Source organism: Eimeria necatrix, genomic scaffold (assembly GCF_000499385.1).
Source record: "Eimeria necatrix Houghton genomic scaffold, Enh_scaff61, whole genome shotgun sequence".
Taxonomy (NCBI): Eukaryota; Apicomplexa; class Conoidasida; order Eucoccidiorida; family Eimeriidae; genus Eimeria; species Eimeria necatrix.
In genome coordinates, this window is record NW_013654465.1 from 1,044 (window position 1) to 63,736 (window position 62,693).

The window sequence follows — 62,693 nt, forward strand, 5'->3', positions numbered from 1 at the left end:
CTTTGCCTGCTTGCAACTTCCAAGACGTCAAAGCTGTATAGCCCTGGTCTCCCGACCTTCCCAGCTAGAATATTTTATGAATGAATGTGCACCTGCAGGCGTCTTTCAACGGTTTGCGAGGCTGATTTCCGTATTCATTTTGCAGCGCTTACCGCTTTAACTCACAGCACTACCCAGCAAGAACTCTAGAAGCACGCTGCAGCTGCCACACTCGCAGTGCCATGCTGAACTTAAATACCAATAGAGAACACACGACGATCTGCAGCATACGATCGTAAATTGCTCGATTTGTAGCATGCCAATTTGCATTTGATAGTTTGAAGCAAATTTTATGGCACCTATCTTGCGAGCAGCTGTCTTTCTGAGGCGTGCACAAGGCGCCAGCCTGCACTAAAACACTCGAACACCTCTCTACTCAGCTGCCGGTAGCGTCCGCGCCGACCTCTACTGCCGGGTCGCTTGCTGGGAGCCATTTAAACGCCTGAAGTATAGCGCATGAATCCACTGTTTGTTAGCGTGTCACTGTAATGTCCGGCACTGTACGGGTTCACCTGGCCCCACTCCGCATGAGGCACTACCCCGAAAGACCTTAAACGTATGCCCTCCGTCTTACGCAGCCACTTGTCATCAAATGCTCTGGTGCTCTCTGTAGAAGCGTCAACCTTTGCCATGGTTCCACTGTACACGAAGCTTTGCCTTTGCCATGAAAGCATGAGTCGCTTTGGCCAGCGCGCTAGGAGGCTCACGCAGCCGAGTACCCTCCTACACATTTGCAATTTGCCCATCTACAATGCGCCAGGAGAAAAGTAAAATCGATGAAATTCTCACGAACAGGGCGTGATTCTACCAGCAGTGGCAGCCGGCGCGGCCTCAGACTTTCAGCGACCGCCACAAGCTTGGCAAGAACGGGCTGACCCAGCTCAGCATGCAGCTTGTAGATACATCCTTTTGTCTAAGGTAACGATTTCACTTTTGCACTGGTCTTGTAGTGGTTTTGTGGGGTCACGAAGGGTGAGGCAATAAGGCTTGAAGAAGAAATTTAGCGATGTTCCAGTGGGTCGGCGCTGAACCAAGCTGCTGTAATAATGAGCATCAGTGCTTATAGCATGTGATTTATGGTTTAAGGTGAAGCACTGCACTGCTTGCAGAGCATCTACAGATTCCTTGAGGTAAACTGATTTAATTTATTATTCCAAACGCAAAACGCTTACTAGCCGCGTTAATCTTCAGGAGACGCAGAAAGCCACCGCTGTTGCTTCTGCTCCTGCTGCTGGCACCGCACCAACGGCGGTCCACGGGCAACTAGATCCACGCACAATGTCCTGCATTTGTGTGTTTGCCATAGCGAACGCTGTTGTAACGCTCGGGCGACGTTACTCAGCTCGACGGTAGCACTGATACCGCGCGCGAAACGTTTATCATGTGCGCAATGAGTACAGGCAAAATAGAGCACGATTACACTGAACAGACCTAGATGCACGTATTTTCCGGACAATTCACGGATGCTATTCTCTTTCTTAGCCTCTCTCACGCTGCGCCATGCTCTCGGGACACAGCCTTGATTACAGAGCACCTGGTGTTGCCTTGATGCTTTGCCTGAAGGTTCATGTTTGGGACAAGCACTTGTGCTGCTCACGTCGTCTTCAGTTTGGGACTCCATTTTTCCTGCAGAAGCAATAACGCTGCGACCAGCGACAATGATACAGAGAGACAGGATGAGAAGGGCAGGAGCGGCTGCGTTCTTCCAGGTTAGGGTCACAAGGGACCGTGCGCGCTCCAAAATACCCTTGGTCCAGATGTTGGGGTTTGGGTTTGATTCAGTTGGGCCCTTCGTCAGACTGCCTGCTGATGCGGGGGTCGTGAACGGTAACGCTGCTGCTGTTACCGGGGCACCCGTGGAAGCCACAACCAACGAGTTCCGATCATTCTCAAAAGAGCTCCCATAGCCCGAGGCCGCTTTTATCATGGCCAGGGAAAGCAACAGAGGAAAAGCGAGTCGCATTTCAGCAGCCGTCGGGTTTGGCTGTGCGAAAAGGGAGATTAGTGACTTAGAAGGGCGATGATAATGAACAAGTACCAACTACATTGCTTAAATGAACAACATGGAAAATGACGATAACCACTTATTTTTATGCAAGCAGTAGCGGCCGACGGTATAAAACCCAACAGACTGCCCGTCCCTGCAGGACCCCGTAGCCTTGACCGTGTCCTAGCCTCTGCCGATTGGAACAGCTGTTTCTGCATTCATAATTTGTTGTAACTTCACCTTGAATTTAAGTCGATTTTATTTTTTGTAGAAGTACTTTTTGTTTCCTTGTTCGTAAATACTTGGAAAGGGTAAATTTGCAACTTCACCTGATGCTCGCACTTGATCAGGAGACAGTCGGCTCCGGCCAGCGCTAAATGAGCAAGGGCGTATGAGCTTCAGATAAAGCGGTAAACTAGAAAATATCATGGTCTCTAGCAGAGATCCATAAGCAACGTTACAGGACAAGATCCCCATTCCCCTTCAGCATCACCGCAACTGAGCGATGGCTGAAGGTGTGCATCTACGCAACAACCTGGTGGTCCCAAACATTGTAATTTTCCGGCAATTACGCTCTAAACACCTATTTTAATACTTTCATGAATATGTGCCTGCATAATGTGGCAATTCAAGGTGCAAACACGCACAAGAGTAACAAAATAGTAGCGTGTGCACGTCTGCCGGTGGTTGCATTGAAATCGAACCCTTTTAGGCGGTCAATCATTCTTAAAGGGGTCACTGTATGCGCAGCAAGATAAACTGTGTTGTATTCTAGAGCTGTTCACCTTAGTTTTCCAGCATCTGCTCACAAACAACGAATTGAGACCCAGTGAGGCTCTACGTTTTCGAAATTGAAGGAACCGCCCAGAATCAGCGCCAATTGCTTTTGTTCCTCGTCTACGCGCTCCAATGCACAGAAGTGTGCTTAGTTATTTGAAAAGGAGGCGAAGGTGCCCGACGCCCCACCGTGTGCCCATCAAATGCAATATGAACACCAGAGCGATCGCAGCTCAGTGAGCTGTCTTCAAGAACAGCAAAAAGTGCGGCATTTCTATGGTTCAAACGCGCTTGAAAATACATATTACTTAAGGCGTAGTAGAATTTCCTTGTATTTAATGGGAAAGTTCAGCAACCGTGAGTTATTCGAATGACATACACTGTAGCAGAAGCACGTAGTGTCTACAGAGGTAACGTCACTTTCATCCCGAGGCTTTCTCTACCGATTTCTCTACCGGAAAGATGCCACCGTGAGGAAATTTCACATTACTAAGCTATTTTGGGGGGGAAATACCGGGTTACACTCAACTGGGCGCTGCAGGTGCCCACTAACTTTTTCCGTAAGTTTACGCAGTTGCCAGTAATGTTCGCCTGCATATATCTACATGCACGTATCAGTAAATGTCCTTTTATCAGGAAAAAAAACTGTCTGTACTTCGTGACTACCCAGACATACTTTCTTCGACGTTTGGCAGTTGGTGTCGGCAGCGTTGTCGAGAGCACAGAAAAATAGGTTTTTTTTCACTGCTTTTCCATTCTCGATGAGAAATGTTAGGTCAAGAGTTTGGCACCGCTATGACCACAAACATGGAAATACATGCTGGAGAAGTAGCGCAATGCGGATGCGTTTTAGAGATTCCATAAGCAGACCACGATTCCTGCCCACTGAACAGCTACGACATGCACTGCAAGCCCCAGGCAGCTGATGGCTACCGCAGATGGAGTTAAACAGAGCTGCATAGCGTACCTCCCCCCCCTCTCGTTTTCGTCTCTCAAAACCCTTGGACAACGGACATCTCTTGAGTGCGTCTGCCACACCAAAGGAGAACGACTGTAGATTGATCAAAGGGTCTAGTGACTTCGTGACAAGGGCTTGCAGGCTAGGCTTCGGTTCCTGCGTTGTGCAGACGTATCTGCAGCCAATCCAGGGCCTCTGAAGAATCGCTGCGCGCTTGCCCACCTCTGCTCTGCGGGGTCTGTGAGGCACTACTGCAGCGGCACGTTGCCGCAAGCAACTAAAGTTTCGTACTTTGGAGCAACAGCTGAGCGTCACGCCCAGCCTTCGAAGCAGCACAAAACTACTGTCGTGCTTGGCTTGGCTCAACCGAGGCGCAGTCACAGCGAAGCCGCAGAGCTGATACACGCTGCCAACGGTACCTCAGAGACGACTTCTAAGCACGCTGGGACTAAAGCTGTTGGGCAGCTGATTCCGACCCACCGCAGAGAGTTTTCCAAGGCTCCACAGTTTAGGGTTACTCGGCAGACCAACTCGGCCTTTGTTCGGAATAGTACCCGACGCTGTACCCGCAACTACAGCACACTGACCCCATCTAAAGGCACCAAGGGGAAAAGATCCAATCTATCCCCCCAACGTAAGTTGACGCTCAGGAGCTCTAGGCCAGCTACTACACCGCATGCGGCCCGGAAGGGCACAGAGTAAGGAGCGACTGTGTAAATGGCTGACCCTACAAACACTGACGCGTGAACTGTCCTTAATTAATGAGCAGCAACACCTCCTTTTCAGTAGGCGAAGTACAACAACCATATAAGGCGGCAAAGAGAAAGGATGTGCTCCTACAGTCGTTCCCATACTAGCGTGTGTTCCTGGCGCAGCTAAAACTCTAATTCATCACTTTCAGCTTCTGAAGGAGACCGAATTGAAAGCGCGGCAGAATCAGTGTCCGCCTGCAAGTTTTCCGTGTATGCACAGTTCGCTTTAATGCAGGGATAGCGCCTGCGAATGTGTGGGAAACCCTGTTGCTCTTTTTCCTACATGACTTCAAGATTACGCAGCAAGACCACCTGCAACAGAGAACCGACGAAACGTGCTTTTAAATCGTGCTTAAAGGACAGGATAAGTTATAGTTAACGATGGGAGCCTACCATGTCTTTCTATTTGACCTCGTTTTTGTTTCGTACGGTCTAGGAAGCGTAGTAAGAACAGAAGGCGTCTGCACGGCGCCACAGGATAGACGCGCGCGAGCCAGCCGGTGAGCTCCGGAACACAATAATGTAAATTGAAGCTCGTTTTAAAGCCAATGGGGAATTTTACAGTTTATTAAAGCTGCTCCTTCAGACTCTCTAGCAGTGGCTACAGGGCAGGTCTGCATGCACGTCGGCCCAGGTCAGCTGATGCGAACGGCCGCTGCAGCAGCTGCTGTCCTCGGGTCTAAGTACACCTCTTTGTATTGAACGCATCTCGTCCAGCAGGCGCTCCACCAGGCGCCAGACGCGACGAGATCAACAGCTGCCTCACATGAGACTGCAAGGAGCAGCAACACCACTTAAGCAGTGCGCCGAAAGGGTAGAGACGTGAACTGGATGTTTATTCATGGTTGCTAGCTAAAGATCTCATTTCCTACATAAGCAGCGCCTGCGGCAAAATCTACTGCAGGGTCGCTAGCAACGGCAAGCTGTCTGCATAACCGACGAGTTGCATTGTGACTCTGCATAGAACCGCGCAACGGCAGTATGTGTTGCAAGCATTCAAAAGTCGCAATAGCAAGCATAGCAGCGGGAAACACAGCAGCAACGCGCTGACCTCCCAATTCCGCCCACTGGATGTGGCTGCGGATGTTCCTGAAGCTACAAGCAACCCATGAAGCAGCAACAGCTGCTGCAACGTGCTGCCGATCCCTGAAATTGCGCTTTTTGACGCTGATGAGCTACACGTAAGGACGATGGAGGTTCCCGACCCTCACCTCCAAAAGCAGCAAGATCGGGAGCAGCAGGGAGTGGAAGTGCAAGAAAAGCAACGAAGAGAGCAGCAGCGGCCGCTGCTCCAGCAGCAACAACCTCCACCTACACTGAGGCCAGCTGAAAGAGGTGCTGGTGAACCCACGGCGACGAAGCAACACGAGCAACAGAAGTTGCAACATCAAGGGCAACAACGGCACGAGCCCCAGCAACAGAAGCCGCAACTGCACGACGAGCAGAAAGAAGAGAAAGGACACCAGCAAGAACACCTGCAGCAGCCGCAGCAGCAGTCTGTGCAAGGAGAGGGCATTGCATCGCCATGCGCTTCTAAAACGGAGAGCGAAACAGCCCGTCAGCAGAAACAGCAGCGGTGGCAGGAAGCAAAGCAACTGGAACAGCAGCAACAAGAATGGCAGAGTCATCAAGATCTTCAACAGAATGGTCCAGCTGCGCTCCAGCAGCATGCTGCTGCCGGCGCGGAGAAGCAGGAGCAACTTGCCGGCGCCCCAGATTCTGAAGCCGCCGCAGCCTCACCGAGTGCGAGAGTAAGAATTGGTGAGCCCGCGGCGGCAGCAGGCCCAGACGGTGCAGCAAGAGCCAGTGCAGAAGACACAGGTGCAGAGCTGACGCCAAGAGCATCAGCTGGCCTAGGGCATTCCGTAGTACTGCCACGGGATCCGTCTCCAGAAGCACCGGCACCGACAGTGGGGGGAGGCGCAGAATCTTCGTGGCGACATGGTTCGGATAGACGGGCAACATCGGCGCAGCTCACAGCTGGTGCAGACACAGAAACGGCATCTACACTCTCTGCTGCTGCAGCGCCACAAAAGTTTTTGCGTTCCACACAACTTTCGGTAGGGCGTAGTGTGCATGCAGCAGCAGCAGTAGAAGCACTAACATAAAGGAGCTTTCCCCAGGCATTCTCAGCAGCAACTACTACTGCAGCAACTCTACTCAGTGTACTGTACGCAGGATACGCTGTGGAGACCACAGCCTTCGCCTCCCAAAGAGGTTGACGAGCAGCGAGTGCAGCATTCCAAGCAGCAGCACCAGCAGCAGGAGCAAACTTCGCACCCGCAGCAGCTGCACGAACAGCGAGCAGTTCACCGTGGTGTTTATTCCCCCGGTAGCGTCAGGGCAAGCAGCAGCGGCAGTGCCTCAACAGCAATAGCCGCAGCATCCCCAACAGCAGGCAGGACTAGCGAGCACGCTCATCTAAACTCTGCCTTTGTGCGCACCTCTACTGAGAGACGTAACCAGCAGCAGCAACAGCAGCAACAGCAGCACCGACAGGCGGCGCCGCAGAGAGCCAATCTTTCCCTTGTTGCTCCCATGCCCTGCAGCGGCAGCAAAGCAGCGGCAACAAGCACGCTGCTACTACAGGGATGGTTGCAAAAGTGGACGAACCTTCTGTCCTCATGGAGACCCAGGTCTGCTATAAATCCTTGATCGTCAAGGTTGCTGTGTGCCGTCGTCATAGTGCCAGATAAATTGTCGATTTCTCAGGCCCAAGTGTTTGGATGAGGCGCCCGAAATTTTTAGCGAAAGATGGCATTGGCAACAGCGTGGCATGTGGTTCTGGTTTCAGGGCCTACATTGTACGGCTTAGCGTATGTTGTGTTTATGGCAGGTACTTTTTCGTGTACGCGGGTTTCTTCAAGTACAGTACCACTAAGAGCTCCCCCCCCAAAGAGATGTTTCTTTTGAATCAGTGTCGCGTCCGGCTCTGCCCCCGTCAGCCTGACCCCTGAAAGCTAAGCCCTGCTTACAACTGAGGACACGACTAGCTGAAACTTGCGCTTGCAGACCCTGCTGCTGAAATTGGTACCATTGTCACATTAAGGACGTCATTTGAAACTAGCTCACATTGTCTTGGAGTGTGGTAACATATTTTGGTTTGGAATCTGTTGCTGTTGCAGATGACCCCGTACGGTTTGAAGTGGATGTAGTAGATCAGCAGACGCTTTACCTTCGAGCAGAGAGCCAAGAGGAGAAACAGATGTGGTATGCGCACCAGGATTGAAGCGTTTATAGTTCATGGCTGAGGATTTGAGGCCTCAGGCTCAGGAAATATGGGTTGCATTTCGGCGTGTAGCATCAAGGGTTGATTTCTCATGGCCTAAGTTTGTTCTTCACGGTTCAGGAACTTCAAGGCTGTAAATTGAAGGCTGAAGGGTGAAGCGTGCTGCTCACAGCTTCACGCCTACGGTTGAAAGCTCGAGAGCTAATGTTAACATTTTAGGGCATGGAGCTTGTTTCTAGGGCTCCGCCTTGAACATTGAGGGTTCAGGGGTTTTAAACTTCTAGTTTTCGTGCAGGTATGCGGCCTTCAAGCAGGGCCAAAGAGCAGCCCTCAGTGGCGCCAACCGAGCAGGTCGTTCAGCAGCAGGAGGCGGATCCCAGAGGGACAAGCAGCAGCAGCAGCAGCAACAGCAACTGCACAGAAGACTCCCAGGAGATGCTTCTGTAGAATCAAGGCCTCCTTCAATGCCGAGTAGCAGCAGTAACAGCAGCAGCAGCAACAAGAAACCCGCGCGTCTGGAGCAGCAGCAACAGCAGCAACCTCCACGCCAGGACCGCTCCACTGCGGCAACAGCAGCGGCACCTGCATCATCATCAGAGTTGGCAGCTGCTTCCACTACCGGCAGCGCCAGCAGCAGCAGTAGCGGCTCCCTGAGCGGGTTGGCAGGGGTCGTGGCATCGAGTGCTGCTGCTGCTGCTGCCTATGCCACCAGCCGACTCCGCTCTTTTTCTGCTGCTGCAGTACAGCAGCCGTCTGTGCCACCAGCGCTAGCACCCCCGCCTCCACACAAGCCTCCGTGTCAGCAGCAACAGCAAACGCAGCAACAGAGGCAACAAGAGCAGCCAGTACCGCAACAGCAGTCGGGGGATGTCCGCTTGAAAAGTGAGGAAGCAGCAGCAGCGGGAGCAAGGGCCGGCACATGTGCTGCTGCTGTGCTTGGGTCTTCCGTGGACGTGCCGGCAAGCAGCAGCAGCAGTAGCAGCCCACTGCTGCTTGCTCACGCCTCTCAGGAGGGAGAAGGCAACGCTGCCTTGCTCGACGCCACGGGTGCTGAGGGGCCTCTGGTGTTGCTGTTAGAGAGCATCATCGGTGCGAGGCAGACCATACAGGCAAGTATGAGCCTTACGTTCTGACATCCAGAGCAGAGGTTATAATGCCTACACTGTGAACTCTGGTTGCGTCTATTTGATAGTGTTCTTGGTGGGGTGGCCCTTCTAGTCCTTTTTTCCGTGGGAGGTTTTGAATTAGTCGGGTTTGAATTCTTGGAGGAATAACTGTCACAGTTTAGGGAGTCTGCTTTCGTGGTGGCAGGAGGCATGCTCGAAGATCTTGGCCTTGCAGTCAGATGTCTTGAAGTCTGCATCGCAGATATCTCAAACGGGTAGCTCCTGCTGGGCTGCACCTGCTGCTGTCTCCGTTGCTACTTCCGTCGCCACTACTGCATATTCGCTTTTGCTGTTTTTACTCACTTCTGATTGTTAGGGGTATCTGTTGTCGCGTGTGCTAGGGAGATTAAGAGCGAGTGAGTAGGTTTCGCTGGTTTTCGCAGGCCCTGCCGCTAATGGCAACTTGCGCCAGCAGGTGGCGCTGCTGCTACAGCGAGTAGATGAGCTACAGCAGCTGCTGCAACAGCTTCTGCAGCAGTGGGAACGGCTGCTGAGCGAAGAGTACACCCAGAGGCGGCAGCTGGAGAAGTCGGTTCGGTCTTTGGCGAAGAGAAACTACAAGCTCGACAAGGTTCGGAACTCAAAGCCGCTGACCATAGATCATAAACCTAAAATGACACATCTTGAGTCAAAGACAGTGCCGGTGCCTTCGGCCGTTCAAGCCTGGCACAAATTCACAGTGCTTAAGACTCCGAGTTACTGTTTTGGGTCTAGAAGGGACTCAGGGCAACAAAATACGCTTTACGCTTTGGTGTGGTCGTTCAGGCCCAAGAGAGGCTTCTACAGCTCAGCAGACAGCGTGGCAAGCTTACAGCAACGGAAGTTGCCGCAGCAATCGCTGGTGTGCGGCTTCCAGATGTGGAGGGACACGGGACAGCAACTGCAACAGCAGCAGCGACAGCAGGGGCGACGGTAGCGGAAGACGGGGGAGGCTTCAGCACCAGCGACAGTGACGATGATGGCAATGATTCACTTGAATTTTTCGACTGCGATGAGGATGTGCGCTAGGTTATATGGCTAGAGACGCAGGGGATTTGTGGTCCGGTGTTGGAGGTTTCCTACTCGGCGTTGCCGCTTCTGGTGCTGTTGCTGTTGTTTGCAGTTTGCAGAGATAGGTGGAGGGGAACCTGCTGGTGACTGTGCTTCACAACAGCACAAGCAGGATCAGCAGCAGCAACAGGAGCAGAAAACGCCTGAGGAAGGCACCTCAGCGTTAACAGAAGCAGCAGCAGCAGCAGGAAGTAGCCAGGTCACCACCAGCAGCAGCTACATCGGTCCACCCTTCTCTCCAGCAACGAACGCAGCAGCAACGCTGGCAGTTTCCTCGTGCCACATGGGGGGTGCGGCCGCTGGACAGCGGTTGGCACTTGCAAAGCCGCGAACTGAATTCAAAGTAAAGCATGAAGTCTAGGTGGCACAGTCGAGAAACTAGACTATTTCACGAGTAATTACTTATATCTAGGGCTCATCTTGCGGACGGTGAAGGGATTGTTCCTTCGTTCACGTCGTCCTTCTTACGTGACTGGTGGTTATCTTCTGTGCATTGTAGTTTGCATTTACATTGCAGCGGCTAGGTTGTTCAGAGTATGGTTTGGCGTGTGCGTGTGCAGGTTAATCTGTGGTCAGTGCTTAAGGACTGCATAGGGCGTGACCTGAGCCGCATCGCAATGCCTGTCTACTTTAATGAGCCCACCAGCTTTCTACAGAGACAGTGTGAGGACTTACAATACGTTGATCTCCTTAATCTAGTGAGTGGATAATACGGTCTGTGGTTTGAGGCTCAAGCCGCAGTGTATAGCGCTTTGTTGCTCAAATTCCCCATCCTATAGACTTCGATACACGGCATTACAGTCAGGGTTCGAACGTTCATCGTTAGAATCTTGGAGATATGACCTGGTGTATAGTGTATATATCAGAATAACAGAGAACTATGGAAGAACGGGGACTTCAGGAGGTGCACCTGGAAGATTGTGCGAAAATTTGAATGCTTTTATGGGTTTAGGGCACTAAATCATCGGGCCTACGTTTTAGGGGTGCAGGGGTGAGGCTTTATATATGCGTTTGTGTATTTTAGTCCTCCCGCTTTCCGCGAAGTGTCGATCGGCTTCTTGGGCTGACTGTCTTTGCGCTTTCTCCATACGCATCAGCAGTCGGCAGGTCATGCCAAGCCCTAAAGCGTACAGCAATAAATTATCAAGTGGTTTGGTTTTTAGACCTAAGTCTGGAGACACGTATAATGAACGATGTAGATTAGTCGCTAAAAGTATACGGCGAATGGCCACCCACCCCTTGAAGAGCAAGCAGCAACTTTCACATTCAGGTTACAGGATGTAAAAACGGCGGTTCGGAATTTGTGTCCATTACTTTTGCACATAGGACGTACAAACCCTTCAATCCACTTCTTGGTGAAACATTCGAGCACATTCACAGAGGTTTTCGCTTCCTATCGGAGCAGGTGAACGGACCTGGAATGCTCAAATCGCTCCCCGTCACACTGTGATGTAGTCTTATTGAGAGCTGTTCGCGTCATGCTGGCAACTGCTGTAGCGCCAGCTGCAGTAACGCTAACAGCGGCAATATTTGCAGATGCAAGGGCAGCTGTAGCGGCAAATGGAAAGTGGGAAGCCCATCAACTCCAGCATCACCGCAGCTAGCAGCTGCAGCAATGAGAGCAGCTACAGCAGAAGCTCTAACCCCCAAAAGCAACAGCAGTAATATTGTTTGTGTCTGCTGTCTTTGTAGGTTGGCCACCATCCTCCTATTACCGCCTACGTGGCGACCGCCTCCGAGTACTCTTGCGAGGGCTGGGTGACCGTGAGGAATCGCTTCTCCGGGAAATCGCTTGAGGTACTGGAATGCAAAACCTTTTACGATATGCTTTGTAAACTGCTGCTAAAAGTGATCAAAACCCATGTAGCTCAATGAGCAACATGAAGCGGAGTTGCCTTCCGTAGTTGCTAGGTTCTTGCTTTCAAGGTCTAGACCTCGAAAGCCAAGGACCTCAGTTTGGGGTGTTGGGATTATTTGAGCATGGCTGTGCAGGTTACGATGCCCGGCATAGCTCGCGTGACGTTCCGTCGAACGGGCGAGCGGTTTTCTTACAAGCGCATCAAAATGTTAATCCACAACGTCATCTGGGGCAAGCTGTGGATTGAAGTGTACGATGGCGATATGCGACTTAGGGTTTGGTGTTTACAGCCTTAGCGTACTGTTAAGGCCTATGGTGTACAGTTAGATCTTCGGCTCCAGGCATTTTAGTTAAATCTAGGCTCCCAGAGATAATGGCTTTTGGCTGTGTAGTACCTCGTTTAACGGTTTTTTGTTCATTCGCCAAGCGTACGCTGACGGCTTACAGTCTAAAGCTTGCTTGTGGTTGTTGCAGTGATGGGACAAGTCTTGTCCAAAATGAAACCTCCGGGGACTTCTCGGTAGTGCAGTTTTTACGGAAAGGATGGCGAGCAAACCCTTACATTCACGCCCTTAAAGCACCAACATAGACTGCAATCGAGAGCTCTTGTGCAGCAAGAGCCTCCTCTGCCGTCATTTGCTCTTTTGTTAGATTTGGGCTCAAAGGTTTAGGGTTTGAGATATTAGTAATGAGACATTGGGCTCAGGTTGGATAAGACTTGCCATCATCTCCGCGCAATCATCTTTGACGCATCAGGGAGGCCCGCTTACCGTCTCTCAGGTGATCTTAAATTTTACGCCCGAACCCCCTGAATCCTAGCCCTTGAGATCTTACTGAGGCTGGGTTCTGCTCGTTTTTCACTGCACGCTTTATATGCATGCATGCCGTCGTTAGCTTTTCACCCTGTGGGGTTCAGAGGATGGAGCCTGGTTTTGTAATGCAGGGCAGTGGTCCAGTGCAATATATGTCGAGGAGGCACCCGCCTTCCCACCGCATAAAAAATGGAAAGTCCCGCCGCAGGTAGGGTTTGAGGGCAGCGTCTTGAGGTTACTCTGGGAGCCTACGATTATGCGTTTTGTGTTCCAATTTTTGGAGCGCTTGGTTTACGTGCCTTCTTAGGTAGAAGAATTCCGAAGAAGCGAAACAGGGCCTCCGGCGGATAGTCCAGACAACCAACTCGACGCTGTCATTACCCGTAAGTTTCCTAGTCTGTTGCTAAATAGTTCAGGGCCCGAGGTTTAAGATTTTGGATTCAAGCTGGGTTTAGCCGTAGCTATTCAAGGTTTTGGGCTTAGGATGAACAGTTTACGATTTCAATGCAGAATACTGGGAATCGATTGCTTGGGTCGAATCTTCACGACGTCTAATCTGGCGGCCAACAGCGCGACCTCCAAATGCGGACCAGTTCTACGGATTTGGGTATATAGCATTCATCCCTTGTTCCAATACGAAAGCATATGACCTGGGCGTATCCTTAAGCTTTCTAAGGAAACCCTTGCCGCAAAGCACTCTAGGCAGAAGGATTACAATTTACTTTCCCTCCAGCCTGTTCGTTCATCCGCAGGCTGTCTTTTCAAGAGCTTAGGGTGAAGGCCCGAGGGTTTGTGGCTTTAGGTACTTTACAATGGAGCTAAACGACCTGTCGCCAGAGTACGCTGAGCATGCAGCACCAACTGATTCCCGCAGGCGACCTGACCAGAGGCTGTATGAGGAAGGGCGAGTCGATGAGGCTGTGCAACAGAAGAACAGACTCGAAGAAAAACAGAGGTCTGAACCCCTTCTCAGAACGATTATTTAGATGCCGAGCTCTCGTTTCTGAGTGAACTGAGAGTTAGTTCATCATGCTAGCAGTGAAACTTCACTAGCCGTAGTTCCTAGCTCTACTGATACTTCATTTATCACCCAGACTTGTCAAAAGTAGCCCACTCTTGACTACAACAGCATCCTCTGTCGAAAATCCCAATTTATTGTGGTAGCCTTGCTGCTTGTAGAGAGGCTTGGGGAGCAGGTGCAACAAAAAGAGGACTTAAAGCTTCAGTACTCTACCTTGAGACTCACAGTTTAGACCAAAAAAGACCAGAGTTCACGGTTAAAACATTGCGATGTAGGAGTTAGTGCTTGGGACTGTGCAGGGAGGCTGCAAGGGCTCGGCCTCGTGGGGAACAGGATTATTCACCCCGTTGGTTTAGGCGGCAGCCAAACTCAGAAGATTGGGTGTACAAGGTGAACTGTGGAGCGTCAATACGTAAAACAGAATTTCCGTCCTTTCTAGCTGAAATGCCATGGACTGCTCAGTATTTAGAGCGAGGGTTTGAGGTACACGATTTTGGGTTTGTCTTCATTTCAGGGGGGTTACTGGGAGGCTCGAGAGGCAGGCGACTGGAGCTGCTGTCCTGACATATTCTAGTCCCGAATCCTTATTTGGCTTTATGTGCGCTGAAACAGAGGTTTACAGCACAGGATTTAGGGTTTGATTTTATGGATTTCCGGCCATAGTTTGTATCAGCTGTCTTTTTTCACGGTTTATTTGTCTGTACATAACTGTGTCTTGAGGTGTACGTGAAGTGTAGGTACTTACGTACAGATGCACACGTGTGCGCACACGTGCGCCCACAGCGTAGGCAGCATTACATGTGTATAGTTGCGCATACACAGTTGATAATGTAGGCGTGTCTACTAATTATTTTCAATTCGTGGGCGTGTACATGTCTGCAAGCACACAGGCATCTGCATTTATGGGCTATGCGCATATGAAGGAATACGTATATGCGGCAGTAAATATTTACAGCATGCATGTGTAATATGTGTGTTTGTATATATATATATATATATATAATATATATATATATATATGTACAAACATATGTACATGCATGTCCATGCGCTGTAGATAGGTCCATGTGTACAGTTACATATTTACGTGTTCGTAGGCATCTGTACGCTTGTCCATATACACGTATATATCGCTAAGCATATCTTAGCATAGCTCTACGTTTCTGCGTATGTATCAAGTTGTATGCACACATCAAATTTGCGCATTCAAAGAACGTGAAGTTTTCTGACAAAGAAAAAACAGAGGTTGATAGTCTCGATCCGTGGGGGACCTTAACGAGTTGCTGAAGGAGCAGCTGCAGGCACAGCAGCAGCAGCTGGGCATGCTTCTTAGGGCAGCCGTTGGTCAGCTGGATGTAGATCTGATTAACATAAAGTGTGTTTGCATCTGTAGCCACTTCAAACAGTTTCTCGGCAATGCAGACGCCCCAGATAAGCGCAAATGTATGTAGGCGCACATTTTATTCAACTTCAGTCTTGACATAAATCATGCTCTCAAGCACAAAGAACAGCGACTAGAGGCGGCAGTCATGCGCCATAATCCATTTACACAATCGGCTGAAGGAACTGGCAGCTGGCCGGGGGAGCAGAGGGCTCATCGGAGCTCCGTCTGGGGATCCTTATGTGCCTACCTGCGGCGACCTCATATTGCACCTCGCATTTATTGCCTCCGCTTGGCCCATATGTAGACCTTGAAAATACCAAAGATATCGCTGATCACGCTCGTTAGATTGATGCTTTTTGCCGTTTCTGCGGTTATGTATGGAGCACATGCCCTGTCGGTCCCATTGCTGCACGGACGAATAGTTTAATCGGACAGGGCGTCGTACTATTGTTCGCTGTATTTCTTTTTTATCCAAGATGAGAGAGACGGGGTTAAATTGGCGCCTTTTGAAATGCCTTTGTTGCGTTCTTTGCCTAACGCATACTGCCATACTGAAAACTTCGTGAGGCCCATCTCCGTTAGGACGAAGCTACCAGTTGCATTAGGATTAAGCAAATTGAAGATGCAGTTTTCTATAAATTCTGTGGATTCTGTGGTTGTAAGCGAGTAATAAATCGGAGGGTTCTCACTTGGAAGTCTTGCTACTGGGAAGTGCGCATGCAGCTCGACGAGTTGAGCAGCCCTACTTAGTATATGGCCGCATTTCCTTTGCCAATATGTTGAATTCTGCGTTTTATGAATATTTTAAACATTGGAGGATGCATCGGCTTCTCTAATAACTTGGAGACAAGTGTATTTTCTTGTCGAGACGTTGCAGACAACGGCCGAACGCATCCCCTTTCTCTTGTCCATATGAATGACATCGGTGTCGCGTGTACGCATTCCATTCAACGCTTAACTAAGATTCCTGTGATAGCTGTTCCCTAGGCCGCAATTTTTGCTCACGTAGAGTGGTAATTGTGGCAACAGCAGCAGCTGAGGAATAAGGGCTCAGCAGGAACGGCCGAAGAGCAGCTCGGCAGATGATGCGAGGAGAATAAGCACCTGCGCAGCGAGAGATGCAATTTTAATAGCATCAGCAGATCCTTTAGCAACGGCAGAACCAAAAGACAACAACAGCGTTAACAGCAGTAGCGTGAACACATGCAGGGGCGACAGCAGCGGAACGAGCAGCAGCAGTGGTACAAAGACGAGAAAAAGGCGTCTAGCCACAGCAACGGCTAATGAAAAGGCCGCATCAGTTGGCACCGCTCTTCCTGTTGCTCCTGCTGTTGCTACTTCGTGGGGAAGCAGGGATGGCATTCATAATGCGGCATGCGTTGCAGAAGCAGCAGATGCTACTGCAGCGTCATTCAATATCTCTGCGTGGAGCACATAGGCCGTGCCCTCTCGCGGAGAGCCTTTGCAACCCACCAATGGCAGCGTCGCAGCTTCAGCAGGACTGGTTGCTGCAACCGCAGCAAAGTTGCAGGAATGGCATCCCGGCCGCATTCTCTCGTAGGGCACTGAGCGTGACCGCAACCAGCATGTGTGGCAGCAAAAGAAACGCCACCAGGAACACTGACAGCAGAACCAGCAGCAGCACTAGCGACTTCAGCCCCAATTGCCACTTGCGTTTGCTGGACGAAGAGGCACTGCAGCTTTTCCCCTCCGCGGTGCCTTTGGCCTGTACCGAGCTACCTGCTAGAGCCAACTGCAGCAGTAAGCATGACAACACCAGCAGCAGCAATGGGGAGCATGAGACGTGGTATATGATACTGCACGGCATATTGGGTGGGAGGCGCAACTTGCGGAGTTTGGCCGCAAATATTATCTGTGGAAACACAGAAACAACTGCTCAAAGTAGCACCTCCTGTAGCCACCAAAGGGGAGCTCCGCGGGGTCGGCAACGGGCGTTTTGTTTCGATCTAAGGGGCCATGGCTGCAGCGGGAGGGGTGAATTGAAGTTGCATCTGATGGCGAGGGATGTGTACGCCCAAATATACTTGCTGTTAACGGAATTGGCGAAGAAACGACGGGTGGATATCGGCTCGCTGCTGGCAGAGACTGGCAGCGGCGCCAACAGCAAAAACGGTAGCAACAGCGGTGTGCTGCTTCCTCACTGGCCGGGCATTATGCGCGTGCATGCGCTATCCAAAGCCCTTGGCGTCCGTTTAGTGTTGGTTGGCCACAGCTTTGGGGGCATGGTTTGCATGCAGTCAGCTTTAGACACATTGGGACTTCCTGTCTTTGCAGCTGTTGTTGTACTTGACATCGCCCCAAGCCCCTACCTGCTGCAGCCGCACCTGCTGTCACCCGAAGTTGCTTCAAGGGAAAGCACGAGCATATTTATACCATTTGACACAAACAGCAGCACTAAAAGCAGTAGCAGCAAAAGGAGCACAAGCAGCGAGAGCGGCAACAGCAGCAGCAGAATAGCTTGTTGTTTGGACGTGGCTCGTTTGGTACCTCCTCCAAAGGAGGGGGGATACTCTTCCGCTGCTCTTATATCTATCTTGGCTGACATTTCTCTGCCTCTCTTCAGCACGAAAGCTGCTGTAGCCAAGGTGCTGCAGCAACTGCAGCCCCCTATCAACCCCGCAGTGATAAACTGGCTATTGCTATCTCTGTCGACCAATAAGCAGAGAACAGCTGAGCTTGAGCACCTCACTAGACAGCAAACATGCGTATCAGACGGAGCCAGAATCAAACAGGGAGTAGTAATGCCGCATGAAATGCAGCGACAGCAGGACATGCAACAGCTGCAACAGCACCTGGTGGAGAAGCAGTTTGACGACGCCTTATGCTGGCACTTGGACCTTCTGGCCCTCCAGGAACTGGTTGCAACTAATATTAGCATGGGCTTGGCTGCTGCGCCTCTGTCCGTGCACAACCCGGAGCTGACAGCAGCACCAGGGACAGCAACGGCAACAGGAACATCAGCCACAGGGAGCAGACCATCCTACACAGGCCCATGCCTCTTTGTGCGGGGGGCCCTCTCGCCTTGGCTCAACTACAAGCAGCAGCAGCCTTCTATACACCGCCATTTCCCGAAAGCAACCCTGCGCGAGGTGACGCACGCTGGTCACTGGCTGCACGCACAGCAGCCCCAGCAAACAGCAGCCACTATTATGCAGTTCTTAAGGGCGCTTGGCTTGCAGTGAGCACGAGCTACCAACATCAGTACTGGCAGTAAATGTGGCGTTAGTAGTGGCAAAAGCAGCGGAGGAAGTCACACTCGCATGTTGGTGGTTCAGCAAAGGTGCATGAGAGCACGAGCCGCAATGAAGCCATTAATAGGAACAGTACTCACGAGGAAGTACCAGCAGCAAATGCAGTAAGAATACGGCAGCCGCAAAGTGCATTTCATGAGCTCCTACTTGTACTTACTTGTATCTCTGGTGCTGCTGCTGCTCTCTGTCTCATTGTAAAACCCTTTGCTTTTACTTCAAATGCATCTTAATGCGGCAGCTGACGTACAAGCAGGTGTGCTCTGTGCACAGCGCTGCTGCTGCTGCCGCTTACAACACTCTAGACACAAGCCGAAAATACCTCATCTAGCCGCTGCGCAGCTACAATTTTGCACTGAACAACGGTGTTTTTCTGGCAGCTCGATGGGGCCACCCAAATATTTATGAAGCTAATCGGAGCTTGGAGCTTGGTTCTTTGTAGACTCTGGTTCTCAGTGTTTGCCAAACATCGACCTTACACGGGGTTGAGGCATTGACAGCGTCTAGCCACAGCTGCTTGCATTTGCACACAGGGCGGAGAAGGCTGAAAATCTGTAGCAGCGACTTCGTCGCTGTAAAGGGGCCCGGGTTTCTTGAGGCAGCCGCTGCAAGCGTGCAATACTTCGCATTTATGAGCGAATTTTGTACACGTTTCCCGCTGTTATTAAGGTACTTCTGTTTCGCCCTCGTGCGCGTCGCTGTTTAGGATTATTTGGCATCACTTTTATTTCATGCCTTCTACGTCTGCAGTTTGTCCGGCACCATGGTGGATGGCCCGCGCATTGTGTTTTTTCCCAAGACTGGAGATCATAATTTCATTCCTTTGTCGCACCTAAGTTGCTACGCGCTGTTCCTACGGATTGTGAATTGGTACGTACCGCTCTCCGTACCATTGCAGGACAGTTGTTCTGCGTTGTGTGATGAGAAAATTGGCTTTGGATTACAGACGCGACCGGTTGATTTTGTGATATCTTAAACGTTGGTGGGAAAAATGAGGACGATTCTCATGTTTAACTTAAATTGTCTGCTGCTTATTTCAATTTTCATGACCCCTTCAGTTAGTTTTGGCTGGCGCTAGTGTGGCGAAGAAAAAGTTACTGATGCGGACACTGCAGCACCAGCACACATTTCGGCCAGTAATATCTATTTAGCTCTGTTACATAGGTTTTGTCTTGAGTGAATAATATTTTTTTCGAAAGGACTGATACCCATTATACAAAACAGCAAGACACCCACGGCGGCTGGCGTGTTCAGCTCGTAGCTTCACTTCCTGGTGGGTTCATTTGAATTCTATCGAGCAGCTAATTCACAGTTAAGTAGCAAACCTGTAATTTATTTGATGAACTCTACTCAACGAAGCTTAGTCATTAATTGTAGGGTTTCTTCTTTCGTGTTGCTGAATGAAGCGGTTGGAGGACAGCGCCCACCGCTCACGAGACACTTTCGGCGATATACCCCCAGTAATCTGTTCTAATCATTTAATCCTTGCTTCCAAATTGACATTTATGCCAATTTTCGCATGTTTTCAAGGATACAGGGACAGAAAATGCCAGAACCAGTGCAGAGCGCAACGGCCGCCTGCTGCAGCCCGCAGCAGCAGGAACAGCGGGAGCAATAGCAGCAGCCGCTGCTACTGTTCTGCCGCGTTGCTTCTGCATCCTTCTTAGGTGAAGAATTTAGCATTTGGCTTTGTCGACTTAGAATGGACTTTTTATTTTCGTCCTGGGGTTGCCGCTGCTGCAGACACTGAATTCGGCAGCAGCGGCAGCCGCCTCAGCAGCAGATCCGCACGCGGCTGGTGTCCCCCAGTGCTGCATTAACGACGGCTGCAGCATCAGCAGTATCTAGACTCAAATACACACCTTATTTTTCCTTAATTTTAGGTGGGCTGCATTGAGTTCAGCAGCAGCAGCTGTAGGAGCAGCTGCGGCAGCAGCTCCTTTGTGCGGCTCCAGTCCAGACCAGCAACTCGCATCTGTCGCCTTCGAGTCTAGGCGCAGAGCAGCAGCCGTCATGAGAAGTAGGACAATACTCAGGCGCAGCAGCGCCTCGCTGCTGCTGCCTACGCAGGAGCAGCTGCAACACCTCACAGAAACCCAGCAGCAGCAGCGGCTGCAGCAGCATAGGCGCAGCAGCAGTTTGAGCGTCCCTTTGCTGGGCACTCACGCAAAGTCTGCAAATCTTCAGCTGTGGGAGCAGCTACAGTGGCAACAGCAGCAGGGGCTGCAGCGGCAGGGACTGCAGCGTCAGGGGCAGCAGCTTTCGGATCAGTGGCAGCAGCAGATCCCGCTCCAGCAGTGGGGACAACAGCAAACTTGGCAGTGGCAATCTCAGCCTAATCTTCTGCAGCAGCAGCCACAGCCTGCTGCAACATCTGCGGCGGGAGCGGTGCCTGCTACCGTGGCTCCTATCAGCAGCAACACGCTTTTACGGCCTAAGGAGCTTCTAGAGTCCCACTGGCAGGATGTGCAGGCAGCAGCAGGAGCTGCCGCCCCTGTGAGCCCAGCCGTGTTTTCAACGGCAGAAGTACCTGCGCCTCTCTCCCGCCGAGCAACAGCAGCAGCAGTTGCTCCAGCAACGCCAGTGACAGTTCCGTGTTCCATGGACTGGGACCCGCTGCTGCTGCAGCAGCTGTGGCGAGCCGCGGCATACAACGAGCAGCAGCTAGATTATGTCGCTGCTCTCTTTGGCCGATTGCATGCGGTAGATCAACTACTGCGACCACCTACTACTGCTGCTCTCACACCTACAACAGCAGCAGTTGCAGCTGCTGCGGCGCCAACCACAGCTACCATCAGTGCAGCGGAGCTCGGCATGTTTTGGGTAGCCTACGCAGCAATGGAAGACGCTCCGTACTGTTGCTGCGAGGCCTCAACCCGGAGTAGTAGCAGCAGCAGCAGCAGGTGCTGCCTGGAGCGGCTGGGGCGTGTGGCTGCAGGCGGAGAAGGGAGGGTGGGGTTGTTATGTTTCACTCGTCTGGTGGCTCTATTGGACTGCCAAACATCCAACGAAGCTGCAGCGGCGGCAACGCTGCGGCTGCGGCTCATCTTCTCTTATTTCGCCGATGACTCACTGTTTGTGTATCAGCAGCAGCAGCAACAGCAGGGGATAAGCAGGAAGCGGGTGCCTGTGTGGAGTGACAAGAGTTACAGGGCGTTCAGGCTGGCCATGTGCCGCTCTAAGGCTGTGGACCGTAAATGCCAAACCCTAAACTCCATTAATAAACTTTGAAGTATTTCCGCGTGCCCCCCACCTTTGGTTGCTACGCCTTACACCTAATCTTCACCTAGCCGTAAAACCTAAAATATACAGCGCTCATACAGTAACTACGCAAGGGTTAAGGCTTCAACGTTCGGTGCTTCTGCTTAAGTGCCTGTTTGTGTTTGCCTCAGCGGCAAAATCTGGTTCCCTGCCTGCCTCTCTTGCGGACTGCCTGACCGCGCTGAGGTGCACGCACACTCCAATGCTGCTGGAGGCTCAGTTCTTTGCCTTGGTTCATGCAAACATTATATCGTAAGAAACGCAGTGACTGGTTTTTCTTAAAATGTGGCGTTCCCAGTCTAAGGTTAAGGGCTGAGAAACTGTACTGCAGGTCTAGGTTTCGACTAGGCGACCGAGCTTAAAGACTTGACTTTCAGAAATAAAAGCTTGAGTTAGAGGTTCAGAGCTTGGCAGAAGGTCTCAGGATCAGTCAAGCAAGCGTAACTCTTAAATTTTATTTTCAAGGGGACCCACAACAAGGGGTTAACGATTTATTTTTTAGGGTCATAATTTCCAAGGTGTACTGATGTCTGCAGGGGCACCTCTCGCTTCTTGAGAATATGTTTGTTTGGCGGAGGTGCTGATACACCTGAGCCGCTGTTTGGGTTGGACGCGCTGCCCTATCCCCCGACAGTAGTCAGAACTACAATCTTGCCTCCCGCCGCTCCCACTGCTGATGCTCCTGCTGCCGCCGCTGCTGCTCGTCGTCCTGCTGAAGCTCCGAGTGTTGCTGCTGCAGCGCCTTATATTACTCCGGCATTTGTTGCGTCCTCCGGTCATGCACGAGAAACTCCATTACACCTCCTGCAGCAGCAGCAGCTGCAGCAGCTCCATCTGCAGCAGCAGCTGATGCAGAGGACGAGCCTCAAGCGGGTCGCTATATCTTCTACGCTGCAGCGTGAGCAGCCATTACAGCAGCAGCCGCTGCCGCTACAGCAGCTCGAGGCCCAGGGACCGCAGCTACTGCAGCAGCACGAACAGCAAGATTGGTCTGCGGATCAGCTGCTATTGCAAGCTCGCGTCTCACCATCACAATACTTTTCTCCAGAGCAACATCAACAGAAACAGCAACACTTACACCAGAAACAGCATCAACTACAGCCGCAGCGGCAACAGCACACTTACTACCAGCTGCCTGATCAAGCAGGGCAGTCGCTTGCCGGTATATGCGTCAGCAACAGCACCATGGACCGGCATTTATTGCTTAACTCTACTGCAACAAACAGCAACAACAACACCAGCAACGCCCTGCACGAGGGGTACAGCTCCTTGCTACAGCACTCGTTGCACGTGCGGCAGCAACCAGCACACCAGCATTTGTTCCAATTGGCTCAAGAGCATCTCAGGACGGACTACGAAGCGGAGCAAGAGGTGCTGCGACTGCAACTATTACAGCAGCAGCAACAACAGCAACAGGAAATTCAGGGGAGCCTCAGGATACCGTCCGAGACAGAACAGATGACGCGTCAGTCGCCAGTCTTGATGCAGCCCCAGCAACAACAGCTGCAGTCTCTACGGCAGCATCAGCAGCAAGTGTGGCCCTATTTAGATGGCCCACTTTGCCATGGCACTAGTGAGGCGGTTGAGTTGTTTCTACAGCAGCTGCAACAGCAACAGCAACAGCAGCTCCTCCAGCAACAAAAACAACAGTTGCAGCTGCAGGAGGAGCCGCAGGAATCTGTGAGGTCACCCCCGCAGCTGCTTCCTCAACTGCCACAACTGCAGCTCAACCAGCAACAGTCTCTGCGGCTTCAGAAGTCGTTGCCAGAGCAACAGCAAAACCTCCAGCGGCTGGAGCAGCAGCAGCAACAGCAAGGCTCTCAGGAGTTACTGGGCTCTTTAACCCTCCCAGTTAGAAGGTCTCCTCCTGCTGTATGTAGGGGAGAGGGCTTGCAACTAGGACGAGGAGTGGCAGCTCCTGCAGCACCGACGGCAGAAGCACCCCCAGTAGCACCGGTAACAGCAGCAACACCTGCTCCAGCACTAGTAGAGACAGCTTCCGAGATGCCTGCAGCAGCTGGTTCATCACCAGCAGCAAGCGGCATCCCGTCGCTGTCCCTCGCTATTCAGCGGCCTGAGCCTCCACCACCACCTCAGCTGCAGCAACAGCAGCAAGAACAGCAGCAGCACCACCAGAGACAGCACGCAGATTGGAGCAGTAATACACGACGCGCGGTGCTGCTTCCTGTTGAATCCCTTGGCTCTGCGTCTCTTACCTCTTCAGTACCTCATACTGCAGCGACCGCAACTACAGCTGCGGGAGCAACAGCAAGAGGTGACGTAGGTAGCCCAGGCCCTCATGCTGCTGCTCCCCCAAGGCGGCTGCTCCTGCGTGCCCAGAGCAGTAGCAGCACCGCCTCCATCAGCCTGCAAGAGCCTCAGCAGCAGAGTCCCCCAAGGGTTGCTAGGGGAGGCAATAGCAGTAGCAGCGCAGGCAGCAGCATCGTTAATCGCAATAACAAAAGTGACAATCCTCCCAAACTCGCTGGTCCTGCATCAGCTTTGTTGCAAGCCCCAACGGTGCCCCCCGCAGCAGCAGCAGCAGCGCATGATACGGGCAGTGCTCTTGCACTGCCTCCCGTGTCTCAAGTAGCGCAAAAATCGGAGACGGCGCCGGCAGCAGTTGCTGCACCAGCAAGAGAGTGCACACCAGCTGCAGCAGGGGAGATGCTTGAGAAGTCGATGCCGAAACCTCTGCTCATCGACCACCAGCCATCAACAGCGGCGTGCAGCAGAGATACTAGTGATAACAGCAACAGCAACGGGAGTACAAACAGCAACAGCAATAGTATGGCAGTGCTGCCACTATTTCAACCTCAGCCATTGCTGCGCCGCAGCCGCGTGAGCGATCCCCCGGCGTCTCCGGTCGCGGTTGCTGCCGGAGCAGTAGAACGCAGCAGCAGCAACATCAAAGGCAACAGAAGCAGTAACAATGACGGCAACAGTGGCGGGGGTTTCAGCAATAATAGCACCAGCAGTAGCAGCGGAGGCGAAATGAGAAATACGAACCAAAACGAGAACTGCGCGATTACTGACAGTGCTAGCAGCAGCAACAGCAGCAGTAGGAGCGGCGTCAGCCGGCGGCTGATCCAATCCCTCATGTCGCCACTGCATAGCTCTGGAGAAGGCAAGTGCATCAATAAGAGCAGCAGCAGCAACAAAATCAGGAGCAATCAGGAGTATAAAGCAGCCTCCGCGTGCATGCAACCCAAGCAGCATTCTTCCCATTCATCTGGCGGCAACAGCGCTGACAGCGACAACGGCCGTAGTAGCAACAGCAGTGACACCACCAGAAACAAATCTATAAGGCCTCGCCACGACCTTCTGGCTGCTATTCAGAGGGAGTGTTGCGAGGACTCTGAACTGCTGCGGCTGCGGCAGCAGCAGCTGCAGCAGCAGCAGACACCCAAGGATGGCGGGGGTGCAACAGCGGCGAAGCCAGCAGCAAAAACAACAACAGAAACAGAGCAGGTAGCTGAATGTCTCCTCCGGGAACCGTGCGCGCTATCCCCTCCCTTGAGGCCTCATGGTCCGGCATCGAGGCAGCAAGATTCCCACCTGAAGCCACTGCAGCTCGCAGCAGCAGCGGCAGCAGCAGCAGCAGTTGCGAAGCCACGACAAAGCACAAGGATACCCTTCGGGTCCCCGGAGCAGTTGACAACAAGTCAAAGACACCAGCGGCAGCAATGGCAGGAGCAGACCGCTGCTTCAGCGACGACGGAACAGCAGCAGGAAGTCCAAGAGACACCTGTTGGGTCTCCTCGAGGAAGGGTAGCAGCAGCATCTCCAGGATCCACAAAAGCAATATCTTTTCATGAGGAGTTGAGGCAGCGCCTTCTGCAGCGAGGTGGTCCCCTCGAGCAGCAACAGCAGAAGCAGAAGCAGCAGCTTGTCCTGAGGCATAGTGCTGCGTCGCCGCCCGTCTTCGGGCTCCCTAGGGGACCATGTGCTGCTGCTGTTGCTACTGCTGCAACTGGAGCAGCAACAAGTGAGCAGCAGCAACAACTGCGGCAAGCAGAAGCAAAGACCGATGAGTTCTCAGGAGCTGGAACGAAAATAGCAGCTGCAACAACGGCAGCGGCAGCGCTGCCTACTGACAAGCTGCCCCAAGTGATGCTCCAGCAGCGGCAGCAGTCGAGGAAAATACAGGACCAGCAACAGCAGCAGCAGCAAAAGCATCCTGTCCCGAATCTTGGGGGTTCAGGTTCTTCAGGGGCAAAGCCAGAAACAACCGAAGCCGCAGAAGCAACAGCACTTGACCCGCCCAAAGAGGCTGATGCTTGGACCACTAGTGCTGATATCCCACGCGTTGGCTTCAGCGTCTTCGCCCCTCGTAAGCAGCTCACTTGTTATGACCCTCTCGCCTCTGCTGCCGCTGTTGCTGCCGCTGCCGCTGCCGCACAGGGAGCTGCGGCCGTGCAGCCTCTTGTGGCCGCGGCAGCTGCAGCTGCTGCTGCAGAAGCAGCAGAAGCAGCAGGCCTTGGAACAGCAGAAGAAACAGCTGAGAGAGCAGCACGACTCGCAAGAACTGCTGTTGATGTTGCTGCAGCAGCAGCAGCAGAGGCTGCAGACATAAAGGACCCAGAGGCAGCAGCGTCAGCAGCAGCCGCAGCTGCTGCTGCAGCAGACCCAAGTTGCAGCGATGCCGAGGGAGAAGAGCATCTGCTGCTTTTCTACACTAGGCAGCAGCAGCTGCCTTGTGGGATAGGTTCAACTGCAGCTGAAGCAGCGGCAGCAGCAGCAGCAGGAGCATCAGCAGCAGCAGATAATAGGGGACTCACTGGCTCTACAGAAGTCTCTGCTCCCAGCAGAAGCAGTAGCAGTGGCCGCACTTGCACCAGGAAGACTGCACCTGAACGTAGCAGCAACAGCAGCAGCAGCAGGGACAGCAGCGGCGGCAGCGGAAACTGTAGCAACAGCCTTGATGCTCTTGCACTCAGCTCCTCTCATGGAGTTTCCCCTATACTGGGGTCAAGCACTCCACTCACTTAACTGCACACAACGTTTTAGCTCGCTGCTAGGCATAACCAAGTTGTTGCTGTTTGCTCCACCTCCGCTGGCTCCGTCCCTGCCTCGCTAGCTAGCCGGCGGCTGTCCAGACAAGCTTGCATCTCTGCATATCGAACTGAAAAAGTGTCTCGCAACTAGCTATCTGGCTAGCCGGTCCAGGTAGCTGGACCCACTTTGCCGGACGGGTCATTTTGTCTTGCTTGTCAGAGTTCTAGTAACTTATTCGAATTGTCCCTTGTGGGCTGGCTTCGAGCTATTTTGGGTCGGTAGTCACTTCAGCAGCTACTAGTAGCCAGCTTCTCCTGTGGTAGCTACTCAGTTAAAAGTTACTGTCCTAGTTGGGTCTGGCGCAGTAAAGCTATGCACCCGTAGATACGACTCAATAGGTTCCGCCAATAAGTTGCTAGAATATCAAGTCACCTCACTATCTGAAGGAGCTGCTTTGTGCTGTGCTGCCGTTATTCCTGGTGCCGCTGCTGCCCTTGCATGCACATCAAGCACCATAGAAGAGGCACTAACCACGTGTTGTAAATTCTCACGCTCGTCCAATTGTGAATATTTAGCGTCCACAAAGTATATAAATTAATGCAGTATCTCTTATTCACCATGTTGGATTGCATGACTGGGGAATTATTAATAAGCCGCAAATGCCCTTTCATCGACCATAAGCAGCTTTGACACCGCGGATATCCTCAGCTAGTGACGGCCTGGGTACAGATACAAGAGGTATCAGAAAAGGGTGTAAAATTAAGTTTTACGCCTCCATAGTGTAGGATTCCGTGAATAACATGCAGTACACCCGAACGCGTCGGCAGTGCTTGACCGAATCGACGTCCGAAAAGGCAGCAGTATTTGATGTTGCCGTTTCTGTTGCAACTGCTGCTAATTTCTGTGTCAATATTAAATGAAAAAGCGAGTATGTGCAGGCAAATTTTCTTATCAATCTAATCTATTGCAGCCGCAGCAGCCACAGCAACGGCGGTCCATATTAGCAGCAACAGCAGCAACAAAAGCAAGTCGGCAGCAACTAGCCAATGGTAGATTGTGTCCGTGTTCCACGATTTTTGTCCTTTTTAGTCATTCTTGGCTCTTCCCTTTTTGAGTTCTCCACGAAGCACTAAACCGTAAGCCTTCAGCAGCAAACCGTAGAGCTTAAACCCTCATCCCAAAGGCGCGCCGCCGCAGCTGGCGCCGTCGATCGCCCTTCGTCTGAGTTCGTGTTCCCATTTCAGCCGGTCACATTAGTTCGTATCCTCTTGCCATTTTTTTCTCTATTTTAAATACAACGGCAGAAACTAGACTCTATACCCCAAGCAAGGCATAGAGCAACACAAACCAACTGCCGCTGCCGACCGGCGCAGCTACCCGGTGAGACAGGCATCCTTGCAAGGGCCGACTTACTGAACGCTAAATCTGATTCCAGCAACCGCAGATCCCAAAATGCTGGGCACGTCCATTGATTCGCCTCAAAGGGTGAGGCCTGCACAGCTGCGGCGTAGTAAGCCGCAGCAGCAACAGCAGCAGCAGCGACGGCTGCCCCCAAAGCAACAACAACACGCGTTATTTGTACAGACGCGAAAACAAGCAGCAGAAGCCGCAGCAGCAGCTGTTGCGGCATCTGCGTCAGGAGTCCGCGGCCTGCTCAACAGGTCGGACTCAGCAGCATCAGCAACATCAGCAGCAACAGGAACAAGCGGGGTGGCAAAAAGAGGAAAGCTTGTTGCAGTAACAACCTACTCTGGAACCCTCGATGACTATTTGCTACTGCACTCGACAGACGGTAGTAGCAATGGCAGCAGCAGCAGCTGCGCTGCTTCCCCCTTGAGAGGCAGCAGTGAAGAGGAGCTAAGGGGCAGCAGCATCCCATGGAACCCGAAGCAGCTGCAGCAGGCGCAACAGGTGAATGAGAGAGACTCTCGCCGGGTAAGCGACAGCTGCAATGAGGACGCCAAGCAGCAGCAGCAGGTGGAGGCTTCCTCCCGCGAGTCAAGCGACACACAGCAGCAGCAACAACCTTCGACTCGTTCCCAGTCCCAAAACGATGAAGAAGAACAGCAAGAACACGAGCAGCAGCAGCAGCAGCAGACTAGCAGCAGCAAAGACGGGGGGCGCCTCATCGTGCCCCCAGCTGTACGTACACCCGAAGGCGGAGAGCGCCGCCACTGGCCCTCTATGACCCTGTCACTGCTGCCTCACTTGTCTGATCTCCACGAGTTTCCTCGCATTGCTACTTTTGCCCAAAATGCTTCTGAACTGAAGAAGCTAGCTGAGGCACCGTTTGAAGCAATCAGTCCTGCCGCTGCTGCTCTCAAACTGCAGCAGCAACAGAGGCAGCAGTCACGCCAGAAGCTGCCAGTGCACTGGACTCTAGCCGACGGGCTGCGGAGCCTGTGCAAAATGTATGCTTGTACACTGTCTATGCACTGCTCTGCTGCTTGTGTGATATCCTTTTGTTGGCTTTTTTACTGTTATCGGTACTGTTGTTGCTGTCATGTTTTTGCTTCTGCTGCTCCAACAATATCTGAAATGATGCGCGTTGTTAATTTGCTTAAATTTTTCTTTGCTGCTGCTGCTGTTGCTGCATGTTTGTGTGCGGTGCCTTTGCCGCCACGTATGCCTGCTGAAGGTCATGCACCTTTTGCATTTATTCTTGACGTTGCGGCTGATTTCCCCGCAGTAAGAAGCCGGAGCAAGCCTCTTTGCCACCTATCAAACTACCGGTTCACTTCCCGAACGAGACTTCACCATCGGCAGGAGCAGCAGAAGCCTCGGAAGCAGCAGCAGAAAGAGCAGTTCCGGCAAATGGGACGGCAAGCGGCTGCAGCAGCAACTGCAGCAGACAGAACAGCAACTTGGAACAGCCAAGCAGAGGGAGCAGTAACAGTAGCGGGTCATCTGCCGAGGGTCCCTTTGCAGAAAAGGTTTCTGTACACTTGAAGAATGGAGGGCAAGGGCGAGTAGTGGCCGTCACCCCCACGAACAACCTAGTGGTGAAACTTCAGGTAACAAAATTTGGAGCTGTGTTCAAGGAACCATGGTTTGCTGGGAGTGTTTGGAATAGTTCTGGAGGCTAGAGTGTAGAGCCAGTGGCCAAGGGTCTACGGTTCAGAGCCAGACGCACCGTGCTGAAGACACGAGTCACCCTTTAGGATGTAAGCGGGAGGGATTGGGGTTTAAAGAATATATTTCAAAATATGTCATTATTCTTCAGAATGGGACGCATGTCGAGGCCCACCCATCTGAGTGTCGCTTCCTAATCGGTGGCATGCAGCTACCCCAGGCGCAGCCGCAACTGGAGGAGCAGCAACAGCAACAAGAGCTGGCGCACAAGCAGCAGCAACTACAGCAGCAGCAGCAACGAGAGGGGCAGTTTAAACTCTTGCCCAACCTGAGAGGGGTAGAGACAATCCCAACTGTCTCTGAGTTGCTGCAGAAGGCAGCCGCAGAAGCGGGAAGGACTCACAACACTGTTGTTCTTTCCAGCGTACGCACACCTTGGATGAATCATCGGCCCTCACTCCTAACGCCTTAACTGCAGCAACACCTGAACACTGCCAGGCAGCTACTTCTAGATAGCCCGTGCAAACTTTGCTGCTGCGACGGCATCTTTGGTGCTGGTGCTGCTATCGTCGGTATGCTTTAATGCTGCTGTTTTTATGGCCTGTTAATCTGCTGTTGGCGCTGCAGTTGGCTTCTGTAGCTCGCGTGTGCAAGACAGGGGAGTCTCTTTCAGTTTTAAAAGTAACAAAGAAGACATCAGAAGGAAACAAAGAGCAGAAAGAAGAGTTCCAGGCCATTTTCTCCACAGAAAATGGCAGAGAACCTTCCGTAAATGCCTTGGTCAGCAGCACCGAATACTGGCACGAGAACGTTTTAATGATGGGACTAGGAAACATAGGGGCTCGTAACCTCTTACTGAGGTGACGCAAAGCTAGTATTTGGTATTTGGTTACTTAGGGTTTAGGTTTTAGGGTTTCGATGTTGCGTGCAGGAAGAAGAGCTTTCAGACTTGCCTGAGGCTGTCATTCGCCCTCCTGGTATTTGCATGTTGACAGGACGGAAAAGTCAAGTAGAAAGCAGACAAATCATCAAGCCTCAAACAAGCACTTACGATGTTGTTAAGGCACCAGGGATCGTCAGACCCTTATACGGTAAGCCCTATGCCACAAAATTTGGACGCTTCACGATGCAGACAGGCAAGGGATGTCGCGAAATCCGCTGCCTCCTGGATAGTAACAGTATGAAGAGCGTAATCGCTTGAGAGCGTCTGGGGAAGGGCTAACTTGTAGTCTTTCGTCTGTCTGCAGATATAATAAGCCCCGCATCACAAATTCCTTCGGCTCTGCCCCGGAACCAGCAGCAGCAGCAGCAGCAGCCGCAGCGACAGCAACAGCAACAAAAACAGCAACAGCAACAGCAACAGCAGCCGCCCAGTGCCTTCATTCCGGAGACTCCTGAGCTAGCCCAGCTAGCTGCGCTAGCGGGGCCTGGAGGAGGCTTCGCAGCAGCAGCGGCAGCGGAGCTGGAGCTAGTGGGGCAGAAATGGTTTGGAGATTTGCAGCAGCAGCTTAGTAGAGACATGATGCAACAATACATCAACACGGCGCCACCTGGTGAGACAGAAATAAACAAGGACACGTACTAATGCACACATGAGCGTAGGCACGGACAGGCACTTCCATACACAACGGCACCGACAGATAGAAGGCGGTAACGTCTTGCTCGTAAGCTTGCATGCTAATCCATGTATCCTTCTTTTCTGCTTTGTGGTGTCGTTTAGCCATAGGTGGTTTCTCTGCCCCTTCGCAGCGTTCATTTGGGCCTCTCATATTTTCGTCCTCAAACGGAAACAGAAAAACGGGAAGAGTGATCAGAAGCGAAGAAGACGCCATTACCTACGCAACACCGGCGAATCAACAGTCCCGATTCAGCACAAACACTGGCGAGCTAGCTCTGTAGCTAGCTACCCAGCTAGCGAGCTAGCCAGCCAGCTAAGTAGCGTGAGGAGGGACTAACTAGCTGGGAAAAGATACGGCTAGCCAGATAGAGGCCCTTGGTAATTACGGCCATATTCCGCAGACTAGCTGGGCACCTGGCTAGGAAGCGGAATTTCCAGCTAAGGGGACACGAAGTGCACGGCACGGTGATCTGAGAGGGGAAAGGCGGCGGAAAACCATTGTCGCTTTATCAGGAGTGTCAAGAAAGCTTCTTACTTGCTCCTTTTTATTTCGTACCTATGCCTTGCTAATATCCTTTGCTTGCTTGTGCTTATCTCAGCTCACCTTTTTCTCCGTCTCCGTAAATCATTTTCTCTTCTTTTTTTCTCAGTCGAATTTTTTATTTACATGGCTTCTTTGCGTACACTATGTCCCAATTTGCTTATTTTGCCTTCGCGTGCCGTTCTTCTATTCGTTTCGCTTGTGGTCACTCCTCTTTCACATTTGTCTACTTGTTCGTTTTTCTCTGTTTCTATTTCTTTTGCCCTTTGTCTCTGTAGCTTGTGTCCTTACCCCTTGAATTGAAAGGGAAGTCCTCTGAGGTTTGAAGTACGCCAGTTGCTACCACTTGTCAAATCCCCAAGTAATAAGTTACAATAGCACAACGACGTATTCTTGACTTTCTCCTCTCCTGCATTATTATTTCTCCTCTGTACATTGTGAGGGTTTAATGCTATGGGCTTAGCTTTTGTAGGTTTATTCCTTCCGTTTCAGAGACAAACCTCCATTCTTAATATCCAAAGGTTTAACCCCGATTTCGGCAGTATGAAGCTTTTAACGCAATGCAGCAGCTATTGAGACAAAATAATTGGTTTGTTAATCCAGCCCACCCGGAGGCAGACGAGCCACAGCATGTTGCCACTAACACTCGCTGAAAGGGGGCTCCTTTAGGTAACTATCCCAAGGATCATTTAGAGGGCTTGAAGGTATAATTATACCGGATGTTCAACCCAAAATTCTATGCCCTATCGCAAAAGAGACCCTAGGCGTTGTTCCAGATGCTCGGCTATTGCTGCTTCGTCCTTTGCTGCAGTTCACACCCCCGATAGCCGTAGACCCGGCGCCTTGAGCCCTGGAAAGGCCTTCAATAAGAAAAGTTGATATCCCCGGTTTACTATAAATGAGGTTCTAAATTTTAGGTGCAGGTTTTACTCACTTAGCCATGGTGCCCTGGATGAACGTGGGTTGCTCGAGAGCTTCTGCAGCAGCAGCTTTTTGTGCTTCCTTCCTGGCTGTTGTTGGTGCTGTTGCAGAGATTCCTGCTGCCCTAAGCGCGGAACCTCCCTAACAGCTGACGGGCAGGAAACTTCTCGTTGCGGTAGCTGCAATGCACACCAAACGCGCTTAAGCTTCCAAAACTCTCCTCTGGGTGTCTAACTGCGCACAAGAGAATAAGGCTGCTATGTCCAACCTGCAGTCTAAACTTCTGATCGAACAGGTCTTCTTTGCATGGCTGCATTTCCCGATAGGGGGCTTGAACAATGCATTGCCATTGCCGATCAAGCCTGCAGGCGAGGCGAGTGTCATGATTTAGCACCTAGTGTTTTCAAAATACAATGAGCAGCTTATGTTTTGGAGATAGGAGTCTGACCTGTCTATCAATTTCTGAGTTTGCACATTCAACGAGCTCTTGGAGGATTTGTTCCTCCGTTTCTGCTTCGTCCTCCTGCTACAAAACCAGCCAGCACAAAGCCTCCAGCCTTAAACGCCAACTGTAAGTACTGATTCCTTAATCCTAGGTGTTACACTATTACGCAGACAAAGAAAGGAATGTATACACAATTCCCTGCCTTGGAAGTACAGTTAAGCCTTTAGGCTTTTCAGAATGGTGCTCAGAAGTGAGCCGAGCTCACAAACTGAGCCGTGCCATCTTCGAGAACTTCATTCAGCATTTCATCCTGGGGAAACGAAACACGCAAGAAGAATAAAATGTCAAGTTTAAGCTTCGGAGGGCATCAAGTAGGACTCGAGACAGTCTTTAAGATTTAGAGTCGAGGGTATAGTACCAGTAAGCCCAGCTTGAGAGACTCTCGTGTGAAGCCCTTGACGGCCAGCTGCATGGTTTGTAGGTCTGCTGCTTTGTTTGCTAAAGACAAAAGCTGTCAGTAAAAGCACAAGGCACAAGCTATATCACTAGCAGTAATGATCATTTGTTCGCCAGTGCAGGCTTGAAGATTTAGGGCTGTGGTACTCGGCTGAGCGTAACCTTTAGGATTTTAAGTTAGAGACATCGGGCAGCGATTAACAGCTAAATATTCCGGGATCCTTCTCAGCATCCAGGAATCATAGTTAACAGTTTAGAGCTCATTTCTGTAGCCGGGACTTCATTCCGCACCTTTGCGCAGCCCCTGAAGTGTCTGTGGAGCTCCTGGGTCGCTTGTTGCTGTTGAACCTGTCACGCCCAACGACGACTCCAGAGCTGACACCCTGTGCCTGGAACGGCAAATTCTAGGCCTAAGCCGCGAACCAGAAAATAACTTGGGTTAATCGCTCCTAGGCATACTAAGGGCAGGGAAAACTGCGATGTTTGCCAAGGGTAGCATTAAAGTCTATGGCCCATAATGCCTGACTTGCCTGAAGATCAGCTGCCCCTAGTTGAGCCTTGCAGCGAAGGATGGCTCCTCGTCTCCGCCTCAGTACAATCAGCTGCTTGGTTTGAAGTGTATCAATACGCTGAGATAGGCGCAAAATAACAATGATAGCTAGTGCTAGGGGTTGACAACCACTCCTGAGGATTTTACACATACGGTTCAGCGCTTAAACACACGCATTTATACTTTGGAATTAGCTGACGAGACTATTTCATTATAGTACACGCTAAGTCATAAACTCTGGTATTTAATGCCTACTGCCTACTCTCCATCGGAATTAAGAACATAGGGTTTGGTGTAAAGGGCTTGTTACTCCGTTTGTGGCTTGGATCTTCAGCTGGTTAAAAAGTTTTTGTTCTTCAAGCTCCGCCTTTTGGTGTTGTCTTTCTAATGAGCGCATAGAGCGCGCAATGCGCCTCCTCTGTGCTTTCACTGCCTCTGCGATTTATAAAACAGAGAAGATTAGAAGTTGAGTAATTGGCCAGAAAATGCTTGAAAATTCTCTACTTTTGATTTAGTAAGCATAGCTGTCAAAAAGAGTGGGAGATGTCAAGGCATAGGGACAGGTCGAAGTGCATAGACGGCTGCGTGCACTCTAGGCATACAGGGGTGCGTAAACTCTAGCATACACACTGACAAGATACGAGAAACAAGACAGAGCTGCGAACAGTAAGGGGGAATGCTACAGGAGCAGACTGAGCTGGGGAGACAGCCACAAAGGCAAAACTAAACAATCGAACTCCAGTGCAGAGAATGAAAGAGCAGCATGCGTATAAGAATAGAGAAGCAGAGTGACAAGTAAAACGACACACTGATACCAACGCGGCTAAAAGTAGGCTGCGCGAACATAGCAGCCCTCTATCAGCCAGAAGTTTGTGCGGCACGAGCTTAATAAGTTAATGAAAATGAAAGTGTAGGCAAGGGCTCCTGAAGTGCTCCTGCAACATGGATGCCCAGTCACCTGACAGAGCGTCCGCCGAGTCCCCTCCACATAAGCTCTTCTTGATGTCCTGAAACATTTTACTAGTATAGACTCAGTGATCTTTATTGAAAAATTCGATATATTGCCTTTTGTTGGCCGGGGTTATGAGCACACGCCGCACTGGTCGACGGCAAACCAATGGACCACTGGACCCTTTGTTGAAACGACGAGTTATGGGGACAAATTAAAGTCAAAAGCAATACTACTATCAATAAAAAATTCATATTTAATGGTAAAGAGAAGCAATCAAGATATTATAACATCTACAGGGCAAGAGAAGAATACTACCGAAGAGGCTGCCGCCGCGCGATTTCCCATTTCACCAGCCAACACTAGACAATGACGCGCTGCCGTTGCTGTGTCTTCTCCTTGCCTACCCGCTGTACATATTAAAAAGGAGTAATAATGGCAATAAAAGTTCATGCATGGCGTCTTGCTTTTTCCCTGCTAGAGGTCCTGTCGCGAATAACCACGCGGATATCTCAAACGTGATTATTAAGGTGTCGTGAAAGCCCTGAATCACTAAATTAATTTGAACATGTATGAGTGTATCTTTGGCGGCGCCGCTCAGCTGTACTGAAGGGTGCAGGATGCTCAGTTACAGATGCGGCGTTCGCTGCAGTATAATGTTGTGTTCAACCTGTAATTGAAGCCGAAGCAACACACACTAAAAACTGGATGATACGTAGTGCTTCCATCAAATCGGTTTCCGCCACGTTAACAATGATTACGTTGGTACGCTTTTCCTGCATAATCTGACACTTCCTGCGGCCCAGCTACTGTTGCTTCTCCATTGGAGTACGAGCCCTGTTAATGTTTGTTCTTCTTTATTGGAACTAACTGGAGCAATTCAGCCCCCCTGAAGTGTACTATGTTATTCAACTTTATTTCCAGACGAACAAGAGCTGCATACATGGCACGAAAACAGTGCTGGATTGTACGTGTAGACACTCATCACACACCGCAGCACAGCCCAAGGGCAATCGTCTTGCAGGGTGGACGGTGTGGGATAGTTTTACGCATGACAGATACTGAATGGAAGATTTGGGGCACGAAACTACAAAAATGGAATTGGTCATCAAGGCTTTGGGCTCATCACAAGCCGCAAGTCCTCCACGTCCCAAAGCGCCAAACCCTAAATCCTGAATCGCTTGCTCCCCGTTGAGTCAGAGCAGAGAAATGGCAAAGGCTGCATTCGCCCATCTTTCTCTCCAACTCTGAGGGCTTCAGCTTTGTTTTGTATATCTAATCCATGCTGAATTGCGCTTTTTCTCTAAGTGTTTCTCTCCTGTTTTCAACCTCCTCGAAATGACAAAGAGCGCGTACAGAGGCCCTTGTACAAAGCTCAAAATACATAAAAGAAACAAAACAGAAATAAGGGAGAGGAGAGGCATATGGAAAGCGGCAGATATCAACGCAAAGGAAGCACTTTGAGACGCTCGCATGTTTATCTGCCTCTATCTCTTCTCCTATTTGTGTTTGTCACTATTTGTTCCCTTTGGGGCCATCAGCCCTTTGGCTTCTCCTTGTGTGGGCATATAAACCCAGGGCCGAGTCCAAAGTAGTACACCCTAATCCAGATCAGTTTCCAAAGAAGCGCTTTCCACTTCATATTGATCCCTTTGATGAGGATTTCTGCAAAGAAAGATTCGTGATACTCGCAGCCCTTGTGGGCAACAATGGGGGCTGTCCGTACACGCCAAAGTCTGCAGCGGCTAGCCCTCCGTTCCTATAGCTTGTGCCGTAAGTAGGTGCTTCCACTGCTTTTGCTGCTGCTGGTCCTGTTGGTGCTCCCCCTGGCACTGCTGCAACTGCTACGCTGCGGCGAATTGTGTCTTCTGGAGAGGGGGGCAGAGCAGGAGTTGTTGTCCACCGGATAACAGTGCCCTGTCGTGTCTCCTGAGCACTTTGGCCATTTACTGCTGCAGCAGCAGCTGCGGCGGCAGCCGCTGCTACTGTAGCTGCGGTTTCGCACAAGCGAGAGCTGCTGCCTGGGCTTGAACCGGGGACTTGCAGAGATACCCCAAGGTCGTAGTACTTGCCACCTCGGCAGACCTCTGCCGTTAGGGCTGGAGGCAGCAGCCGGGGGAGCAGCAATCTGACGTGAAAAAGCATCAAACTAGCAGCTTCACTCTTAATAACAACTACAATAACGAAAATGCATCAGGGAGATAAGAGGAAAAGAATGGTGCATGACAACAAAAGATGCTGTTCTAGAATCAGAGAAGCACCGGAGTTCCCTTTACGAAGTACAACGCGCACTTAACCAACACGCACGAAGGAAGGCCTCAGAGCTGGAAATACAACTCATGTTGTAACTCCATACGCCTTGCTCTGAGCGACTCAACCTATGTATTAGACGCACCTGAGGATCGCCGCGACCGCGGCAATCACAGCAGCAATCACAAACAGTCGCCTCGCCGCGCCGATCTCCACGCTCCACCAGCCCGCAGCTAATTGCAGCAGAGTTCCAGCCAGCGCCAACAAGCCGGAAAGAAGCATCCTACCCCAAAACGGCTGAAGCATGCGAACGCATACAAACCTGAAGCCCTGGTCTGAAGTTTTGCCGCTAATGGCTCCTCCATCCATGCTCTCAATGATGCAAGTCCAACAAACGCAAGGGTTCTGTGTTGGTAAGCATATGATCACCTGAGCAACTACATGGGCTTGCGTATAAATGTAATAAATGGTACCTGCATATATTTATGCAGGTCTATATGATGTGCGTGAATGTGTGTGTATGCGTTTGCGTGTACTGTCGTTCACTCAAAAAAAACATAGACAGCAATACATTGAGTTTAGCAACTAGCTTTGTCAGTGCGCGCATCTTTTCCTGGGTCTCGCAACTTCGATATTCAGCAAACGCTTATCTCATGCCTTCTCTAGCCTCCTTTCAGTGCTTACCAGTGGATTGGGGCTGCTTGCTGCTGTTTCCCAACAGTTAGAGGAGGCAATTAAGAAAAAGAAAAGGAGAAAACTTCCGAAGCGCCACAGCCACACAAATGAGGCAGGGAACCCCAACTGAGTCAGTCGGTGCTCAACAAGCCGGTGAGGTTCGTAGTCGCCTTCTGCCAATATCGTCATGGGGGAGCCCTGAGAATGTTCACATCAGCGAGTTCAGACACCACCACTTCCATGCCCCAGTGCCTAAGGCCGGAAGCCTGCACTTTAATTCTCACCCTCATTCCTATACGACTCCCTCGCTCACCGTCTTTGCATCGGCCGGTGCTTCGAGCACAGTTCTTCCAGAGCCAAAGTAGGTTTTGGTTTGCTTGCCAATGAGGCTGACGTGTGTAGACTTGTTGCCCCAAAAAGAAATTCGTACATCTCCTATTTGTGGAGCCAGTGGATTGCCGGTGTACAAATAATTCTTGTATACTAAAGTTGACTGGGAGTCCACTTTACGCGGTGGCCTGGAGCTCTCCGCCGTGTACACCCCATCTTCTTCCAGCGGAAGCTGTTGCTTCTCTTTAAAATAGCCAGAAAACGAACCAGGCAGTGTATAGCCACCAGCCCGCAAGCCAGACGCCAGCTGTACAAACACCTCATACAAAGAAGCAGTATTATCTTGCCAAGATACAAACAAAAAGCAAAATAATCAAGTTACAGGGTGATATGAATAGAAACGCCTAGACAATTGACTCCAAATGCTGACTTCTAATCATCTGGCGCCTGACTTTGTACTGCAAACTCTGAATGTTAGCGTTCTGGAAGACATGCCTGGCGGCCAATTGCAGGAATGTGTGGAAAGAACTCAGGATTACGCGACCCATCAATGTAGCTCCAGAAAGAATCCGATATCTGCATTGTACGTACAAAATAGCAAGTTCTGAGCTCTAGGCTTTCACTTTGAACACTATATACATATATGTATATATATATATATACATTTCAGGTCATCATTTGCTTGGCTACGGAGAAAAACTCAGCCTCTGAAGAACAGCAGACTAGATATTTTGGACCCTGCCAAACAATTAAACCCTGAAAGCCCTCAGTCTCAGTCGTATGCGCTCTATAACTCTGTTCGGCAAGCTGCCAAAGGCCCTAATTCCTGAACTCCAAGCCCTCTCCCCTTATTCTCACGAGGTGGTCAATCCATTCTGCCTTCCTGCCTCCAAAGAGCAGGTTTGGGATTCCAGTGTACTGAAACATCTCTGCTCTGAGTTCAAAAAAGACGCCGTGGAAAGCTGAAATATTCTTGGCGAAGTTTGAAGGCGGGTAGAAAGTGGATGAGTTCCGAATAGGACACTCGAGGTGTACGTAAAGCCCATCATTCTGGGGGTTAGGAACACAGGAAGAAGGAACTAGCTCTTCCAGGACAGGGGTTAGTTTGTGCACTTCTCTCGCGAAGCTGCGCTCCTTAATGATCACGACCATCGATGACAGCAGCACCAGCACCAGCATCAGCCAAAAAGCCTTGCGCTGGGCCCCTGGAGGGAGCCCGCAAGATCCACAGACCACCATTGAGGTGTAGGCTCGCTATAGCACACGAAAAGGCCGCAGCAGCGGCTGCCGCTCTTGGGAGGATGAGCAGCTCGCAGGCCAGCCACAAAGTGAAGGCCCCGAATTCGAGTCTCCTGTTGCCGTCACAATAACAGCAATGAAAATTGCTGCTGGCGCGGTCGTCGGCTGCAGTGGTCGGCTGCCGACGCTATCGGCTGCGGTATTGGCTGTGGCTGGGGCGCTGCTGGGGCTCTGGTGGGCTACCGGAGATCTCCTTCAACTCATAGATTGTCTAAATTAAAGCTGTTTGGGGCCAAACAGTAACGAATAGTATTACGGGTGGATGGTGGGGCCGTGGGAGACAGAAGGCTCCGAGCACTGCGGCTGCGGTCAGGCACGATGCCGGTGGCCTGGCTGTGTAAGAGGTCGGTTTCCTCCGTCCCAGGGCAAAATCAAATTATGCATCTCAATAAAACAAACATATAACTCTTTATGATAAAAGATGTCAATCTGGTGGACAAATGTTAGCAGAGGAAAGCTGGACTGCCGACAACGCTCGAATCGACAGCAGCACTGAGCTGTCTGTCAACGTGCCCGCGCATGCTTCCGGTTACTTGCTCGTAGCTCTCGAAAATAAATGTAGATTCTAATATTTTATGACTCAGTAAAATCCGCTTATTGAGCTAAAGTACCTGAGCTCGCCAATACCTCCGTTCTGACTCTTCAGTCCCGCTGGCCGCCGCTGTCCCTGCATTGTGCAGATCTGCCTTTGAACCATTCCTGGGGTATTGAATACAAATTATTGGAGAATTCGGGGCCAACTTTCATTTCAATCTAGCTTATGTCGATTTAGAATTTTCAAACGGTTAACGAACCCGGTGTCAGCCTGCCATGCATGGCCAACAAATGGGCCACGGGAATTTGCGACGTCGAAAATGGCTCCTGTGGCTCATTTTGACACGTTAATCGATTCATATTCTTCCGTTTGAAGCTTCATTCGGTGATGTGCCTTGTGGGAAGCGAAAGAGAAACCAAGTGGTACCATTCCCTCTGAGCGAGCCACAGCTACAGAGGGGGCGGAGCGTTTGGAAAGCTAAACTGCCAAAAACCTGTGAATTCAAAGTGCTATGCCTGTAAAATATCGCAGCACGCAGACTCGAGACTCTCCACTTACATGAGGTTCTCGGCAGTGCCCCTTTGTGAACAAGCCCAAAGGTAGACAACGTTGGCCTACACACTGCACTCTCACCATCGTAAGCAGTTTCACATTGGTGGACTACTCTTGCTGCTGCTCACCATGCTTTTGAAAACATCGGTTCCCTCTGCGTATCCGTTTGATCCCAACTCTGTTACTTCTGACAAAAATTCTGGGTACGGAACAGCATATTGAGGTACTGCCGCAACTAATGCTTTTAATGCAAATTACACGCGTCACAGGTACAGTTTAAGCCAATGTACTATGTGATGCAAGCACTCATAGGTATTAGCTCTAGTTTAAAGAGGAGAAAGCATCATCAAGGTCCACAAACAATGAACCCTAACACTTGCAGTAACGCACAAATCGTGAATGTTGGTGCTACGAATGCCTATTGTTCTCACCTTTCCTGTATGAGCTACCGTACGAAAGCCACGCAGCAAACGAGTAGATTAACTCCTGAAGAAAGCTGAACAGTTGGATGCATATTGTTAAATTAAGATTATGGCACTTATAGTTTTGAAGGTCAGAGCATGATCGTGAGGAAATAAAAGTAGTACGACCCATGTAAAGCAGCAAAGCCTTGCAGAAGACGATTATTAGGGCGTTTAATTAGTAGAAGGTTGCCAAGCATTCCCAAGGCGCCAAGCTTTGTAAGACCAACGCCGGAGCCGCAAATACTACAGTGCAAGTGATCACGTTTGTAGAATGGTTGTTCTTATAGGCCGTAATATACAGGCCACGTCGAGCTTGATGCTGCAAGCGCAGCTGTTACTTGTGAAACCAAACAGTATCGTGAGCACTTAGCTGTTTATGGTTATGAACAATTCTGTGTAACTGCACATACGCATGCACGTTTTGTATGTATATGAACCTAATGATGCTTGTTTCTATATGTATTGACAGATATCTGCATAGTGTAATACACTCAGAAGAAAAAATAGTCAACTCACATTTGTGCCACTGCTCGAACCAAAAGCAGCCTACTGATTCTTCGCTCCGTTCACGACCAATCTACAATATGATCCGTGACTCGTAGAAGCAGAACGTATGAGTATGCCTGTCCGCTCATAAAAGAACCACAGTTTTCCCCGTCAGTAAGCTGGCAGGCACTCAAAAATAGCGAAGGCGGCTGAGACTATGCCGCTACTGGTGAAGGGTGAACACAAGCTAGTAAAGAGTGGGAGAAACGAAGCAAAGTAGACCAACTGCGGTCCCTTGAAGAAAGCACAGGAAGGCATGCAGAAGAAGTTCTCTGCGGGCACAGTATCATTGCCTGAGAAGGCAGAACATATCAGAATAATTTACACCGTAGCATGTCCCGAGGACTCTGCTTCTAACAATACGCCAGTATAGTACCCTTTATTGCTGCTTCGCTAAAATTAGGCTCTGTATGTGTGTTAATCACGCTGAGCGTAGTAACAGTGGAATTCTATTCGTAACGGCAAGTACTATGGACGTCAAGTTGGCTTTTATTTTCTACTCCAAGTAGTCATCGAGCGTACAAAATTTGGCTACCAAATAATGTTGCGATTATTCTTGCGTGGCACAGCGGTAGCGTTATATCGGTTACTTAAACGGGCTGAGTTCCTCAGGACTTGCCCGCGGCACACTAAACTGCCCCACCTGTCATCTGATGCTAACTGCAAAACAAATGACACATCAAAATTCAATCGAAGAGAGAAAAGCTGACAGAGCAACGGCGATTAAGTAGACATCAACACTGTGCCGTCCTGCTGCCCTTTGACAATAGCTGAGCCTCCCAAAAGCACCATAACGAGTAGCCACCGACAGCAGTCCGGCAGTGACAGCAACAGCCAAAACCATAACAAAAGCACCCATGCCAAAAGCAGCAGCACTGCCACAACCAACAAGAGTTGCAGCAACAGCAGCAGCATGAGAAGCACCACCTGTAGCGAAGCGCAACTACCCAGCAAAAGCTGCTTTATGTCTCCTTTTCGCTGTCCATACACCTCAGACCCTGCCATGTTCTTGAGCCTCAAATTCATCATCTCCCACTTCAACAAAGGCATCACGCGCTGCTTTACTCCTCCTGTTACCTTTCCTCGAGCTGACGCTCTGTACGCTGGATTTATCATCATCAAGTAGCGATGAGAACTCCTCTTTGACGCTTTTAGGTGCATTCGACCGCCTTGCTTTGTAAATTGACACTGCGCCCCAAATTAACGCAACCAACAGCACTATACCCACACACACCCCGACGAGGCACCACCCTATAATCCATTTGTGCCCTTTCGAAAAGGCCCCACTCTGCACACTGTTGCTACCGTCCTCGCTGCTGCTTCTACTACGAGAAGACTTGATGCAGAATGGTTGCAATACTTCAAGGCGATGGAGTGTGTAGCCAGCCTTGCACGTACACAAAAAGTGGCCACGGATAGGTCCCTTGCACGTCAGCTGGCCTTCACCGCACGGCTGCTGCTCACAAGCTGTCTTCTCCTGATCCTGCTTTCGCCCACTATTCTCCTGAGCTGTTGCCATGTCGTTAGCGTAATTGACAAGATCATTCAGCCCGTCAGGTTGCAGCACCGTAGCTATGCTGCTGGCACTTTCTTTCGCTGCTTTCAGCCTGCTGCTTCTCATCAATCTATCTCTCGCCCACCTCTGCGCCTCTGCGTCGTCTCCTGCTCTGCCATCACGTAATGCTCCTCCAGGAGCTCGCCCTTGAGTGTCCTGCGGGCTAAGTCTAATATCTTCCGATGTTGAATCTGCATTATTTTGCACGGGGCGCTCGAAGGAGACTGGATTAGTTCTGTCTCCAGGAACTTGTGTGGGGCCTTGTTCACTTCCAAGCAAGCCAGCCGCTCCCTCCTCCTCCAGCCTGTCTATTCCTTTTCGTCCTGGTGGAGAAGCACTGTCAGGTTGTTTCGGAATGTTTGCATCTTCGGGCATCTGTGCAGGGCGTCTCTCCAACTGAGTCTGTAGCTCCTGCAGCATATTTTCTGGCTGCATCTGTTTCCCCTGCTGTGCAAGTGTTTGTGTTGCTGCTAGAGTGGCCAGCACTAGGGAGTGGCAAAGGGCCAGAAGAAGCAGCGAAGAGCTGAGGTGTCTCATGGCGACAGCGCAGGTTCAGTGTCTCCCAGTGGTATCTGCAGTCCCTGTGACTGATATTCCCTAACTGGTCTGCTGAGCAGCGAAAATTCAGCGCCCAAATTGATAGCCGCAGCGCAGCAAAATGCATAGCAGGAAAGGACGACCAACAGACAAGGCCCAACGCATGTGCTAAGGAGAACAGCACGGCTCTAAGTGCAGATCTCTGACAAAGTCAGTAGCAGACTTCCGTGTGTGCCCTTTACTTCGCCAAATGCTTGTTGTTCACATAGGCAAAGACGCATCGATACGAGGCAGAGCATGCACAACGTTGTTGGTTGCGCAAAAAGTGGCGAGAAGCGCTCAACTAAATTTCATAGAAGAAGGAAGAAAGGGATAATACACTACGAACAAATTTGAAAAAACGAATCTACAGAGCAGGTTCAAGAACAAATAACAAACGGTCCCTAAATGCTGCTGACGCGCAGCAATCTTGACCAGTGGTACGCTGCAAGGAGCTCGTTGCAGTTGCTGCCGCTCTATTCATCCATCACTTTGCTGTTTCTTATTATGTAAATGGTAAATCAACATCATGCTGTAACATGCCGCTTCGATTAGCGCTGAAAAGCAAAGTCTGCATGCCATTCACCAGAGTGTCGAGGCCCCCAGTCGCTCAGTGCGCTGCAGATGGTGCGAATCCACAGGAATACCAAAGTAAATAATAAGTCAAAGAATATAGTTTTGTCGGGTGTATTTTTACAGACGATCCATCAGCTTCAAACTGTTTTTCTTCCTGCATTACAATCGAACGATGAATAACAAGCTCACCGACCAAAGTTTAGATGCTGAATGGCGGGCATTAAAAAATTCAGATACTTCGTGAGTGACTCGCAGATTTCATGAAATCTTCTCTTAGAGCTTCAAGTGCCAAGTATTTAACGCTAACCGAGGCCATTACGAGAACACATGCACGCAGACATGCGCGCTAAGGTACTGCGGAAAGCCCTCAATGAACAAGGAAACAATTTAGGCCCGGCAAATTTATTTGCATGCAAGGCAATCACAATTATCACTTTACCAGTAGTGAACAGTGCTCCCCCAAGCCCGACTAAATTGAGATGCCGGCGGAAGACGGCGTCACATGGAGAGATGTCACTCACACGAGCGACGCTCCCCTCGCCTTCCGATAAGATCGGACGTCTGTATGTTTTACAATCCGTCATTACCTCCCGTGGGCTAAAATATAGGATGAATCGATATTGAGGCAACATTTCTGTTGCAAGAGCTCAACCAGGGTGGCACCTGTACGTACTTCCATTAAATGGCGGTAGAGGCTAAGCCACAGACACGCACTCGCAGAGCGGCTCGATGTGTAGCGAAACATTCCCTTTTATCAATTCTTGAAACTCTTGTTCTGGTGAGTAGATAACGCAATTGGGTATTCTCTTAAAACACGCTTTTTTTGCCTTCGTTTGCAGTTTGCGTCCACGTTAAAGCAGAGCAGAAATTCGAGAGACAGTAGAAGCTCTAATAATCATAGAAGAACGCAGGATGGCATAAATAAGGGAAAGTTAAGTGGTGAGTACTGGGACAAGGATGGAATTCCATTAACATGTACAAGTAACACGAAGGGGGTGAACTGGGCTAAACTATAGGATGAATCGATATTGAGGCAACATTTCTGTTGCAAGAGCTCAACCAGGGTGGCACCTGTACGCACTTCCATTAAATGGCGGTAGAGGCTAAGCCACAGACACGCACTCGCAGAGCGGCTCGATGTGTTGCGAAACATTTCCTTTCATCAATTCTTGAAACTCTTGTTCTGGTGAGTAGATAACGCAATTGGGTATTCTCTTAAAACACGCTTTTTTTGCCTTCGTTTGCAGTTTGCGTCCACGTGTACATTACTGCGACGACAATCTGTGCAATTCTTCAGATAAAACATCTTGCCATAAGTCTACGCTTAAGATTTCCCAGTCTACTAAACGGAGCTCAAGGCTGAGAGTAAGGCCTACAAGCACTCTACGAATTGACTATTTCGCAGGCCATCGGTTGGTTCAGGACGGAGGGACGGAGCAAGAATATCCTAACAAAATAGTCGTATAACTTCAACGCCTCACTTAACTAGGGACTAGTGCGAGATATGCCCGTACCTCTCACATATGCACTCCCAAAGCACAGAAAACACAGAAAGTTGTATACTGCTTCTAACAGAAGTGCATGTAGGGATTTTTTGCCTCCAAAAAATTGAACTTTGGAGCGAAAATTTTCCTCGGTAACGGAAACAGGGCAACACTACCTGCGATGGCAGCGGCACAACGAAGGGCCGATACAAGGACAGCATATGCAACGGAATAAGTCCGTAACGGTATTGTAACCGTATCTCAAAGAGGAAGAAAAGCGGCGATACATTTCTCTACTTCGCTTAGCCTTCAACGAACACAGTTTACTGTGTGAAGTGACCTCCCTGTGAAGGCCGGCGTCTCCATTTTTCGAGTATTTCGGTTGTGAAATATGACGAAGTCAATTGAAAAATTAAAAACAAAAATATTGAAGTGTATATACGGACAAATCCCTCCAAGGAAAATCTCAGAAGGCAGGCCCCCGCTCCAGCCAGTGCTCTCGGTATGACGGCAAGGGTGCATGCAGAAACAACGAGGCAGACAGTCACATTTTCCGTTTGCTTACAGAATAGCCTACCCTTGGAAACTTTTAGACAGCTATTTCAGAATTCGGCAAAACACATTACCATTTCATTTTCTCCAGGGGAACTAAAATCAAGTACTAGGAGCAGACCATACGGTTATTACGCCCAGCTTCCCCGCCCACATATACTATTGTGTAGCCCCCACGGTGCACAGATATTCCAATATTCATAGTATGCTAGATGGTCCTTTTTAGTCCGTTTCGCCTTCCGTTGTCTACGCGCCTCAGCCACACCGCCGCACCCGCAGAGGATACGGCTGCAAAGGCTACAAACGTCTCCTGCTTGAAGCGCAGTGACCTTCCAGGAACTTTAAAGATGCACGCATATATAAGCGTGAACACATACCTGCATGTAGGGACTCAATGAGAACAGAACACTACTGGTGGCGTGCATAACTCATAGCAATGCAAGCGCGGGCAGTGCACTTTTCCGGCCTAGTCTCAGCTCTGAACAGTAAGGCAGCTTCTTGACTTAATTTCAGTACCACAGTACACTGCCTGTATACCACGGGATTCTGCCAGAGCCCCACCAAGAAGCCATGAGCTGCCGCTCGCATATCACAGGCCGCTCAAGGTGTAGAATTCAGAGTCTAGCGCTTGTGGCGTGAACAGCTGTGAAGAAATCGGTTATTTGGGCTCTTTTCACTAAAAATGCAAGCAGGGACACGACTGACTCCAGTGGTGGTAACAGGGACCCTTAAAGAGAAGTGCTACCCACTGAAACTCCAGGTCAGGTCACGTGCGCTTTCCCTTCGCGCTACCAAGATTGAAATTCTGGCGACACTGCCCCCCACTTGCTAATCCTGAGCTACGTAGGTCCGAGACTCCGTTGCCGTTTTGCGCTTTCCTCACAGTCGTCCACCAGTGGTAGCAGCAGCCTTCAGCCAAATGGGGCAGCGGAAGCAGCAGCATCTGCTGCAGCAGCAGCAGCTACTGCCATCTTCGCCGCTGCTACACAGAGAAGCGCTGCAACAGCTGTGCAGATGCTAGAGCCTGTGTCCCCTCTGTCAGCTGAGGGGGCTCATCTCATGGTGGCGATCCATCGTGAGGACAGCAGCACTGTGTCTCGACTGCTGCGCAACGTGGGCGTTGCCCCGACCTTTTACGTCGCGACAGAAGACCCTGAGTTCAGAACACCTTTAAGGCAAGGTGCTAGTTGCCCATGGAATTGCCACTGTAAATCCACAAGATCTGGCAGAATGCAGGAACATCAGCTAGCTAGCTAGCAAGTTAACCAGCTCTCATGCCGGCCGTATCACTTCCAGTTAGTCATAACTGTTCAACTTTCAAGAGTAGACTTGGATGTAGTCTAATCTTGTTTTGCAACAGGCTCGCGGCGAGCGTCTCCTCAGTGAGTATCATCCAAGAACTCGTACATCACGGAGCTGCTGCAACTACGTATGCAGAAATTGACGGCTGGACGGCTTTTCATGTGAGATGCTGCGGGCAGTGCTGTAAGCACACCTGCAATCCCTTGGTAACAACAGCGAAATGTGGCAAGTACATATGAACGCTCTCCAGAGTTGGGGAGGCACTCACTGGTGTATAATCTCAAACGCAAGTGCAAGCGCAAGGGTAGTGCCTTTCAGTGACCGATGAGGTAATGTATTTCCCAGGACCTTCGTACAAAGCAGAGGGGTGGTGGCTGGCTGCAGTGTTGCTGCTGAAGTGACACGCGATAAATGAACCTTGCTGGGCTTCACCTCAAAAGGCAATACTTCAGCGACCAAGCCCCACACATTTTCAACTTCAGCATGAAATGTGGTGCATGCATGCAGCAGGAGCTTACTTGCTGGGACCCAAAGTTCCCCGTGTGATGCAAATTCATGTGCACAAATTTGTCCTCATACCAGACAAACTATTTACATACGTACTCATGTGCATGGATATACAAATGTTGACAACTCCGCTTGCGTGACGGGCCTGCCAGCTCTTCTGTGTGCCCAGTGCGCCGCTGCCGCAGGGCGTGAGCGGGTTTTGCTGCTCCTCCTGGATTTATGTAATGGGGAGGCCGATGCTGCAGCTGCGGGGGGCAGCTTGCTGCACCTACTCAGCGAATGCGGTGGCAACACCCCATCAATAGAAGCAGCACTGAGTGCAGCTGTGCTGAGACAACAAGTAGACGCGAAGGCTACTCGACCAGGGCTGGACGGGTGGACGGCCTTGGTAGGCACTTCACAACACGCACAATAATAGCAGCAGCAAATTTGAATTATGTGGTTTATTTACGCACGCGCTGCAGAAATATGAGGGGCTATTCATATCGTAGGAAACAAAAGTGCAACCCAAACCATACAGGCGGGCCTAGGGGCGAGAGAAATATTTGCCTCTTGACTCAGCACGTCTGCTGCCTCCGAGGCAAACGGCGCCTGGCGAGACTCCTTCTGCAAATAGGAGCTGACCCGGCAATAGTCACTGGGAAATTTGATGGAGACTCAGTACTGCTGAAAGCTGCAGCCACAGGGACCGTATGTGGCATACTGGGCATACAACGGCAAGCAACGCAGTGGAAAGACCAATCAAAGACAGAGAATCTCATGCCTCCTTATGGGACTGACTCTGGGCTGCTCCCTATCCATTTGAGCTGCTATGGGTAATTTTCCGTCCACGCATCTGCATTTGTTTATATTAGTATCCTCAGCATATGGAGATAATACTCATTAAAGCCATCATGTGCGCTGAATAGCAGCGGTTGTGCTGCATGGCACTTTCTCTGTGAACCCACTTTGCAACAGTGCGATGGCTAGTTTCTGCTCATCCTTAAGCTGCCGTTGCAAAAAAGCTACTGCAACTAACAGTTCAACATTCTGAGTTGAGTAAAATCAAATGGTGCTGCGGGTTTATTCGCAGGGCTCACCGTTCACTTACTCTTCTTTTGTTACAAATAGGGAACAGCATCAATGCGCTGACTGCAACGCTGCGGTGGAGCCCTTTGCACTTCGCAGCGGTTTCGGGGTCAGCAGCTTTGGTTGCGGACATATGTCGCTGGTCAACAGGAAAGAATGTCGATCTCCAAGACGAAGGGTGGCCACTGCAACGGACTCCCTTAATCATCGCATGCGCAAAACAGGCAGGAGAAACGTATCCTCAAAGTCACTGTATAACTGAGCTCCAAAGGTGTTATCGGCAAACACCATATAAACGCGTCTGCCATATGCAGACTGATGTGATATATAAAGGATCACACGAATACACCAGTGGCCGCTCAACGAGCCATCCCACTATGCCGTGAATACTCAGGATTTGGAAAGCGTGAAGGTGCTACTCTCTTTTGGGGCTGACCCCCTCAAGGCCGTCCGGTTCTCCAAGCTGCGCACCATCTGTGAGTTTGTGCGAAGAGACCCAAACAATGGCTCCACCAAGTGAAATGGCTCTACCAAGTGAACGTGCCGGAATTAACAATGGATCACTCGCCAAACTGCTATGTGCCTGTGTGGAACCGAACGTGTTTTGTTCTGAGGGATGTTTTCGCTGCGCATAAACATTTTGAGATGTTGTGAATCAGGGTTACTAGGCCAGAGCCTAGTCCCTAAAATCTGGAAGTCCTCAACCTACTGGGTTAGGCGTAATTAGTGTAAAGCAATGCGTTAGTTTGACTTGGGCTGACTGCTATCAGGCCTGGCTGAAACGCCTGCGGAAGTAGAAGACCCAGAAGACCAGGTTACGGCTTTGCATGTCGCGGTGCTTCAAGTGGGAGTTACCATTGTGATAAGATGCGCTTAGCTAGGCTACACATGGCAGCCAGTACGGTGTAAGACGTGTGAACGTACATGATAATTGTGTAATTCGCAATTTGCTGTTTGAGCCTTCCTCTATGCCGGTGCAGGGCTGCCCAGAGTTCGTAGTGGCGCTTCTACAGCTCTTTAAATCTCATATTGAGCAGTTCGGCACAGGCAAGGCACAGAAAGGCGCCACCGGAGGTTCCACTACCGGCAGACGTCAGATTTTTGGCAAGAGGGATGCGGCTGCGTTGCAGTGCATTATTACAGGAGAGTACTTGCACAAAGTTCGCTGCTTCCGTCAGAGTCCTTACATGAACAAAATTTTTCGAGGTTTTTAGATATATTAGACGTATAGAGACCAGCTCAGCCGCGTACACAGGTCACATACGGTGCATAAAGCTACCTTTCTCTCTGGTCACCCAAGGCTGTGCAAGACTACTTCCTAGATTTCTGCGGCCGGTGGATTCTCCGAATGCGTATTGGCAGTAACACATTTGTTCCCTGGTGTTCAGGTGGCTGCGGTGCCCCTCCAACTGAAGTAAACAAAATGTTGGAAGGTACGTGACCGTTTGTCGCTTTTTGCTTGCATTGTGCTACGGAATTTTGAATTCTGAGTTGGCGTGATTTAAAGCGTGTAGCGCATTTATGTCGACATGTAAGGAGTCATATTGAAATGCGGTAAACCACTTCTGTGGACGCAAACGTGTTGGAATGTAATGGCTCCTCTGGAAAGCTATCGACCTCTTGCAAGTATCCCTTTCTGTCAAGGCTTGTCTTCTGGGTTTTCTGACTCACGGATGCTCGCTAAGAGGCAACTTTTGTTCACGTTGAATAGAAGTTGATGCTTGGTCTGCAGCGGCTACGCGTCAGTCTGGCAAAGTACGAGCGCCTGCAACGGTTTTACTGACAGAGCCTGCAGGCACCAAGGGCTGTCGGTGGACGCCTGCAGCTTTAGCAGTGGCTCTTGCAGCACGTTCTGCGAGAACTGCTAATGCTGCAGATGAAACAGAATTCTCGTAAGCTGGCAGCCTGTTCTGTATGAATTACTTACCTTTAAGTTCACGCATAACCTGACATTTGTGGCGGCAGATGCATTCTCGAGGTTTCAGTCCATATACTTCCAAGGGGAATGCGAAATAATTGGTACTCCAAGAATATTAACACTAAGTTTCGAAAACTCCTTCCGCTATTGTTCCAGATATCTGAAGACAAGACGACACAACACATGTGCCGCTGTCGTTAACTTCGCGGCTGCAGAGTTTCCCCCCGACATTGCTGCAGCGGCATGTGGTTTCGAAAAGCTACTGGCCGATGCAGATGAGACTCTGGCTATAGGCGCTTTGGAGGTGGGTAGTTTTGAGCTGCAAAACTCAGCAGCTGGCAAGTAAAAACAGCACTACATCCTGTGCTTGTCCTACCTCGTCCACGATTACTCTTAGCTGCATTAAAACTCCAAGATGATATACTTGCCAAGTGGAGGTTACGAGCAAAATTTTTAAGCAGACAAAACCGCTGGCTGTCAGATAGCGTGGGCTTAGCTTACTAGGTAATCAGCTAGCCAATCAATTAAATAAAAGGCTTTGCCTGCGGTCGACAAGGTTATGCCTGCGGGCGATGCGTGGGACGTGCATTCGAATTCGTTTGTTTTTCTGCAAAGACCATGTTTGCAGGTATTGTCGTCTATTTGCCTCTCTGGGTTTCAGCCGCATCTGGAGCAGCCAAAAGATCAGCAAAAGCAAAAGGGGAACGAGCTGCTCAGCGTCCATACCGCCTCTCCAGTACAGTTGAAGGATTTTTTCTCGGCTGTTGCCAGCAAAGTGCTGCAACAAGCTGTTCTGCGCAACTACACGAAAGTCGTCCGCCGTATTCTTCAAACTGTGAGCCTCATCTCCACAGGAGCAAATTAGGGAAGCAGCTGCCGTTTGTACTGTATCTGAACGTTCCTCCAACGCAGCCTGTGCCATTCCACTCCTGCAAAGCTTTGCCCTGAAAGGCATGCTTTTGTTTAGGATTGTTATGAGCGCAAGGCCGCCGAAACTGCTCTGCACGAAGCAGCACTTCTGGGCTATGCCGAAATCTGTCAGCTCCTGGTTGACGCGGGTGTGGCTGCTGTTTCCACGATATGTGAAGGAAAGGGACCTTTTGAGCTCTTGGCCAAGGCACTGCAGCAACAGCAAAATCACAAGTTACTGCAGCAGCAGCATGATATCCTGGCAGCCGCGGCAGTGGCTGCGTCTGCTGCTCCACCAGTTGCAGGGCTGCCGCTGTCTGTGAAAAGACTTACTGCAGAAACCCTGGAGTCTGCTGCTGAAGCAGCAAAAAAGAGCATAGCTCAAATCAAGACAGGCCACTCCGTACATTCCACTTCGGGACCGCGAGGTTAGGAAAAACGCCCCCAAATGAACAGTGCAGTGGTCTGTACACGTGCATTTACTTTCATGTCTGAGATTAGTCAATTCGTTACTCAGGCCGAAACACTAGCTAGCAAAACTTAAACCTCTTTGCTCTTGGATATGGCTTAGCATAGGATTAGGCTAACTGATTGAAAGTGCAGCTCAAACTGAACAACTAGTTGAGTGGTTATCATGGTCTGCATGCAGTAAACAAAGATGGCATAAGGGCAAGTGGAGCTGTGAAACCTCCACCAGTCATATGCAGCCTCCCAGGAGGGACTATGCCTTTGAAGCCTTCAAAGTTGACGCCTAGAAAACGGATGCACAATCCCGAAGAATGATATTCTGCTGAACGCTGCGCAATTTGCTCACGTGTTCTTTCTGCCCAAGCTGATTAAGATGAGCACAGATAAAAACCGAACAACCTTTGTGCAAACCATTTCATCGCTGAGCTCTGAAGGCTCAAATCTGAACCTTCGGAAGCCGCTTCTTTTGGAAGTCTTCACTGCAAGAGTTTAGACAGAGTTTCAGCAGCTTTGTCGTTTTGATGCTTACAAGATTTGTAGAGCATCACTTCGACATAACCCAGCGGCGAACATATCTACTCTTTAGAAATACGTTCTTAGGGTGGTTAGGACAGAGACCCTTAAGGAATTCGAAACAGGCATCCCTAGCTGTCTCGGCAGGTTGTTCCTGCTGTTCTATGAGGCGTCGAATAGCCCTGCGCTGTTTCCGTAACCTTGGGTTGGCTCTGCTACCTCCGCAGGCGACAATCTGCTCTTCTATCTGCTGGTACTGCTTTTGCAGTGCTAGCAATTGTTGAACCACCTTCTGCTGCGATTGCTGGAGAGGGCCAATGAGGGAAAGAAGCACGGGGAGCAACATGAGCCCGTGGGTCACTCCCACAATTATTACCAGCGTTGTCATTTTGAAAAAAACAGAAAGCACAGGGCTGTCTACGAACGCCAATGGCACCACAGCCAGCTGCGTAGAGAGAGCTCCGTGTAGTAAAGGACCCCCGACAAGCAAAACGGCCTCAAAGGCGCGTAGACCTCTTTTTTGTCCCATGCAGTGGCAGAATGCATGAGTGGTGTGTGTTGCGTAATCCACGGAAAAGCCTGCAGACAATGCAGCAGCTCAGTTGAGACACGTGCCCATGCAAGAGATTCACGTGGAGCTCCGACTGGCGCTACTCACGTGTCTCGCGAGCTTCTTGCACGTACCTATTGAAATTGTAAGGTTCACCATGGTCAGCAAGTTGAGTGGTAGGCCCCATAGAGCCATGAACCCCAATATCACTATGTCGATAATAAGCAGCACGAAGACAACAAGCAAAGCACCTCGAAGTGACGGCAGCAAAAACAATGAAACCTATCAAATGGAACAATACAAGAGCCGCTTTGAAGCGTCACAGATGCTGCGATGGAGTACACTGAGTTCTGGGACTTCATGGTGCTACTGTTAGGCTTACTGTACAGGACAGCATACTATGCCTCAATAATTACACGTATGTGTATTTACAGGCTGGTAGATCGGGGGCGCTTAATGTTCACGAAGCTAATGAAACTCACAACAATCACGGCGCAGCCCGCAGTGGCCAAACTACTGACTGTTTGCGGCAAGATCGCATCGTCGCTTTCGAAATAAACGAAATTGCGGTTATACGCCGCTCCTCTCAACATGGGAAACTGCGCTAAATCAGCCCTGTAAAATAATCTTCATGTGAAAAAGCAAACCTTCACTCTGGAAAAAATGGTGTCTAATACTAAAGCCTTAAGGGAGCTGCTCGCCAGGGTTAAAGATCTCTAGTTAAGGACGGCTGTAACTCTCAGGTTCAAAGAAATCACTAAGAATATGGAATTGTTGCACTGAGCTACCATTTGTATTTTTTAAGGGTACACGCGCCCATGCATCCATGCTTATATATAAGGGCGCCAACTCAAGTGCGGATGAATAGCCACGGAGGAACGCTTCCTTCTACACCAGAATTGGTTCTCTCACCTAAGTTGATGCATGAAGTTGCTGTTCTCTTGGGTGCTAGAAAAGTACTTGGGCACCAGTACCAACGCCCAAGCGCGCAGTCTGAAACCGCTACTCCACGAAAAGAATGTTGTGAAGCTAGAACCAAATGGCGTCTGCAGCCATGCATACAGCCTGAATCCACCGCAGTGTAGTAGCACACATCTGTCGCCTTTGCCGGTTGGGCAATGAGTATTTCACGCACACTTCACACTACGTTTCGCTTCAGGGGAGTACGCAGCACACTGCGATTCTTCGCTAAGAGAAAACAACGCAGAGGAATGCATGCCATTATCAAGCTATGACCTGTTAAAAGAGAACGTGTTTGCAGTGTTGCACAAAGATGCAACACTGCAAGAACTTGGGAAGGCTAGCCAACGCTTTACTTGTTGGTGGAACAGGTGAGTGATGTGCGTGCCACTACCATTCCAGGCTCATACTTTACAGTAAGCGGCCTTCAATGTGTCCACGAGATTAAAATGTTATGTTACATTTGCATGCAAGTCGTTGCGCTCTGTTCTGGCACGTTACGGGCAAGGGGCGATTGCAGAAACAAGAAGAGGCCGTCTTGCATTTCCATTGTGTAGCTCCGCTGCTTGAGACGCTCGTGGAGCTTCTGATATTCCACCTAGAGTTTCAACGGGGCAACAGCAGCACATAAATACAGCTGCCGACAGCAACTGGCGGGTCAATTCCTAATTTATAGCCTTTTTCCCCTGCCGCGGTAGCTACGGTGACGGAGCCTGTGTTACCTCACTCTGAAGGCTGCAGAGCACACGTTTTCAGGATGACTAAAAAAGACCATCACGGGGTCCCCATATGTCCCAAAGTACTTTTCTTGCATATCAAAGAATTTCTGTGGGAAGAAACGACACACAGTCCCCGCCTCATCAGGTTAATATAGGCTGCAATGCCGGAGTACGATTAGACGGCTTCTGCCCAACGAGAACGCAAGAGACCTCCCAACCAGAGGTCCCTCTGAAGCTCAAAAGAGGTTCTTTACACGGGCCTTCTACGCATGCTCAGCGTGCCCAGACAGAATCCCTTGCTGGCTTGCAAAGCCACTTGAGAGTTCTCTAGAAACTTCCAGACAAGGCATTGTCTTGAGCCTACATAAGACACTGAATTCCCCCACCATCCATTCAATGCCCTTAATCTAAAAGTAAAACGTATTCAAACCACAAGTAGGGCCCATGCCTTCTACGAGGCAGAATTATAAGTTTCTACAGTGCTTTATGAGGTCTGCACGCATCAGGGAGGCTGAGTCTTACTTTCAGCATTGTGCCGTCTTTGGTAAGGCTCCGAGGATCGAGTCCAGCAGTAATTTTGAAGCAGCCAATTATAGCGCTCACGAGCACAGCAGCAAAAGTGACAAGGAGCATAAGCTTAAAAAAGGGATTCATGAGGAGGCGAGCTCCAAAATGGACAAGCACCTTCCGTAAACCCCTGCCTACGTTTCCCTGGGGCTCGGCGATACCGTCGCTACCAAGTCGCTGCAGTAGCTGCAGGCGGGCAATGCGCTCGCCTGACCAGCTTCGCCCTGTTGTATTAAAAGCTGCCTCGGCGGCCTCCGCAGCAGCAGCAACCACCGCGGATCCAGAACCCATGCACAAGTTCACCACCATCTGGTCCTTCCAGTCATCGTCCAGCTGGCGGCTCTGCTGCAGCTGCTGCTGCTGCAATTTCTGCACTCCGTCGGCTGTCGGAGGTACGGTGGATGTCTTTCTGTAGAAATGCACTGTTGTTCTGCGTGGTCTAACCAGGCGTACGGATACTCCAGTAGTTTTCAAATCCTTGCTATTTAAGTTCTTTTCTGAAGGTTCACCAGTTGTCTTGCTATTTCCTGGAGGCATTTCCTTAGATCCAACGTGATGCTCCTGATCTGCGCCTTCCTTGGCAGACTGTTCTTGCTGCGCTTTTTGACGGCGGCCTTTAAGTGCCGGTCTAAGGGCCTTAGCCTTTTTCTGTCTCTGCTGCTTCTGCATTCTCTTGCTGGAACTGCGGCTGCTCTTTATACTTCCATTTTTTTCCTTTCTGCTGCTGCTGCTGCTGCCATTCTTTGATCGAGACGCCGTTGCAGTTTTCTTTCTTTGCATGGCGCTTTTTCTGGGTGGTTGTTTCCTGGTTCTTGCCCTAGGGGGCCTTTTAGGCTTGAAGCTATCAGATTCGCTACACCCTTTGTCTCTGTCTTTCCCCTCAAATTCTGAGGCTGTGCTAGTTATAGAGGCATTTACGGCCTTTTTGCGCTTTCGGGTTGCCTCTTTCCTCTGTTTCTTCTTTGAAGTCTGCTGTTTCCTCATGCGGCGAGTTTCCGCCTCGATCAATCTCTGCTGCTGCTGTCTCTGGAGTGCAGCCTCAACCTGCATCGTGATGCACTGAAAGATGTCGCTAGCGCATGCTGAAAATGCGGAGGCATCCGCGCCTGGGAGCCTCGTCCTGTCCACATACTGCAAAGTGGGCAGTCCCTTAATAGTGCGCATTGGTTTCCCTTGTTTCCGATGACCTTCCTGGTGCTGCTGCCACTGTGCTGCTGCTGGGTCTGCTGTTTTGGTAGGCGCGGAGTCTCGCATGATCTCCATGGGGAAGCACCTGAAAATTGCCATCACCCTACCTGCTGCTTCTGCCCGAGCATCTAAAGCAAGGAAGCCCAAGAAAAAGGTAAGACACATTACGTAGCCCAGGAAGAGGCCAGCGAGACACAGAAGGCAGAAGCTCTGAATTGCGAGATAAGGACTGAAAGCGCCAATGCCGAATGTCAAAAGATTCGTCAGTGTCGTTATAGTTATACCCACGCCGCTGTCCCGCAGTGTCAGCTGTAGCCTATCCGCTGCCGATCTTTTGTGCACTGTCAGGCTATATGACTGCAGAAGGACCAGAGTATCGTCAACCCCAATGCCCACAACCAGCAACGGTGCAGCAGCAGCTGTCCCGGTGCTGACTACTCCACACATGAAGCACATACCAGCACCCCCGAGGTATCCGAGGAGTGCAGCGCCGGCCCCCGTAAGAGCCACCGTTGCTTTAGACCGTAAATGAGACCTAGAGAAATTTACCACCCACACATACATTCCAATTAGAGATCCCGCAGCAGCCACAAGAACGGCCTCGCCCCCAGGGCCAGCTGAAGAGCTCGCTGCCAGCTCATCCGCTGAAGCGCACCAAACAACAATTCACTGGTCATGTTGTCTTCGCCTTGTCACCATTCAGGATTCCCTAAATGATTGTGAATCGTAGACGCATTCCATATTTGTTCCTAAAATGCTATTCAAATGGTAGCTTATTTGTCTTACAGAGGCTTCTCTCGGTTTTGAGTCCCATGTGGGCACCCGGGAGTCTCTCTTGCTGCAGCAACTCCTGCAACTTCCGCTCCCATCGCAGTGCGTAAGGGCGTAGCTTCGCATCGTCTGAGATCTGATACCTGCAGGCACAGCAGCAGCCCTAAAGGCACGCTTTTGTCTGCTTTGGTTTATTATGCAGAGGGTGTTAGTCTTCAGCTTCTCTTTCTGCCTATGAATTCTGCGCGATACAGGCTCTTTCGTGGTGGCAAGGACCTATGTAATGCTGTTATGTGCAACCACGCTCCTTCGCTGGCTGCATCTCAGCATCAGGTGAGAACCAGTAGTAGTACCATAGGCTAGTGTTTTTTCCTTGCCTTATGGACAATGCCGCAGTTGCAGTAGCGTAGCGGCCCGAAGGAGTCAAACGAAGGCCGCTACGGGAGAGCAGCATATCTGTTGGGAAGGCGCGAGCCAACAAAAATGAAGTGTGTAACGGGTACTCCAACATGCTTCCGAATTCCCTGAAAACGAATTTTATTTGCTTTGCACTTCTTGACCTAAACTTGATGAATTAGGTGGAAAGAAAATTGGTGCATACAGAAATGGGGAAAGTTTCGATTGAAGAAGATTGGCTTAAGTGGGCTCACCGCCTGTGAGTGTAGACAAATATTACACCATCGGGCGCCTCGCAGGCCCCAGTTGAATCCTTGTGACAGAGATTTTGGAAGCCGTATTCGCCAGGACCTAAAGGCTGCCGGCATCCTAAACCTGTTATGCGAACTCTAGGCAGCTCCTTCTCAGGATCACAGACGGTTTCTGTCTCTTGTGGGAGCCCCAACACATGTTGCTCCTGCGCTTGTGCAGCAGCTGCTGCAGCAGCATACGCTTCACGCCGCCGGCGTCCGCCTCCTGTCATAGGCCACTGTGGCGGCAAAAGTAGTTGCTGCTGATTGTGTTGCTGCCTAAGCTGCTGCTGTACGAAATGCTGTTGCACTGCCGCTGCTGGGTCACCCCATGCGAGACTTCGGGGCTGCATCTGAGGAGCACCTCTCTCCTCTTCGATCATCCCCTCTACTCGCAATGCCATGCCGGTTTGCAGGTCTGCGGGATACAAACTTGATTCCTGTGATTCCTGCAGCCGTCTTTTCGGAAGTTCAAGGGTGTCACCAATTTCAGCCACAGCGACTGCGGCTTCCGCAAGCCCATCTCTGTCGCCTTCGTTTGTAACTTTCAAGTCCAGAATTCTCATATGCATATCCCAAACTGCATTCAAGAAAGAAGCTTCCAAGAGATTGCTTTGTCCGTCGTTTGATGCAATGAGAATTACTTCGCTGCGTGTCACGTTGCCTTGAAATAACATTCTGAACTCATCCGCGTCCTGCGAATTCACAGATCGGACACCACTGAATGCGCCTGTGGTAGGCCAGTTGGCTGTTCCAGTGTTTACGATAAAGGGTCAGCCTTTGCTGCCATACCGCACCAGCAGGACGACCACTTGCCTTTTGTGCCTGACTCTGGGGAATTGTGTACTGCACAACGCCGTCAGTTGTGCTTTGCTTGAAAACAAGGCCGACAGATAGTCCCAGACATAACAGGGCACTGAAAATGATAAACTGAATTCAAGCAGCACACGGCAATGTACAATAAGCGATCGCTAATCACGGTCACTGCTACACCGCTGTTTGGGGCAATTCATTCCAAGACTAGTCAGGCCCGAGTATAGACTGGTCCCCTCTCTCACCTTTTTCGGGTGTTTGTACACTATGAGGGCGTAACGGCCAAATGCGTTGGCTACATTTTCGAGCATTGCGTCCCTTGTTTCTGCTGCGCAGCGGCAGCAGTCCCACGGGGTCCAGTCTACCTGGGCATAGCTGTCTGTTATGTCTTTAATACCTCTGCTGCCATTTGAAAATGTGCATTGGGCCCCTTCGAGACGATATCCGGCTTCCTGTAGCAGAGATGAGCTGCGCTTGCCGGCAACGGGTGCAATTGTTGGTTGCAGTAGATCAGGGGAACCCCACCGCCTGCCTCCCTCATCCATCATCAGAAAAACATATATAGAAATATTTACGGTGAAAAAATGAGGAAATAATCATCTAAAACTTTGAAATACGAGCTACTGTGGCCTCTGCCCCAACGGATGGCAATGGGAGAGAGTTTGTCCTTTTAAGGCGTGGCAATTCTATTTAAGGCATATAAATGTGTGAAAAATTTTTACGCCTGTAGTAATGCTTTATCTATATTGTGCATAAGTATACACACATAATGAGGGGCTGGGTTTTACCTTGCATGCTTCTTGCGAAGACCGGCGGTCACTTTGGCAGTCGGCGACGGTCTTCCTAGAAATTTGCAGACCTTGATATACTTGCGCATTCCTGACACCACAATAAACATTGTTTATTTGATAAATATATCTTGCCGGATTGTTGGCGGAAACTCACCCTTGCATGTTCTCTACAGTATGACAAGCGCGGTTAGGACTTTGGTGACCTCACGAGTGTAAAGGATTCCACACCTGGGCAACCAGAATTTTAGTTGGGGTTTTGGTTATCTTTTTGAAAATTTTAAAGACCAAATATCAAACTGTTGCTGCGATACTATATTGCTCCCCACAGGTGGACCTTCCTAAGTGCTGCTTGACTTGATACACAGATTCACCAGTGGAAAAGAAATTCAAATGGTATCAAATGGCGCTGAACTTATTCACTACTTTGTTTTTATTCAGTTGAAATGATGATGAACTAAGCAATTTGCAGCAAGTATGTCAAAAATTGGAGCGAAACGCCTAGCTCGTGAGGTGACCTCGTACAACACTTGCACGCAAACATGAACGTCCACAGTCTCCACAGAACAATCGACTCCAAATATTCAGGCAGCCTAGTGCGTTTTCTTCCTGTGGCACATTGACTGCCATAACTATGTGGTGTACATCTCCCGAAAATCTGTAATATGTTGGAGCTTGGAGCGCGCGCGCAGCAGTTAGTCCAACCACGAGGTGACGAGCATCCAACAAACTGCATGTTTCAGCAGGGCAAAAAGCATCAAAAACGACTAACGCGCACACGAACACAGCCTGTACGGGCCTCTATGCCGCGTCATCACGTGGCCATTACAATGCAGCTAAAATCCATCAGCTTGAATCAGTGTATTCATCCATTAGCTTTTGCACTTCCCGGCGCAAGAAGTTAATGATAAAACACACACATCTACATAAGCACGGCTTGTGGGCCTAATTGCCCAACGTTTCATGTTGAGTCTTGCTGGTGGTCTCCTTATTTGGTTATTTCAACTTAGCCTTGGAGATCAGACACATTTTCCGGGGATCACAAAGGCATAGCAATACTGAAATTCTCCCTGCAGTCTACAGTTGGTGCAACAATGTGCAAGAATGCAAGACAAAAAGCGCTCATATGAGCTTACTCCGTCAAGTAGTGATTGTGTTTCTTCCTAGTGACTGTACCTTCTCCCTCTCTCTGCAGACGCCTGCCAACGGAGTTTCATACGACAAAACGGTGCACTCGTTCGTGGGGACTTACACCTGGCGAGAATGCAGAAGGCAGCAAACAGCCTGCCAAAGTCACGCAATCTGGTTTGCGCGCTTGTTCTCACAGCCTACTAAAGCTACGCAGTTTGATTTGCCAGTCTGCCATCTGTGAGGAAAGAAAGAGGGACTGAGAACTTGCACTCTCTCTGGCATGCCTCATAGAAGTATTTGCCTTGTACGCCTCTTAGGTGTTAAGTGAACTTCATTAGTTCGCTAAAACTGAGGGATGTAGATGCTTTCGCTTTGCCTGAGTTGTGACTGACTGAAAATAGCTAATAGCATTATGCGTTCCCATAGGACATGGAGGGGCACTTTAGAACAGAGCCCAAAATCTCGAAATTTTCCGGCGAACGCTAAACATGGCTTTAAGAGATTTTTAAGCTGCTTTTTGAACTGCAGCTCATGAAAATGGGTACGTTCCTGGTATTCAGGCAGTATTGACGTGAACTTAGTAGTTTTCCGAAGTATAGGCTAGGCCAAAGCATGTTTACGGCTCTTTTGCCGTCACAGCTCTATGAAAAGGCCTTTTTAATCAAGAACACAATATTCATGCATTTGAACGCGCGTTTTTAATGTATTTGTGTGAGAGTGCATTTCACAGTGCAAATGCCTAAAACACGTTTCAGAGCAAAAGTGTAATAATTGATATTATATGAATATATGCTGCAACACGCAGCAATGCACATAGTATATAGAATATGTAACATATATACATGCTATGTAGATTACATGAAATACATGTATTTATGAGATTAAATTGGGCAAATATGGGTAGAGGGGTCTCGTTGCGCATTCCCCAGGGGAAAACCCAAGGCAAAAAATAAGCTGCACACACCCCGGGAACGTCTGCCTGATTTATGTGTTGGTAAGACTGGCCTTGAAGAATACTGTCGAGATTCCGTCGTTCATGCTAGGGGCCACAGCACGTAGCATTGTGAAATGAGGAGCGCAGTTCGTTGCGCGAAAGGGCAGTGAAAAAGGGATAAAATTAGACGCAAAACTCTTTTTTCACCTACACCGCTGCAAATAAATTGCTAGGAATTTGCATATGCGGCGAAAGTCGCTAGAAACGTGGAAATGGGGACACCTAAGCCCCAGGGACTGCTGCATTGCTTGACGCGCCACTGCAGGTCTTGAGCTACTTTACCCTCAACAGGATAATTTTACGGTGCGGAAGACATGTTTGGAATCTTTTGTAG

At 50.2% G+C, this 62,693-nt stretch overlaps 9 protein-coding genes across 9 annotated transcripts; 5 read left to right on the forward strand and 4 right to left on the reverse strand.

The window, feature by feature from the left end:
• Positions 1 to 1,219: 1,219 nt before the first annotated feature.
• On the reverse strand, positions 1,220 to 2,002 carry ENH_00066860 (hypothetical protein, conserved; the record flags this gene model as incomplete). Its single annotated transcript, XM_013582288.1, has 1 exon — positions 1,220 to 2,002. The coding sequence occupies one exon, from the start codon at positions 2,000 to 2,002 to the stop codon at positions 1,220 to 1,222; it is 783 nt and encodes a 260-aa protein (XP_013437742.1).
• A 3,701-nt stretch (positions 2,003 to 5,703) lies between these two features.
• ENH_00066870 (oxysterol-binding protein, putative) lies at positions 5,704 to 14,223 on the forward strand (the record flags this gene model as incomplete). The annotated part of the gene is made up of 20 exons (XM_013582289.1): positions 5,704 to 6,573; positions 6,692 to 7,149; positions 7,350 to 7,453; positions 7,639 to 7,723; positions 8,038 to 8,851; positions 9,054 to 9,123; positions 9,292 to 9,479; positions 9,674 to 9,907; positions 10,011 to 10,301; positions 10,519 to 10,656; positions 11,651 to 11,755; positions 11,951 to 12,066; positions 12,291 to 12,362; positions 12,523 to 12,596; positions 12,760 to 12,836; positions 12,936 to 13,011; positions 13,139 to 13,234; positions 13,503 to 13,583; positions 13,949 to 14,039; positions 14,133 to 14,223. The coding sequence occupies 20 exons, from the start codon at positions 5,704 to 5,706 to the stop codon at positions 14,221 to 14,223; spliced, it is 4,131 nt and encodes a 1,376-aa protein (XP_013437743.1).
• A 2,396-nt stretch (positions 14,224 to 16,619) lies between these two features.
• ENH_00066880 (hydrolase, alpha/beta fold family domain-containing protein, putative) lies at positions 16,620 to 18,236 on the forward strand (the record flags this gene model as incomplete). The annotated part of the gene is made up of 1 exon (XM_013582290.1): positions 16,620 to 18,236. The coding sequence occupies one exon, from the start codon at positions 16,620 to 16,622 to the stop codon at positions 18,234 to 18,236; it is 1,617 nt and encodes a 538-aa protein (XP_013437744.1).
• A 2,079-nt stretch (positions 18,237 to 20,315) lies between these two features.
• On the forward strand, positions 20,316 to 26,555 carry ENH_00066890 (hypothetical protein, conserved; the record flags this gene model as incomplete). The annotated part of the gene is made up of 3 exons (XM_013582291.1): positions 20,316 to 21,495; positions 21,695 to 21,815; positions 22,100 to 26,555. The coding sequence occupies 3 exons, from the start codon at positions 20,316 to 20,318 to the stop codon at positions 26,553 to 26,555; spliced, it is 5,757 nt and encodes a 1,918-aa protein (XP_013437745.1).
• A 1,458-nt stretch (positions 26,556 to 28,013) lies between these two features.
• On the forward strand, positions 28,014 to 31,532 carry ENH_00066900 (hypothetical protein, conserved; the record flags this gene model as incomplete). Its single annotated transcript, XM_013582292.1, has 7 exons — positions 28,014 to 28,972; positions 29,251 to 29,575; positions 29,785 to 30,057; positions 30,261 to 30,413; positions 30,565 to 30,724; positions 30,881 to 31,186; positions 31,354 to 31,532. 7 exons carry the CDS (start codon positions 28,014 to 28,016, stop codon positions 31,530 to 31,532), a joined length of 2,355 nt encoding a protein of 784 aa, XP_013437746.1.
• A 5,219-nt stretch (positions 31,533 to 36,751) lies between these two features.
• On the reverse strand, positions 36,752 to 39,607 carry ENH_00066910 (hypothetical protein, conserved; the record flags this gene model as incomplete). Its single annotated transcript, XM_013582293.1, has 5 exons — positions 36,752 to 37,241; positions 37,509 to 37,660; positions 38,048 to 38,236; positions 38,352 to 38,675; positions 39,227 to 39,607. The coding sequence occupies 5 exons, from the start codon at positions 39,605 to 39,607 to the stop codon at positions 36,752 to 36,754; spliced, it is 1,536 nt and encodes a 511-aa protein (XP_013437747.1).
• Positions 39,608 to 42,755: 3,148 nt separating this feature from the next.
• On the reverse strand, positions 42,756 to 43,856 carry ENH_00066920 (hypothetical protein, conserved; the record flags this gene model as incomplete). Its single annotated transcript, XM_013582294.1, has 1 exon — positions 42,756 to 43,856. One exon carries the CDS (start codon positions 43,854 to 43,856, stop codon positions 42,756 to 42,758), a length of 1,101 nt encoding a protein of 366 aa, XP_013437748.1.
• Positions 43,857 to 47,189: 3,333 nt separating this feature from the next.
• ENH_00066930 (hypothetical protein, conserved) lies at positions 47,190 to 47,764 on the forward strand (the record flags this gene model as incomplete). Its single annotated transcript, XM_013582295.1, has 2 exons — positions 47,190 to 47,267; positions 47,393 to 47,764. 2 exons carry the CDS (start codon positions 47,190 to 47,192, stop codon positions 47,762 to 47,764), a joined length of 450 nt encoding a protein of 149 aa, XP_013437749.1.
• Positions 47,765 to 53,223: 5,459 nt separating this feature from the next.
• On the reverse strand, positions 53,224 to 59,991 carry ENH_00066940 (Lipid/sterol:H+ symporter, related; the record flags this gene model as incomplete). The annotated part of the gene is made up of 12 exons (XM_013582296.1): positions 53,224 to 53,771; positions 53,877 to 54,024; positions 54,225 to 54,357; positions 54,655 to 54,807; positions 55,164 to 55,300; positions 55,430 to 55,528; positions 55,944 to 57,820; positions 57,963 to 58,090; positions 58,325 to 58,471; positions 58,598 to 59,328; positions 59,450 to 59,563; positions 59,692 to 59,991. The coding sequence occupies 12 exons, from the start codon at positions 59,989 to 59,991 to the stop codon at positions 53,224 to 53,226; spliced, it is 4,515 nt and encodes a 1,504-aa protein (XP_013437750.1).
• Positions 59,992 to 62,693: the final 2,702 nt, after the last annotated feature.